We start from the raw sequence: 71,571 nt of genomic DNA on the forward strand, positions 1-71,571 counted from the left end.
TTTGAGTATGGATTATCATTTCAATGGAATCAAAAGAATCAAGGGCACCATATAAAGAAAAGTTTTGGGAGACAAGGCTCACCGGATATTCAAGAGGTTCTACGAAGAAGAAGGTGAATTTGAGATACTTACCCTAGCTAGTTGGTTCTCCCACTATTCATACTCGAGGACGAGCATTCGTTCAAGCATGGGGGGTGGCTGGGTAAGTATTCTATGCTATCAAAAGTTCTAAGGAGCAAAAAGAAAGAAAAAAAAAGAGAAAAATAGAAAAATGAAAAAAAGGAGAAAAGAAAAGAAAAATGAAAGAAAAAAAAGAGAAGAATAAAATGCTCCTTAGCTCTTTTTGGCTTCATTAATTTTCCAAGTTACTTTGAAGAATTATTCCATACTCAAATTTTCTAACCATGTGCAATCCGATAACGAGAACTTCATTTGTGTCTCGGGATCATCCATTTGCCACTTGCACATGTCCACCTATCTAAATGTGTGTGTTTCATCTTTCTCCCTCTCCAACATTATTTTCCAATGGTCTTTTTGACTAGTCTTAGTAAATCCAATAGATCTCTCTCTTAGTTTGACAATATTTCAGATATAATGTTTTGCTAGGATTGTTTTTACCTACCAAGCTCCACATAAGCCTTCCAATTTATATATGAGTAGAATAGGTTGAAGACAATCTAATGTAGGCTTGAGCGACTTGATGAGATGAGTATTTCCATGATCTTTTGCAAGAGAACCTCACTTATGTTTGATATGCATTCTTTTGAAAACTCTTCACGATGAAACAAGGTAAAGGTTTGAAGTTCGCTTAAGTTTGAGAGCGTTGCATTTATTTATTATTGTGGCTTGTTCTTTAATTGCTAGTCTATCTTCCATAATGAAAAAGTAGCCGGTCACAACATGAACTTAAATGCTAAATACTTGAGAGAGCAATATGTCTTGTTATGTATGACTAAGTGCAGAGAGGATATTGAGGGGCAACGCTGATTTCTTTATAAGCAAAGCTCCTAGACTTACTCAAGGATGAGCAAGGTTTAAGCATGGGGGGAATGTTGGCGCTCCCTAAGTACCCACTTTATCCCTTGTTTATCCTTGATAATGGCATGAATTTAATATCAAAATCACTAACCGTCCTAACCCCGGCCTAATTATTGGTCATTTTCACACTTGCACATATATTTTGGAGGAACTTCGTTTTTGCAGGTTTTTGGCCTATTTTGAAGCATGAAATGACGAGACACATGATCGAGCGCTAACACAAAGAAAGACGAAGGCCAAAGCCCATGTTGATTCGAAGCCCATTCATGCACATCCATCCTCCAAGAGAGCCCAAAGGACCAAGCCCACGAAGATGAGATCAAGATACTTCGGGATTAAGCAAAGCAAATGAAGATTTAAGGAAGGATTCCCTATCCTATTCTTTCCTCGAAGATATCTCCAAAATAACAACGTCAAAAGGGGTGCAATCGTGAAGGACATAAACTCTAGAAGATGCGAGGAGTTTGCACGCAAAAAATGAGACCGAGGCGAGCCCGAAAGGGGGTAGGCCGGCCGGCCTAGGCCCATGGGGCCGGCCGGCCTAGCCCGTTTCTGAGGCGGTTCAGCCTCCCCTTCGATCGGTGGCTTCCTCGGCTTATAAATAGCTCGCACCTTATTCAACTCGGAGCATCCATCCACCCAGAACTCGACGAAAACCTAGGGCCAAGACCGGTGGGAGACGACGGCCGCCGCAAGTCTTCGAAGTTGTCTAGGAGATGGCTTAGGCTGACCCTAGCCGCCGTGGCCTCCCTGTGTGGTTGTGCCATGGCGGAGTTCATGAGCTAGTTGGATTCATCGATGGTGTGCACATGGCGGTGATGATCCAAACGAATCTATTATGTGAGTAATGATAATCATGTCTTCCGAATCTATTAGCGATCATGTTCTCTCTTTCGATTTCGTTCTTCTCTTTGGGTTTGATTCATCTTAGATCTATTATCGAGATAGATTGCTTAGCATGATCTTGTAGTCATGGTGGCTAGAGGTTCATGGCGGAACTACCAAAGGGGGTTCGACTTGCTTCAGGGTACTTTTGTCGAAAGGGGTGGCATCGTGACAGGGCGTTGCCACTAAGTAGGTGGAGTATCGAGGGATCGGATTGGAGATTTTGGGTTTAAAGATGCTTTTGATTGAGATGCATGATTTATTCGCTCGTTAGCTTGAACTACAACTAGATGACGATAGGCCTAGTCATATCTTTGGTTTTGCTATGATTAAGCCTATGTTCATGGATGAGATCAACCTTTACATATCACTCATATCTATTAAAGGTTTACCCTTTATATGCAATCAATGCTTCATGTTAGGATAGATCCATTAGATTAGATGGAAAACCTTATGTAGTTCTTTGTCGATCCACGGATTAATAAACCTTGGGGGAATACTCTAAGGGAAAAGCTACACGAACCGTGCGCTTGCGGTATACAAATCGGGGCGCTAAGGAGCGTCAACAGTATGTCATCCACATACAAGCAAAAAATCACTCCTTCAGCCCCACATAGCGATAGTACACACATTTGTCAGCTTTGTTCACAACAAAGCCAGCAGACATCAAAGTTTTGTCGAACTTTTCATGCCACAGCTTAAGCGCTTGCTTGAGACCATATAAAGATTTCAACAATTTACAAATTATTCCTTCTTGACCCTTTGATACAAACCCATCTGGCTGATCCATATAGATCTCCTCTTCTAACTCTCTATTGAGGAAAGCTGTCTTAATGTCCATCTGATGAACGAGAAGACCATAAGAGACTGCCAGGGAAAGTAACACTCGAATTGTGGTTAATCGTGCAACTGGTGAAAAAGTGTCAAAGAAATCTTCTCCTTCTTTTTGGGTATAACCCTTGGCCACAAGCCTGGACATGTACTTTTCAATAGTACCATCTGGCCTAAGCTTTTTCTTGAACACCCACTTGCATCCAACAGGTTTACATCCATAAGGATGTCCAACGACCTCCCAGGTTCCATTAGACATAATAGAATCCATCTCACTCCTCACTGCTTCCTTCCAATAGTCAGCATCAGGAGATGAATATGTGTGGCAGAACCTCCCAAATTAATCCGGCTCAAGTGCGCTAACCATCACCCTAAAGGTAATGCCGGCTATCACGCACTTCAAACGGAGTAATCCGGAGTGCTGTCGGGTAAAATCCCGAAGAATCCAGTTATGTTGTAATCGAAACCCAAAGCTTACCTGCAACTCACACGAAGGCGAGTCCAGAGAGTACAACATTTCATAAATATATTACATTACAGAGTATTAACTTAAATATTACAAACGAAGTTCGAAAACTTAGAAAGGTACTTGAACGTCAACTTTAAAGTAGTTCAGAGTTCAACTGCAGTGGAAATAAAGCGAGTTCTAAACGACGATACAAGATGTCATGATGAAGCCCGTACATGACATCACTCGGCATTATCGTCATTGGGCGGAGTCGGATCCCACTCCACCGACCAACCAGGAGGTAAAGTACACGGCCAAGTCAAGCTAGCTATCTGATCTTCAAACGTATCACTTGAAAACAAAGTTGAGCCACAAGCAAGGCTCAATATACTAATACTCAGTAAGGCTTACCCGATTATGGGTATACTTAGCCCACTACCTAGACATGCAAGGCTTTTGGCTGGAGGGGTTTGTTTCGCCGAAAAGCAACTAAGAGTAAATCCTTAATTTCCAATTTTAGCTTCAAAATTCTAGTTCAATTGACCATTCTAAGTGAAAATCTATCCAATAGCATACATGGTGGAAAATAATTATTTTTCATCATTCAACCATATTCATCATCCTCATTGTTCCACTTCTTACTCTATGTGGCAAAAGGGTTAAGCAGTCCCAATATCCGTGAGAGGCGGACGATTCGAATCGAATTTGTTAACCTTGCAAGGCAGACCTAAACACACGTCACGTGGTTACTCCCAGAGTCACACGTGCAACATTTCCCCTTTCTTTCCGGATTGTGGATCAGGGTCACCGTCCTCGATTACAGAGTACGACGACTCTGCACCCGCATGTGCGCGCATGAGAAACGACGTTCAAAGAAGGTGAAAGTAAAGTCCACTTGCCGGGCCAATCAGGTACTTATACTTACCGATTACCATATTTCTCGGCATGTGGTTAGTAGGTTCAAACGCTTAACCGCCACTACCACACACTGCGGCCTTATCAAATTTCACTAAACAAACGGGGCATCACAAGTACCACAGCCCCGCCCGTAGACCTTATAGTTGCAGCATGTAGTAAACATCCAACTCCTATAATTCTCGCGAGTGACAGGAAATCACTCGACTTCTACCGTACCATTAGCATAGCCAACTAGCGACCTACACATACTAGTGTTCAAGCATAGGTACCTAGGATCATGCAACTAAGGTTCCAATCAACCCCTGTAAACTTAAATGCACAAGTCAATAGGAATAACAATAAGTTGCATAGATTTAAAATAGACGGGACATGCTCCGGGGCTTGCCTTCCTGAGCGGAGCTAGCCTTGGGCTCTTCTGAACTTTGGTTCAGGTCTTCAGCAATTTCAATTAGATTAACTTGAGCTTCACGCTGCTCACTCTCGGACTCCGGTGCCAGCTCGTACGTACCGTCGACGAGAATAGTCAAATCTATATGAAATGCACATGCATGAGTTGTGCTGATGGTAACAAACTTAATTTAATTCACTATAGAGTTGTAAAATATTTCCTTTACATCTCCTTGGGCAATCATTTATAGAGTATTATCTAGATTAACTATTTCTCATTAAGTAAGTGAGGGTTTTGCCTTTTCGTAAAAGCTATTTTTCAATAGCAAACATGGATTATTCATAACTGCTGTTAAATATAGTTTCTGGTGCTGAGATTTTTATACATAGTAATATGCTTAGACACAAACCTACTGTCAAAATTTCAGACATTTTCGTCAAGTATATTAATTACCAAAACTAGCATAATTTGCTACTACAAGAAACAAAAATAAATTGTACAGGTCAAACCATGCAAGTAATGGTAATGAAACTAAAAATGAGTGTTGAGGATATGATGATGAACCTACTGTAAAAATTTCAGATTTAACTAAGCATTACACAAGGCATGAAAAATAGTACAAAATATAGCTGCATGGATCAAAACTAAATTCCATAGACTGTTATACCAAGATTCAGAGCCTCAAAATTTACAGGAGTGGTTCCCAACATAATTAAAGACTGTAGTAAAAATATTAGATTATTCCAGGCACAGAAACTATTTTTCATGATTTAGTACATTCCTTCCTACCATAAATTATTTGGACCAGTTTGACTTAACTAAAAAATTTCCAAACATTTTATGAAGAATACATATATCGAAATAGAGCAACTATAAAAGTTTTAGCTCATGAATCATAACACAACAACTTGGATAAATAAAACTATTTAACCTAGGCATAAATCAAGATCTATTAAAATCTATAACTAGATTTCTCCTATGGTCATGGAATTTTTACACAGAGCCATACTATTTGGTAATACAACACTGTCCAAAAATCAGAACCAGAACATGCGTATAACTTGAAATACAATAAAAGCTACCTATTCATTGTATTTTAAATGAAACAAAAACTAGTGAGCAAATGAAAAGTGCATGTAACAAAAGTTGTATATCTAGTCACAAGGAACTCAGATCAATTGAGGTTACAGTTTTCTGATTTTTCTATAAATTTATATCGATTTTACAAGTTTGCTGTTTTTTAAAACAAAAGAAAAAGAAAACGAAATCTTGCATCTAGGTCCCTGGAATGATTTGGGGGCTTGCAAATATACCCCTGGCCGGAGCCAGGAACAGAGGAGGCGGCGGCGGTTTGTTTCATGGCGAGGGAGCTCGCCGGCGGTGGGGGATAGGTGGGGGAAAGGCAAGAGGGAGGCGAGCTCTACCCCTGGGCGGCAGGGTCGGCGGCTGGTGGCGGACGGCGGCGGCGCCGCTCTGGCTGTCCGGGACGGAGGCGAGCGGGTCTGGGAGCTTCACTACGGCGAGGTGAATCTTGCTACGGGGTCCATTTGGGGCGAGGAAGGGCGGAGGAGGGGGCTCCGCGTGGAGCTTGAGGCGGCGGCACTAATGGCGGCAACGGTGGTCGCGGCGGCGTTCCAGGATGCAGGGAGGGGAGTGGGGGCTTGGATTGGGGCGGAATGGAGAGGGGAGGAGCGGGAACGCGGGGTGGCAAAGTAAACGGGGAGGAGAGGGCAGAGGGGAGCTACATGGCGACCTGCTTGGGGGTGGCCATGGCGGACTACGGCGAGCTCTGGCGCGCGCGCAGGGGTTCTGGGCCCTTTAAAATGAGCCAAGTGAGGAGAGGGAGGAGGGGTTGGGGTGTCGGTGGCACGCGGCATTGAAGGCCGGCCGTGGGTAGCGGCTCGGGCATGTGTGTGGCCGGGCTCGTTTGTCACTATGGCGGCGTCGCGGCGCGCCATCGAAGCCGAGCAGGGGCGCAGCGTGGAGGAGACGTGTTGCAGCGGCGATGGGACGGGGCAAAGGTCAACCGGGCGTGCAAGAGAGGCTCATGGCCGGCAGTGGCCACAGCGACGGCACAGTGAGCGGCGGCAGTCCTAGCATCGCTAGCGCTGCTGCTCTGCTCTGTCGTGCAGAACAGAGAAGGGAGAAAGAGGAGGAAGAAAGAGAGAAAAGAGAGGTCAACGTGTTTGACTCGTGATTTTCTCAAAATTTTCCATGGAAACTCGAAAAAGTTTGAACACAAAAGTTGTTCAAAATTCAAAATCCTACAACTTTCCTTTCAGGCCAAAATTCATTTGAGCAATGATTTGAAAGTTATTTTAAATTTTCAAAAATTATGATTCAAATTATTTGTCATTTCATGTGGAGTCATTATTATTTTGATCATGATGTCAACTAGACTTTTGTATACCCTGTTAATAGGGTTGTGTAGATGCATTTTAGTAGCCAAAATTGAGTTTTTTATGAAAAGTTACAAAGTCACACTATACTTGCACACATACACATGTACCCATACATTTGTAGACATACAAGAAATGCATTATTTCCTCTTGATGATTTTGCACGATGACATGGTTAATGACCCTTCTAATTATTTTTAAACACCTGAGGTGTTACAATATGCCTCTTCAATGGTTTTGGGTGTATTATCCATGAGGTATACAATGAAATCATCACCAAAAGACTTTACAGTCATTTGTCTCTTGCTCTTTCTCGGAGCATCATTGTTATCCTCCTCAGGATTTTCCACAAGTGTAGGTTCATTTTGTTCTATTGGCTCAGCAGAGCTATCATCCTCGATGAACTCTTGCCTAGATGAACTTATTCCATTTCACATGGGAAAAATGTTTTCAAAAAATGTGGCATCTCTGGACTCCATTATAGTACCAACATGCATGTCAGGTACTCCAAATTTCACTGTTAAAAATCTATACCCAATGCTGTGAATAGCATAACCTAGAAAGATATAACCACAGTTTTAGGTCCAAGCTTACGTTTCTTGGTTATTGGCACACTCATTTTTGCCAAACAACCCCATGTACGTAAGTATGAAAGTGTTGGCCTTTTCTTCTCCCATTCCTCGAATGGTGTTATCTCTTTATTCTTTATAGGAACACGGTTTAGGACATGACATGCAGTCAATATAGCCTCACCCCACCATTCCATGGAAAGTCCTGTTGTATCTAACATGGCGTTAACCAAGTGTGTTATAGTGCGGTTCTTTCTTTCGGCAACCCCATTTGACTGAGGTGAATAGGGAGGCGTCCTCTCATGAATAATATCATGTTCCTCGCAGAACAATGTGAATAAATTTGAGAAGTACTCGCCACCACGATCTGACCTAACTCTTTTGATCTTTCTCTCAAGTTGGTTTTCTACTTCAGCTTTATAGATTTTAAAGTAGTGTAAAGCTTCATCTTTTGACTTCAACAAATAGATGTAACAAAATCTAGTACTGTCATCAATCAAAGTCATGAAATATCTTTTACCACCTTTTGTCAACACTCCATTCATTTCGCATAAATCGGAATGAATTAATTCTAAGGATGCCAAGCTCCTCGCCTTCGCGGCCTTATGAGGCTTGCGAGTTTGTTTTGATTCAACACATACATGGCACTTAGAATTTTTGACAAAAGTAAACTTTAAAATTAAACTCAAATTAGCTAAGCGCATCATACAACCAAAATTAACGTGACAAAGCCTCGAATGCCAAACATTTGTTTCATCAATGTTAATAATATTGTATGCAACTTTATTACAAACATCTGACAAAGAAAGACGGAAGAAGCCTCCGCTTTCATAACCTTTTCCAACAAAAATACCAAACTTAGACAAGATACATTTATTGGACTCAAAGACTAATTTAAAACCATCTCTACATAATAGAGAGCCGCTGACTAGATTCTTCTTGATGGTGGAGACATGCTGCACGTTCTTCAGCTACACGGTCTTCTCCGAAGTAAACTTCTGATTTACCGTACCAACACCAAGAACACGCGCATGCGATCCGTTCCCCATCAGCAAGGAGGAAGTCTCGCAGTCCTGGTAAGAAGAAAACAAAGAAGCATCAGCACAAACATGAATATTAGCACCAGTGTCAACCCACCACTCGGGTGAACAAAAAACTGAAAGAACTGTAGGTAATAAATTACTGTACCCCGATGTTCCTCCAGGCTCGCTAATGACCATGTTGACGGAGTCGTTGCCTTTGCGGTTCGGACACTTTGCAGCAAAGTGTTTCGTACTAGCACACACATAGCAAGCTCCCTTCTTCTTCTTCTTCTTGAAGGTGGTTGTCTGCTTAGTCTTTGGTTGGCTCTGCACTGGCTTTTTTTGTTCTTGTGGGAGTTGTTCTTCTGAACAAGATTGGCGCTAGAAGCACCAACAACTCATTTCCCACGTATGTCCTTTGCTCTTGCATTCTCCTCAATATCAAGAGTCCCAATGAGTCCATCTATGGTGAACTCCTATCTCTTGTGTTTTAGAGAAGTAGCAAAGTCCCTTCAAGAAGGTGGCAGCTTAGAGATAATACATCCGGCCACAAACTTATCGAGTAACACACATGGGGACTCTTTGCCATAATTTTTTAGATCTTTTGCCAGAGTATGTATTTCATGAGCCTGTTCCACGACAGAACGGTCTTCGACCATCCTAGTCAAGGAACTGCTCCATCGCATACAACTCACTGCCGGCATCAGACACTCCATATTGAGCCTCAAGAGCATCCCACAATTCTTTGCCAGTTGGCAGTAGAACATAAGAGTCCACCAGGTTTTCAGCGAGAACACTAATGACGCAGCCTCGAAAGAGGGTATCAGCCTCATCGAACACACTCCCTTCCTCTGGAGTGAACTGTTCAGGCTTACCCTCTTTTACATGCATCACTCTCAGCACTGTCAACCATAGTATAAGCCGCTCTTGCCAACATTTGTAATTTGAACCATCAAAAGGTGGTGGTTTGATTGTTGCAGCAAAGCTACATACCGAAAACCTATTAACAAGATTAGGTTTTTGAATTGTTAGACAATTAGTCAATTTTTGGTATATTTTAATTCCAAATATTACTAACAATTTCATGGCATAAAAGAGTGATAATGTGTGAATAAAATATGTGCTTGTGTTCATGTTATTCTCACTAATAAGCATGAACAAAATGTTAAACCATAACAGGTTTAGAGTGTACCCCAAGGCGGGACCAGTGCCGGAGGCACCGGTTGCGCCGTTACCAGCTGGAATAGACATTCTATTCGACTGGCCTTGTCTGATGTAGCCGAACAACATCGATGCAGGAAGAGATTCGCAGTGCAGTCCCGCAAATGGTCGCCGGGAAGTAGACGAAGTAGTCGTTCACGCCGGGATGTAGACGAAGTAGTCATTCACACTGGGATGTAGACGAAGTAGTCATTCAGGGAGCGAGCAGTTGCATCAAGACACTCCCCAAAAACCTGATTGCCTGCGCCCCGTGCAGGACCTTCAGCGAGCAGAGGTTCCGGAGGCCTGCTCTCGCTAGAGCTGTGTGCGCAACGCTAGCGATGGGAATGGCTGAAAGCAGCAGAGGGAGAATGGGAGAGGTCACCTAAGTAGGAGTACCTGAAGCAAGAGTGCTGTAGTGTGAGGATGAGTGGAGGAGGGCCTGGTTTATATAGGCGTGGAGGTGCCTCAGATTCAACGAACCTGGACGCTGTAAATGGCTTTGATGAGCGGCAATTACTGGTGAATGAATCACAACCATCAGTTACTAGTAACGGTAAGGACCATGATTCTCCAGTCATCACTGTCAATGTTTATTGTCTGTTTTAATGCTCTCAACAGCAAAACGTTCTCTCATCTCAGCACATCGCGTCGCATCGCACCGCACCGCACCGCACCTGCACGTTACATCACGTCCGGCTGTGCCACGACCTCGACCCGGCCCGGCGAGGCGAGCGAGCGCGCGCGCGTGTGGTTCACCAACCTCCTCTTACCGGCTTCACAAGTGGTGTACACGAGGTCCACCCTTTAAGTCGGTTGAGATCCTCCTCAAATCCCAGTACGGAATTAAATAATTGATTCCCTAGCATTTAATAGTGGGCTTTAAATTATTTTATTGTATTGATTAGAATAAATAGGCCAAGCCCATAATTCCAACAGTTTCTATGACCAAAATCCCAACCGTAAACCCTAAACCACGGACCCTAAAACCCTAAACTAAGTGGAATTATACTATTTGTCTGTGATGGAAAATTGGATCTCGAATTTCGAAATGTTGTTTCTATGATGAGCTCATCCTATACCTGAATGGTTAAATTTTGTTGCAAATAACTAAAAATCCAATTTTCTATGCTCGAAAACATTTCACTCGGACCCCGCGCGTCATAGAATCATTTGTGGTGCATCATAGAATCCGAACTTTCAATCTGATCGACTCATAAAAATCACGTTATCATAAAGGTCACAGAGAGTAGTGATACATATCATAGAATGCATCAATACAGATCAGAGCATAGAGGATGTCTTTGAAATCACGATAACTTTCTGGGGATATAATTGGTACATAGAAATCACAGTAGCATGTCGTAGAATTTGAACATATTTTGAATATAAGTTGGAATCATGGTATTTTTCATGATATTTTCACTGGGCTCACAATGCAACATCGGCATCAATCATAGAGCTCATACAACATAATTTTAAATTCATTGGTGGCGTCGTAGAATGCAATGGTGACAATCATAGAAGGCAGTAGTGATAAAAATCACAGAAAAGTATCTATGATAAACCAGCATGTATATATGATCGATGCAAGTAACATGCCAATAATTGATTAATACCAGTACATCCAAACTATCTCGCCATAGAAATATGTATTTATCAAATATGTATTTTTCATGCACCTTCGAGGATCACTTAAATCGAGATGCATGTTTTTGGTAATAAAAACTACAATTTCTATGCATCAAAATTAAAACTTAAAATTCTATGCCCCTCGGTCCTTTGAACCACAAGAAAATGTATGATATTTGTGAGACTAGCAGCAAAAAGATAGTATCTATGATCAGACACTAGTATGTATATTACTGAAAGCATGGGCACATAGTCAACTAGTAGTATCTATGCACAAATGCAATATATATATGATTCTAAAAAATAGGCCAAAGTGATGGTGTTTCTATAGCAACAAATTCTATACATGAACACAGAAAAAAAATTCTACACTCTCCAGTTGGTTTCTATAAATGCAATAGAAATTAATCCATGCGAGCGTTAGTTGCCGAGGTAGATGAGGCTCTGGTCCACTAACCAAGAGTCATAGAATCCAGTCATAGAAAACCACCAACGCAATCACAAAAAGTGTTTATAAGCTGTTTTCTTTTATCCCTAAATTTTGAATTTTCAATAACTAGCTACTTGAGAAGCATTAAAAAAGGGCAAAAAAACATGCAGGTTCAATTCATAGGAAGTGCGCCACCACCGCGGCTGTGTGCTAGCGCTGCACCGCCGCCCAGATCCGGGCTCGTGGCCGGCGCGTCCGGCCGGCGATGCCGGCGGCCGCCACCTGGCACAGCTCCCCGCCGTTGAAGTCGCCACTGCCGCCAACAACACTGCTTGTCACTGCGCCGCTGTCATCCGGTCGGAGGCGGAGTCAGCGTCGTCGGCAAAGCGCAGCAGGAGGCGGCTGCCATCGGGCGAGGAGCGGAACAGCCCACGGCGCACGTGCTCGGCGGTGCGCACCTCGGTGAGGATGAGACGGCCACCGAGAAACTCCGTCCGCAGCGTCGTGCCACACGCCGCACGCAAACGCGATGGCCATCCCTCCGCCGACGACCACAACCGGATTGCGAGCGCGCGCTCCGCGACACGGCGGGCGAACGTCGCGAGGTCGTCGCGGGACCCCGCGCCCAGCGAGTCCAAGAGCTCCGGCGGTGCTGCCTGCTCGCCATCGACAGACTTCGGCGCGCCGCGCCGCCGCCTGTCGAGGCGGCAGTCCCTGCCCCGAACCGGCCTCGAGGCACCAGAGCACGCGTCGCCGCCCAGATCTGGGCTGGCTGGCCCTCCGCGGCCGCGGGATCCGACGGATCCTGAGCCGCCGGGAGCCGCCGGGGAGGCTGCCAGGGAGGCCCCTAGCGTGCCGCCTCAGCCGGGTCAGCCACGGGCGGCCCTCCCGCGGGCACCTCGTGCCGCACATCCTTGCTCGCACTATGTGGGAAGGAGAGGAAGAAAGGGAGGGGGCTGGCGCACTGCTGCAGGAGCAGCCGCGGCGAGAGTTGCGCGCCACTGCTCTACTCCACGCTGCGTGCGCCGCCACCTCCTTGCCCCGCGCGCGGCTGCCCTGGTCACCGGCCACTTAGCGTAGGCTGCGCTGCCGCCGCTCCCTGCATGGCCGCGGCACCGCCAGCTCCCTCCACTATGCCGCCGGCGTGGATCCGGAGCCTGACGGCGCGCCGCCGGCGTGGGTCCAACGCGAGCCGCCGTCCTGCACTCGGCCACCGCAGGATCTGAGGGCCACGCTCCTGGACCGCATGCCGCGGGGAGGGTGGGGTGGTGGGGGTGGGGGCGGCCGGAGCAAGATGTGTGGGGGGGAGAGAGAAATAGGGATTAGGGTTTTGGTGGGTTGTATAGTCCAGGCTGGCTCGTGGGAGCTGGTCCGGTGCAATCAGATGGCACCAGGTTGGGTGGGCTGGCTGGGGCTCCCTGGGAGCCCTAGGCTCCCAATAGTGTGTGTGTGTTCAGGCTTCCGGATCGAAGAGCTCAAAACATTAACGAGGCTCAAAGAAAAAGATGGAGGGGCGTACCAACAATTACCTCGCTGCACCCGGATGGGAAACCTAAGTCTCCCAAGGGGGTTAAGACGACTGTGGTCAATCAGTGCGGATGTTATGTCAGGGACAACATCCCCATTACCTTCAGACTATGGAAGAAAACCAAAAGCACTGATAATGATGCTGAGATCATCACTGACACAGAGAAGGAAATACTATGGGCAGATGTCAAACGACACTTCAGTTTCCTAGACGACAAAGAAGAAATCTTAAGGATTGTGTCATGAAGAAGATGGCTATTTCTTTCTAGAAGTTCAAAAAGAACATGAACAAAGAATTCATAAAGAAGGGCCTCGTGCCAGACTTTGAGAAAAACTTCAAGAAGCAACGTCCTTATTGGGATGCATTCGTGTAGTACAAATTGTCCAAGGAAAACGAGAAAAGGACAGCACAAGCCAACGAGACCGCGAGCAAAAAATAGCACTTTCATCATCTTGGGCAAGGAGGTTATTTGTTGGCAATTTCAAAATGGCAGAAAATATAAGACGACCTCATTGCAAGGGGAATCGTACCGGCGACTTTCAACTGGCCGCAGCAAGCAAAGTATTTCTTCTACGCTCATGGAGGCTCGCTAAACCCGGAAGATGGCTCATTTGTCACCAGCGAAGCCATAAGAGAAGGGCCAACAGGCTGAATGAGGCACTAAAGGCCGTGTCCGAAGGCAGTTTCAAGACGGACAGAGAGAAAGATGAGCTGACGTACACTCTCGGGACACCGGAACAAACAGGACTTGTGCGAAGTATGGGCGTAGTTCCATGGAAACATGGCTTCAATGCTGATATTGAGACCTGTCGAAGCCGATCCAGAAAGAAGGCTGAACAGGAAGACAAGATGCGTGCCCTGGAACAAAAGATAGCTTCAATTGAAGGTGCAATGGCAGCTAGCCAGCCCCAACAACAAGAAGCCAGATCAACTACCAATTTGGAGAGCAGCCCCGGCTCCCAACGCCGTAGCAGCGTTGCTTCCACGGAGCACCCAGCCAGAGGCCAACGCGCAGTGGTTGCGGACAAGCTAGAACATTACCCAGTGGATGACATCATCATGAGGACCCCCTGCGAGCTTCTATATCAACAGAGGAAAAAATCAAATTGGTCGCGCACGATATTGCTAAAGTACCTGTCCAAGGTGGGACAATTCATGGCATGATGATTCCGAAAGGATATGCTAGGGTCATGGTTGATCGGGTCGAGCCAGGATGGGAAGACCTCGACCTCGAGATCCCTAGAGGTGATGGAGAAGAGGAACTAGGACATGCCATTCACACATGGATCTATTGGAACAAGCGCTACATATGATTTGCGCAATCGGACAGGCCCGCAAAACATTTCGTTGATGCATCGACTCCCAGCTACGAGCCGCAATTTCACAGGCAGAACAAAGAGGTCCCAGCCTGTCTTCGAGATCATCACCAACACCAGAAAGGAGTCCCACTCCGGCTCCGAGATCACCCCCGGCAGCAGAAAGTAGTCCCAGTCTGGCTCCAAGATCAGCACCGTAACCCGATGATGCAAGGGGCTCAAGTCCCAGTTCAGTGCCTTGGGTCCCACCGTCACTGCCTTCGGAAGACGAAGAAGCAGAGCACAAAGGCTTGGGTCCTGCCGGCGCCACCACCTAGGAAGAGGAACCCACCTAAGAAGAAAGAAAAGCCTCCAGCACCGAAGTTAGCATACCATATGACTCAGGAGGAATTGGACAAAAGTGTGCGCAAGCAAGTCAGAGGTCATTTCGCGCCCAAAAAGCCTCCACCTAAGCAAACATTTTCAGCGGACGAAATGAAATACTTCAAATTTTTAGTCCAACCAAAGTACGACGAACCCCTATCGGACTATGACCGCCAAATCACAAAGTAATATGGGAAAAAAAGTAACCATCGGTACAACCAAGTTCCCCAGCTCGGACAACAATCCAAGCAAACAATACTCCCTCTGAAAGTGCTTTCCGAAAAGGATGAAGCTACTGCTCAATTTGTGCTGGAAAGCGGCGTCACAAAAGCTCAGCTCCAAGGGGGAAAAGCGAGGTTCACCCAGGGTCAAGGAGAAAACCATTCAAGTTGGGAGAACCTCTTATGTGGGAAGAGTTGATTCCGCGGCTACCAACTAGGATGTGTGAGTTGCATCCATGGTACATGAGATCAACTGCAGAGGGGAATATAATGTTCAGTGCTCGAGTTAAAGATAGGCATTTCTGTGAGGGGATTGATGACGTATGGATTGAATTTGAAAATCTTTATGATCTATACCATCAAGATGTCTTAGACAAGTCTCTCCTCAGTGTATTTTCTATGTAAGTGTTTCCAATCATTTCTATAGTACTCTAGTTCTACTAATTATGTCTTTTCTCATCCTCTCCCTTCATTTTTAATCGCGTAAGGTGATGGTGCAAGAACGCTAGAAAAAAGGGATCTACCACGTCGGCTTCATAGACCCATCAAATATACATGAGGAGAGTATCAGAAAATGGCCTAATCGGACCGAGAACAGCATATTCATGGCCTTGGATAGGCAAAACACTTGTCAATACATTCTGTTCCCGTACAACTTCGAGTGAGTTCTTTACCTTTTTTCATTATTTTCCTATATATGTGTATATATAATCAACATTTCTCCTACATATATGTGTATGAAACAGTTTCCACGGGATCCTTCTTATTATCGAGATCGATAAATGCCGAGTTCGGGTGTACGACTCTTTGAGGAAGCCAAAAGAACATTATCAAGACATCATAAACATCATGCAAAAGGCATGGGCTCGCTTCCTCAAAAAAACATATAGGAATCACGTCAACACCACGTGATCTTGAATTCAACACTAACTTTCCGGTATGAATACATACAGCACATCTACTTTCTTCTTTAAACAACATGAATATTTCATAACCCTTCTATGTATATATATAGTGTTTGAGATAGCAGCAAGGAAACAACCGATGTGGCTACTATGTATGTGAGCACATACAAGGTTTTTGCACCCGCAACTCGATGACACAACATGGATTCAATGTACATAGAACAACATTACTAACAATTACTTGCATTTAATTTCACCTAGGTATTAATTGAAAATATTGGTGTTTGCACTTGACAGATTACTACTATGGCAGAGGCCCTCATCGAACCGGAAAGAATCAAAGCAATTCAAGAATCAATCTATGGATTCCTGCTAGATGAGGTCATAAATCCAAATGGAGAATTTCATGCGGATCCAAGGATAAGTGTGGGTCGACTGGATCCGAACAAAAACATTAGCGATGAAGAGGCGGAGACTTAGTATCTTGTACAAATTTGTCGAACAAAACTTATGTGTATGATAACTTGTAAATAGTTTATGAATCCCGAGGGCACTATATCATATATTAGAAGTAAATATAATATTTCAAGTGTATATAAATATAATAAATGTAGCCTTTTGTATGCTGGATATGAATAAAAATACACTAACGTACACGAATACGAATACGCAGATGTACACGAATATGAATACGCAAACATCCATGAATACAAATTAGTTGAAACCTAAAAAAGGAAAAATCAGAAAAGAAATAAAAAACATTCAGTACTGATCGGTATCACCAACCGGTACTAAATGGCTGCTTCAGGCGCCCCTGCGTGGTAGTAAAGGGTGGCCTAAAGTGGCTCTTTAGTACCGGGCGGCCTGACCGGTACTAACTGACGGTGCACTTAGTACCGGCCAGATGGTACTGGGTGGGGAACCGGTATTAACCGGGGGTTTCTGCCCGTACTAATGAGGGTTTTTCTAGTAGTGGGCATTGGTAAGATCAGTAAGATGGGATCTGAGTCATTCCTAATTTCTTTATGCATTCCGATCCAATCCATTGAGATCTTTTGACAGAAATCATCATGTGTAGGAGGCCTCACTACTACAGAAAAGGTTTCTAGAGGTGGGTAAAACCGTAGTTTTTAGGGGTGTGGTACCCATCCTAGTTTTCGCAGATAAAAAAGCTATTTTTAGAGGCCGGTAACTCACGGGTCACCCCAGGAACTGCACTACAAATCTATATCTAGAAAATAAACAAATTCAAAAGAAATAAAAACAGAAAAAGAAAAAAGAAAAAATATTCCAGCCAACTAGCCTTGTAGTGTCGAGCACTAACTTTTTTGACAAATTATGCACACTTGCATCACCATTGATTCAAATCACCTACCTCAAGCCTTGCGGGTATCATTGTTACCACACTACTACAAGAAATATTTTCTGAGATGGTCAAAAACCATTTACCGAAGTGGGCACCCCCAACAGCCCCAAAGAAAAGGTCACGGTAAATGACCTATTTTTAGAGGCGATTGTGTTACCCATCTTGGTTAATAAAATTAAAAATTTAAAAAGGGGAAAAGCTAGGCGCAGTATCCCGCCGCGTCCACAATCGAGCCCGCTGCCGTTAGACCAATGGGCGGCGACCAACGGCCGGATCTTTCCACTCGTACTGCCACCGCCACCGGATTCGTGGGCATCGGCCACACCCGCACCACAACTGAGGCCATTGCCGCTGGATCCGCCGACCTCACCACGACGTCGGTGTCGATGTGGAGGTCGTCGGCCTTGCCTCGCCCCCGCCGGATCTGGGGAGGCCGCCGCCAACTGCTCGGAGCAGGGGTGCACCAAGGGAGGGGACGCGCTGCCGACCGCTTGGATCCACACCGCCGCAGCGCCGAGCCGCCGAACCCGCGCCGCCGCCCTACTGCGGCCGCGAATGGAGGGGAGGGAGGGGAGGGAGCCGTTCCGCCGCCGGATCCAGCCCCACGCAGGAGGGAAGGGAGGGAGGGAGGGAGGGAGGGAGGGGGGAGAGAGAGAGAGTTTGAAAGCGGCAGGCGGGCCAAGCATGAATTTATAGCGTCTCAGTCAAAAGATATATGGCGGACAGTCCGCTCTTAGGGGGCGAACCGTTCGTGAGATTGGACGTCCTAACCTTTGTAGTGTAAGTTCGGACGTCCGATCTCGTGGACGGTCTGCACCCTAAGGGCAGACAGTCCGCCACAGGGGCTCGTATGGACTTCTATTGGGCTCAGCTTTTAACTGAGGCAGTTGTTTATAAGGAGTCCGCCTCTGAAAATTGGGGTATTAATTAAGGTGATTATTTTTACGGTGACCGCCTCAGTTAATGGATTTTGAGAGGCGAATTTTCTAACCGCCTCAGTTAGTAAAAATAACCGCTAGGCGGTTAGATTTCCTGCCCATCTCGGATGGGTTTTCAAAAGGCCTCGGGTAAAACTTTTTTGTAGTAGTGCCACAACACTACGCAGTCACTTGTGACTCTATGAGATATGCTATTATTTTATAGTAACTCTGAAATTCATTTGTAGGGAAAGGTGATGCCATCACCCGCCTATACAAATACGTTTCCAGGAGCGCGTGACACCATCACCTGCTCCTAAAAATATATTATTATATTTTATCCAAAAATTCATTTAAATCTTTACATATAGCAAAACAAATAAATAAAAGTGAAACTTCTACACTGTGGTTATTGTGAACTAAAGAATCAAAAAAATATGGCAGCTATACTTCAGTATCTATAAAGGTTAAGATTGTCGAAACATCAAATTATGATTTGTGTTATATGAGATACCATATAGTTATACCTATTAAAGAACTTATAATAATTTTTTGGACTTTTAAATAACCTTAAATGGAAAAGTCATCAACTACAAAAAGTTTTAGATCCCGTTAGTCTCTATAATTTTGATATAAAGTTTGATTTCGTCAAAGATTATATGAAAAGTTATCAAATTTTTTTTGCATGGTACCATTTGTAGGAGTGGATCATGCGATCATCCACTCCCTAAAAATGAATTTTTATGGACAGCACCCGCTCCTAGAAGCAACTATTTTTACATCACCCGTCTCGAGAATGCTCGTTTTAGAGGTGGGTGATGGCGTCATCCATCCCTAAAAATACATTTTTAGGGACGGGTCAAAGCTACAGACCGACAATGATCCTATTCTATTTGTAGGAACGGGTGCCGGGCTCGTGTGGGTCATGATCTCACCATAGAGGTTGGGAACAACTCATTTTCCTGCGGACCTCACGTGTCATGGCCCACGACAACCAGAATCTTGAGCGTTTAGGATAAGGTTTAAAAAAATTTGCCTGCGCCGGCTTCTTCATCTTCAGAGTGTGGTTTTTCCGTATGTGCCGGCTCGAGCAGGCAAGTTATCCACCATTGATGTAGGGTCCGATTGGTTACCTGCATGCGGAGCAACCAGGCTCGCTGGATGCAGGAGGAACCACTTTGGTTGCCTGGTCCAGTCTGCGAGCCAGGCTCCACTATACCACAACCCAATATTAGCGTCAGACATCCAACGCTATAAATAGCAAATCACCATTGAACAGTTGGTCGGTATAGCCTTTCAACAAACCATCAGTCGGTACTTTAAGCTGACCCGAGCGAGCATTGGTCGGTATATAAATTTCAGTTTACCAATCAACTATCAGTCGGTATTTCCTTTCTTCCCCATCGGACTGTCGATCAGTAAAAACATGTCGGTCGGTATATATTTATACCAATCCCACTATTACCGTCAAATAGTTAGGGTCGGCATAACTATATGCCGATAGATGGTTGGTCGCTATAACGATTTATAGCGACCACAATGCAGTCGCTATCGTTGGGTTGTGGTATAGTGCTCCAGGCGTGCAAATCACTCCCCGCGGCCAGGCTCTGCAGAGATGTGGGAATCAGCCGTTTCTGGCGGGCCTGGCTTGCGAGGTGCAAGTTGAGCACACATGTAGTAGAAAAATAGCTAGAGCAGATCCCCATCCTGCCAACCAATCAACTGCCCACCAAAACCATGCTGCATAGATGCGTGCAACCAATCAAAGGAGGTTGTATGCTCACAGCCTGGCCCAGGGCAGCCTGACTCACTAGGGCCATGCAGGCTCAGACCATCTGGTTAACCAATCACAATCAGCCCCGTTGCTCCTGCCCCCAGATCGCTGCTGGGAAGATGGTCCCAGAAGTACCATGCGGGTCCCACATGATGCCTGCCAAGTACTGCCTCACCACTATCGCCAGGCATGTTTTGCAAAGGTTGCAAAGGCTACAGGCACCCATCCAGGCAACTTGATACTGGAAACCACTTCACCTTTGGATTCTCTTGCTCACTACCTCCGGCCATGTCTCTTCTCCCATGCCTCATTCCTCTTCAACAGAGCTCGACAATGAAGTCTTCCTCTTACATCTAGATCTGGATTTGCTAGAAGTTGGTACAACACCACAATAGAGAAGCGAGGATCCGAGCAATATGGAAGATGACGATCAACGCATTTCAGTGTGGCATGTCGATGGCATTGGTACTTTTTTGGATCGGATTTCATTTCCCTTTCTTTTTCTGTGTTGGTTTATACTGATCTTTGAATTCGTTGTTGTAGATTCAAAACTAGCAAGGCAGTTTGTTTCAATGGAGGAAGCGTCCGCTCCCAGATGCTACCCATTCATGGTGATTCATACTTCAACTACCAGATGGGAACCAAATCCGTTAGTGATTTGCAGAGTATTTGTATTACTTTTTTGAAATCTCGGAATCCCAGCATCCCACCTCCACCCGCGCGCTCTGAAAAAGTGATTTACCCTTGGTTCTTTGTCTGAAAGTGTGGTTTGTTCAAGTGCCAAACAGGTTCATCGGCAATAACATTCCCAGATATTGTAATGAGAGCAAGCAAATGGTGTGCTTAACTATGGCGCTGTGGACAAGGTGCGTGGTAACATGAATCCAATTTTAGTGAATGGCCGTATAGAAGAAGCAGAGTCCTCCAATGGATATTCTGGAGCTCTAATAAAAGATTTTGGTGTAGAAATTACCTGGCTGAGCAGAATAGTTCAAGCGATAAATGTTTGACCAACACACACCTATTTTGTTTGGTTAACCTGCGATAATGTATCCTCTGCTGGCAAGTCCTAAACATGGTGGCAATATCTCCACCAGAGGTTTCGTCGGCGAAGGGATTGACAACCAGGATCAATCAGGGCATCATGTTACAGAAACTGTAGTAGGATAACATAACAATTGTACTTTTTGGCCAATGTTTTATTGTCAAAAAAACCTGGAATTCGTATCAACATTTGTTACCAACTAGGATAACATAACAATTTTGATTGTGATAGGCTGTAAAGGTGCAACAAAACACATTTATCTTGTATGCTGTTGTAAGCTACTTAGTGCCAATCATGCTGCCTTCTGAAGAATGCTTCGAATGGCATTTGTTGAATTGAACATTACTTTGTACTTGTGCAGTGAAGTGATAACATTATGAGTGTTAGCGCCAGTCAATTGTAACCATTTCACCAATATGGTGTTAGCACCAGTCAGTTGTAACCATTTCACTGTGACAATGATCTTGGTATCAAAAGACTAACCAGTACTACAATGCTAACAAGTACTCGGATCCATTCATTACATTCTGACCAGGACTGTTCTAACAAAAGCAAGAACATAAATTGTCTTAACCTGATTAGTCCAAACATAGTCGACACAAATTGTGGCTATTCAATAATATCAGATGTCTGGCAACATATATAACCAAAATAAAAAGATACTACAACTGTGCAGTACCAACAGCAGATGACACAAGCCGTTTTGCGGCAACAAACTACTGGTCGGCCAACCAGGCTTCAAAAGTTGAGCAACAGCCTTTGACCTCGGAACCCAGTGGATCAAATCTCCAAGAGGTCAATCAGCAAAGACAGGATGTGGACGAAACTCCTATCCATGGAGGGAAAATCGAACAATAATTCTGCATGATGCAAACCATGACCGGCGTACAAAAATAAAAGGATAGAATCAATCTGCCAGGTTGCATTCAGCTTGGATATAATACTTACATGCATGAGGAACACATCTATTTTGTGTTTTATTTTGAATAATGACCATCTCCAGATCCCAAAGAAGACGAATACCATCAAATGCACGAGCATAGTGAGTGGCAAATAAACCCGGGTTGTTCCTGAACCACTTACTTGAAACATTAAAATGCAAGCCCACAACGAACAGACCTGTGGCAGCTCACACCAAGATCAACGGTGAAGCATCTATAGTCCATCCATTCATGTTTACTACCCAACCTTGAAATAAAAGTATCATTGCAAACTTCATCATTTTGGATCTAGCACGTTTATTTTTCTAGACTAAAAGTCCAACAAGTAGCAGCTGCATCTTCCATGGGACTATGATCTATCACAACATGGGTTATCACTACTAGAAAAATAGAGCTCTTAGTACTGGTTGAAAACGGACTTCAGTCCCGGTTCTCCAACTGGTGCTAGCAAAGTGAGACCAATAGAGTCTGTCTTTGGCACCGAGTAAATCACCGGGTTCACCCGGTGCCTATGACCTCCTTTAGTACCGGTTGGAATACCAACCGGTACCAAGGGCCGCTACGCCGTTCGCTTGCATCCTCCCTCCCCCCACCCACCCTGTTCCTCGCATCCTCTCTCCGTTCCCCTGGCATGCTCCACTAGTGGAGCTAGCGATTCAATTGAAAGAATCAAACACAGAATATTTAATCGACCAACACACAATACACATAGATCCCACAAATTATTCAAAAAATTATTCACAAGATAGATACAATCCATACAATCCCACGTGCATCTCTATTTCATAAAAGTAAGAAAAAAAAGAAAAAATCACCCACAGCGGCAGCGGCGGCGGCCAGCTGCCCGTGCGCTACACCCCAAGGCCGGCTCCTGCGGCGGCGGCCCTCACGCCGCACCTCACGGCCGGCTCCCGGCCAGCGGCCCTCACACTGTACCCCATGGCCGGCTCCTAGCCAGCTCCCACAGATCCGCAGCGGTGGCGGCCCTCGCGCCCGGCGGCGGCGGCGGCGGCGGCCGGCTCCCGGCCATCTCCCGAAGATCCGCAGTGGTGATGGCCCTTGCGCCTCCTAGCGGCGGCGGCGGTCGGCTCCCGGCCAGCTCCCGCAGATACGCAGCGGTGGCGGACATCGTGCCCCATGGCGGCGGTGGCGGCCAGCTCCTACAGCAGTGCAGCCCTCGCGCCCCACCACGGCGGCGGCGGCGGCCGGCCTCCCCCTACAGTGGCAGTGGCGGCCAGTTCCTGCAGCGACGGCGGCCCGCGCGCCCCACAGCGACGGCGGCGGCTCGCGTGGCCCGCGGCGGCGGCGGCGAGGCTGCGCCCTGCTCCGCGAGCATGCCATGCTCCCGCCCCGTGCCTGCGAGGCCGGCGCCGTTGTGCAGCACCTCTGTGCCGCCCGTGAGGCTGTGCCACGCCGCCGCGGAGAGAAGGGAGAATGAGAGGGTAAGAGAGGTAAGAGAGATGAGCTGATGGCCAGGAACTTAAAATATCGAGGAGGGAGAGAGGCCGGCCATTTTTTTTGTGCCGGTTGCTTGTTTCAACCGGTGCCAATGCTCAATTTTTGGTCTCGGTGCATGCTGTCACACGAAACTATCTTCATTGGTTCCAGGTAGTGGTATTGACCGGTGCTGACTCTTAATCATTGGTACCAGATTATGCTACAACCCGGTACTAAAAGTTTTCTTTAGGCACCACGAGCTATTGGTCAGTACCGGCTGCTATGGCAGCTGGTACTTTTAACCTGGACCGAAGGCCCGTTTTCTAGTAGTGTATGAAAAGAGAGATCAGACGAGGATGGTGATAGAAAGGTATTGTCCCATAAATTTCTGAAAATTTTACCTTGCAACAATTGTAAGCGATGTGGTTGCGAATGAAAGCAGAGCTATGGGTATCTCCTATATGATTTCCACCATGTTGTAAGTTTGCACTGCCAATTTTAAGCTCTGTTGGGATTTTATGAACATAATGGTCCCAGCCATTTATTTTATGAGATTACTTGCAGTTTGATGTCAGTCCCGTCATGGAGAAAGTAAAATCCTCCTAATCTAAAGCTTGCAGCCCTAAAAAAACAAAATAAAATTGGGAAAAAAAAGAAACGTAAGATTCTAAGACTATTTAAGAGAAGTCAAAGATCGGAAACAACCATAAGGGTGGGGGGATCGACAGAAACAAACAAAGACCTAATACCCAGCTGATATTAGTCTCATGGCACATGTAGAATTTCCGGCTGGAATTCAACTTCATTCCTGAAGTTAAACTGCAGGCCGGTTCACCACAATAACAATGAAAAAACGGCTCTACTAACTTTTGCCCACAACCAGGAGCAGCGCAAACAGAAAGCCACTGGTTTTAACCTTGAAAAACTCCCAGGAACCGCTGCCTGTTGGATTGATCTCCTTCCTAATAGGCCCAGGCCCTTAATCCGCGCCCTGATCGGGTGCGCCCAACCCTTAATGGTTGGCGGGCCCCCGCTGTACAGCGCCAAAATAAAAGGGGTGAGGGGCCGGGGCACTAGGCACGAGGTTTACCGCGCCGCCAGTACCCTCACCCACATTTTCGAAACCCTAGCCAATCTAGAGGGGGCGCTGGAGCAGCGGGAAGACTCACCGCCACCGCCATCGACACTGATCCATCGGCGTCGCTGCCACCGTCCTCAACTCCGCCGCTACGCCCACGACGCCTCTGCACCACTCGTCGCCGCCCTTGAGCGGATCTCCATCAACGAACCAGAGATGGCCGCTTCAAGCTCCGCCGGTGGTAATGGTCTCTATCTCTCTCTCTGTGTGTACTCCATGTTCTAGATCTAGGATCCCTTTGTACTCATGAAAAGGAAAGAGAAAGGAAACACCCGCTCGATTTGTGCACTAGTCGATCCTAGAAATTTAACAATGGTATCAATCGCCTTGCTAGTGCATAGATCCCGTAGGGGAAAAGACGGATTCGAACTAGAATCGAAAGACTCAGAGAAAGGAAAAGCAAATTGATCTCGAATTGAAAAGATTTTCAAACCCTAACCCTAACCCTAGAGATGAAAGGGCACGGGACCTACCTAGTCCGCGCGCGCTTGCGCCGCCGCTCGCCGGACTTCACGGCACAGAGGAGCCGCCGGCTCGCCGCTCCGGGACGCCGGGGTCGCGCGTGCGGGGCTCGAAAGCATGGCTCCGTCCACGGCCGGCTCGACGGCGGCGCGCTCACCCTCCGGCGAGCGCGCGCCAGCGAGCAAGCCACGGTGGCGCCGCCCCGCATGCTCCGCCCGGCCACCATGGCGCTCGGGCCGCCGCTGCGTCGCGTGGAGAGAGAAGGGGGAGGGAGAAATGCCGCTAGGGTTTCGGGGAAGAGCCGGCGTCGCCGGTTTTGATCCCGCGAGGGTCACGGCCGGCCGGCGGATCAGATCCTGATCCGCCGGCCGAGAGAGCTCCGCGGCGTCCCGGGCCGAATGAGGCCCAGGTGGGCGAGCGCGTTGGGCCGGATTGGTGGCCCGCCCGTTGGCTGTCGGGCCAAAGGCCTGGCGCGGTGCGCCGCGGAGCGAATTCGTGCTTGGGCCACTTGAACAGTAAAAGATTTAATCGTTTTTTTAGAAGCATTTTCAATAGTATTTTTTGAATGAATTTGTTTATAGTTTGATCTCTATTCAATTTTACACCAACGTGTACATTGTTTAGAGATAAAAGTCCATAGTATTGCTTCTGAAAATATAATTTTTTACTTGTTTCCGCTGCAAAGTTTATATTGTTGCTCTCTAATTTAATTCGAACCAACTAGACAATTAAATTTTAGAGCATGTTTAAAGTATTTTTGAGGATTATGGTATTGTTAATTTTCTGACCAACGTTGTTAATTACAATACTGTAATTTCATAGTTCTTGTGCATTTATTTCTATTTCTGCCCAACGGTGATATATATTTAATTGCATAAACAGTTGTATGTTCTATTTTTGACCAACGTTGGAATTATTACATGCAATTGTTGTTATTATGTTCTCACTATTTTTTGAAATTTTCAGTGGGGATGAACTTGATGGGATTCATCAATCACATCCCAACTCTAAAAGGAGACAACTATGGCGAATGGATCAAGAAGGTTGATCTTGCTTTCGTCTGTGGAGAGGTGGATGAGATGATCACCACTCCAAAGCCCACTGAGCCACCGGCTCCAGTGAGAGGGGAATCTGACACTGATGTTGAGTGGCAGGAAAAGGAAAGGGACTATGCTCCTTTAAAGATGGCTTATGATCTCCAAAAGATAAAGTGGAATAATGCCAACAAGAAATGTGTGGCAGTGATAAAGAACACAATTGATCCTAATATTTTGGGTTCAATTGGAGAGTGTGATTCAGCTGCAGAGTACCTTGAAAAAATAAAGAACCAGTTTACTGGTTCTTCAAAGACTTATGCCACACAGATCATAGAGCAGTTGGTCACAAAGAGGTACTATGGCAATGCCGGTACTATAAGAGATCATATCATGGGGATGTGCGTCTTGAACTCCAAGCTCAAACCAATGAACTTGGATCTCAAGGAAGAGTTTATGGTGCACCTGGTGTTTGCCTCTCTGCCAAAAGAGTTTGCAACATTCATTGTAAACTATAACTCACAGCCAGAGAAGTGGAATATGGAAAAGGCAATTGGCAGGTGTGCGCAAGAGGAAGATAGACTCAAGAAACAGAATGGTGGGTCTATCAATTTTGTGCATAATAACAAGAAAAGGCCTTTCCATGCTGCTTCTTCCTCTAAAGCCAAAGACAAAGCCCCTATGCCACAGAAGTATCAGCAACAGCGCCCTCCAGCTCAAGATGTGTGCTTCCACTGCCATGACAAGGGGCATCGTAAAGCAGATTGTCCTGGCTACTTAAAGATGATAATGGCAAAGAATGGTGAGAATGTACTTTTATTTGTTAATGAATCCCTGTATATACAGTTTTCTAAATCTACTTGGTGGATTGATTCTGGTGCAACTGTGCATGTTGCAAATTCTTTACAGGGATTCCATTCGACAAGGACTACGCAAAAAAGCGAAATACACATGAAAGTCGCGAACGGAGTACAAGCAGATGTGGAAGCTGTTGGCGATGTCTCCCTCGAGCTAGTTAATGGTTTCATGCTTGTATTAAAAGATGTTTTATTTGTCCCTTCGCTTCAAAGAAACTTGATCAGTGTATCACGCTTAGACACAGATGGTTTTGGTTGTCATTTTGCGAATGGCAAATGTGAACTATGGTTTGATAATAATTGTATTGGTGATGCTTTCCTTTACAATGATCTTTATTTACTATCTATGCGTGATAAAGTGCATTATGTATGTGATGTGAATGTGAATGAATCCTTGTCAGCGAAAGAAACAAAGAAAAGAAAGAGAACTCAAGATACTTCATCGAAATTATGGCACTGTCGTTTAGGCCATATTTCGAGGGGGAGAATTGAAAGATTAGTGAAGAGTGAAATTCTTCCTCAGCTAGAGTTTTCTGATCTTGTACAATGCGTTGAATGCATTAAAGGAAAATTTGTAAAGCAAATTAAAAAGGGTGCCAAACGAAGTGCAGGAACATTAGAAATAATCTACACTGATATATGTGGCCCATTTCCTGTAAAAAGTGTTGATGGTTATGATTCGTTCATAACATTCACAGACGATTACTCCCGCTATGGTTACATTTATCCAATTAAAGAAAGATCTGAGGCATTGGATAAATTTAAAATATTCAAAGCTGAGGTTGAAAATCAGCTTGACAAGAGAATTAAAATAGTAAGGTCAGACCGTGGAGGGGAGTACTACGGTCGACATACCCCTTATGGACAAGTTCTTGGACCTTTTGCGAGATTTTTACAGGAAAATGGTATAGTTGCCCAATATTCCACACCGGGCGAGCCTCAGCAAAATGGAGTAGCTGAAAGGCGCAACCGTACACTGATGGATATGGTGCGCAATATGATGAGTTATTCCACACTGCCATTGAGTCTGTGGATGGAGGCGTTAAAAACCGCCATCTATATTCTCAACAGAGTGCCAAGCAAATCGGTGCCCAAAACACCGTATGAGCTATGGATAGGAAGAGAACCCTCACTGACTCACCTTCGGGTCTGGGGGGGCCCAGCTGAGGCTAAATTGTTTAATCCAAGTATTGGAAAATTGGATCCCAAAACTGTAAGCTGCCATTTTATCGGTTATCCTGAAAAGTCGAAAGGTTTTCGTTTCTACTGTCCAGACAGACATACAAAGTTCGTAGAAACAAGACATGCTGTTTTTCTACAAAATGAAATGATCAGGGGGAGCATGGTACCTAGAGAAATTAACCATGAGGAGAAGCGGGTGTATGTGCCTACTCCTATGATTCAAGAGCCATTTTTCTCACTACCTGTTGATGCTGCACCAAAAGTTCTTGAAATAGTAACGCCAGTACCTTCTTCGGTTGTTGTTGCGCCAACTATTCCAGATATTACGGTGACAACACCTGTCGCAACTCCACCCATACCAACAGTGAGCGAAGGATTGGAACCTGTCATCCAGGAACCGCCTGAACCCGCGGTTGGACATGAGGAGGAGAAGCTACAGCCCCCTATGGAAAATGTGCCAGAAGTTGAGGCACAAAATGTGCCACAAGCAGTGGCCCTTAGAAGGTCACAAAGAGAAAGAAGGTCGGCTATTTCTAGCGACTATGAAGTTTATAATACAGAAGAAGTCTATATGGAGGGTGATCCCACTTCATATGAAGAAGCCATGAGAAGTGTTCACTCATCTAAATGGCTGGAATCTATGAAGGATGAGATGAAATCAATGAGTTCCAATGGTGTTTGGGACTTAGAGGAAATTCCTAAAGGAGCCAAAACAGTAGGCTGTAAATGGGTTTACAAGATAAAACATGACTCCAAAGGGAATGTAGAAAGGTTCAAAGCACGACTCGTGGTAAAAGGCTTTACGCAAAGAGAAGGGATAGACTATAACGAAACCATTTCTCCGGTTTTGTGTAAAGATTCCTTCAGGATTATAATGGCATTGGTGGCACATTATGACTTAGAGTTACATCAGATGGATGTAAAGACGGCATTCCTTAACGGGGATTTGTATGAAAATGTTTACATGGCACAACCGAAAGGTTTTGTCGTGAAAGGAAAAGAACATATGGGGTGTCGCTTAAAGAAATCCATTTATGGATTAAAGCAAGCCTCTAGGCAGTGGTATTTAAAGTTTGATGAAACCATAAGGAAATTTGGGTTTAAAGAAAATGAGGAGGACAATTTCATTTATGCAAAGTTCAGAAGTGGAAAATTTATTTTCCTAATCCTGTATGTGGATGACATTCTACTTGCTAGTAGCGATGTTGGTCTGTTATTGGAGACAAAGAAATTCTTGTCCTCAAACTTTGATATGAAAGATCTCGATGAAGCTTCATTTGTTTTGGGAATTGAAATTCACCGAGATAGAACAAATGGGGTATTAGGACTATCACAAAAGGCATACTTAGAAAAGGTTCTAAAGAAGTACAGTATGCATATGTGCAAGCCTTCACCTGCTCCAATAGTCAAGGGCGATAGATTTGGGAAATTTCAATGTCCCAGGAACCAGTATGAGATCGATCAAATGAAAGCGGTTTCATATGCTTCAGCTGTCGGAAGCCTACAGTATGCTCAAGTTTGTACACGCCCTGACTTAGCATTTGTTACCGAGATACTTGGCAGATATCAAAGTAATCTAGGACAGGCACACTGGATCATGGTAAAGAAAGGTTTACATTATGTGCAAGGCACAAAAGGCCTCATGCTAACATATAGAAAATCCGATTCCCTAGAGATAGAAGGGTACTCAGATGCGGATTTTGCGGGGGACATCGATGACCGAAAGTCCACATCCGGTTATGTGTTCACACTCGCAAGGGGAGCTATATCGTGGAAAAGCTCCAAACAAAGCGTCACTGCATCATCGACGATGTACGCTGAATTTGTGGCATGTTATGAGGCCTCGGGACAGGTTGAATGGTTAAAGAAATTTATGCCCGGTTTAAGAGTGGTAGACAGCATTCAAAGACCACTCAGAATGTACTGCGACAATGAACCAACAGTGTTTTATGCTCACAACAATAAGTCAAGTGGTGCTGCCAAACACATTGACATAAAGTTTTATGTTGTGAAGGAGAAAATCCAAAATCACTCTATTACACTCGAGCATATAAGTACAAAGAAAATGATTGCGGATCCGCTCACTAAAGGCTTACCACCCAATGTGTTCATGGAACACATAGCCGGCATGGGTTTAAGGGAAAGCCTGTGATTTCTGGAGAATAAAAGGACCCAAAAGATAAAGAATTTGTTTCAAAACAGTGATATGTATGGTAGCTGTTGAGTCTATCGGTCTTGAACCGTGACGATAAAACATGCTCTATTCATTAATCTGTGATGGAACAACTAAAGGAAAAAATTTCAAGTTAAAGTATAAAGTTAAAGTAAAAAGTGATATCAAAGGGGAGAATGTTGGATTGATCGGCCTATTAGGCCCTTAATCCGCGCCCTGATCGGGGGCACCCAACCCTTAATGGTTGGTGGGCCCCCGCTGTACAGCGCCAAAATAAAAGGGGTGAGGGGCCGGGGCACTAGGCACGAGGTTCACCGCGCCGCCAGTACCCTCACTCACATTTCTGAAACCCTAGCCGATCTAGAGGGGGCGCTGGAGCAGCGGGAAGACTCACCGCCACCGCCATCGACGCTGATCCATCGGCATCGCTGCCACCGCCCTCGACTCCGCCGCTATGCCCACGATGCCTCTGCACCACTCGTCGCCGCCCTTGAGCGGATCTCCATCAACGAACCAGAGATGGCCGCTTCAAGCTCCGCCGGTGGTGATGGTCTCTATCTCTCTCTCTCTGTACTCCATGTTTTAGATCCAGGATCCCTTTGTACTCATGAAAAGGAAAGAGAAAGGAAACACCCGCTCGATTTGTGCACTAGTCGATCCTAGAAATTTAACACTGCCAACTGTGACCCTTCGTGTGGGATCTGAAGAGGGTGATTTTGGAGGCCGGGGATCCATGGTTGGAGAGAGGGAAAAATGGGTAGAACGGTTAGATCAAGAGATGGAGAGAATCAGAAAGAAGGGTGGAAAAGGAAGGGAAAGATCAAAGATGCGGCTGGTAAAAGGGGAATGCATCTGGTAAAAGGGATGGTATTGGTACTGGTAAGTGGGTCTGGATGTGGGACCAGAGGGGGAATCTGCCTAGAATATACAACTCCAGACGAACGAGGCACAAACTTGAGGCACAGCGGTCAGCAAACTTCACTGCCCCGGCCGGTACCGTCGGAAAACATTCATCCGCTTCTTCATGCTCCAGCAGCACTGGTTCAGGCTTGTTTGCTTTGACTTTAATTTGGAGAAAGAAAAGCAAGCAAGCAAGGGCACAATAGACCTTTTGCATAGGCATTAGTTGAAAGTGGCATGGTAGGGATGCAAAAGGAATCTAATATTTTCAGTGGTACACGGAATTCTCTCCCTATAAATTCTATCGATTGAGGAGCTGCCGTGAACACCAGAGAGTGGCCACCTTGGACAAAAGCGTAGAGGTCCAACAAGGCCTTCTGCCTAGACGGACGTGCCTCCATGACGACGCTGCTCTCACGCTCGCCGTTTGCCACTACCTTCCGTTGCTCAGCTTCAGCACCGCCGCCACCCGGTCGATCCCGCCGTGCGCGCCTCCTGCCTCCACGCGCGCGCTCCGACTTGGCTGACGGCCGAGGACGGCCACATGGCCATGTTCCGCAACCTGGAGCCGATCGTGGGACTCTCCCGCGCCTGGGGCATCAGCGTGCTCACCGCCTACCTCTTCTCCTTGGAGAACTTGCATCGTCCCAACTCCCAAGGCACGGCCGCGCCAACTGAACTGATCTCATAGCCAACGATTCTTCTTGCTTTAATTTCTTGGATGGACTATTTCCAGGCCCAGGTCGAAAACTTGATGTGGTGTTGCGAGCGTTTCATCGGCGACAACATCGACAACTTTTCAAGGTGCAATGACTTATAAAGATGAGTTTCCACGGCAGATCGAAACCACGGCGCTCTAATCTTACGCACCAGTAAACAACTTATCACATGGCTTTTATTCGTGCTGTACAGGCAGGGTATCCGGCTGCAGGTCGTCGGCGACACCTCAAGGATGTCGGGTTCTCTGCGGCGCGCCGCCGCGGAAGCCGACGAGGCCACGAGGCACAATTCGCAGCTGCACGTGATGCTAGGGTTTTGCTACAGCGGGAAGTGGGACATAGCCCAGGCGTGCCAAGAGCTCGCCCGGGCGGCGCGGGCGAACGAGCTCAGCCCGGACGACATCGACGAGTCGCTCCTCGCCAGCAGGCTCGCGACCAGCGTCGCTGGCGAGTTCTCCGCCGACGCCGACCTAGTCATCAGGACCGGCGGCGAGCTTCGACTGAGCAACTTCCCGCTGTGGCAGGTGGCGTACGCGGAGTTTTTCTTCACCGACAAGGCGTGGCCCGACTTCGGGGAGGCTGACTACCTTGAAGTCTTGCGCTCCTTTCAGAGCAGAGATCGGCGGTTCGGTCTCTAGCCAGCTAGTCCAAGATGCAAACAAGAATATCGCATGGGCATGTTCAATATGAACACACCTTAAGAACCGTCCAATTTATCATCGGTTTAAACCAGTGTTTTTAAGTCGTCCACAAGTAATCATGACTAGTCGTGATTATAATTGTTGTGCTTATCAGTCTACAGATCATGTCTTCCCCTTAAAAACAGGTAACCAAATTGAATCCACTAAAATTTCTACACTAATCAGCACTTAAAAACAATGTCAGTACACTGACCGGTCAGACCGAGCGGTCAGACCGGTCTAAGACTTAGACGCTGAAGGAAAACAGGTAACCGGTCAGACCGGTTGAAGTGACCGGTCATACCGGTCCTATGCAGAACCTGCCCAATATCAAAGTTTCTCTCCTCTTTTGACTCTAGCACAAATGCAACCTGGTTTAGTGCCTCTGAAGGTGATATCAAGTATATTTAAAGTCCCTACACACACAGAAACAACACAACCAAATATATCAAAGCGGAAGCATAAAGTAATAGCTAGAGAAATGAATAGTGAGGCAAACCACAAAGGAGACACAATGATTTGTTTCCCAAAGTTCAGATTCACCAAAGTGAATCCTACATCTCCATTGAGGAACTCGTTGGGCTTGAGTCTCTTGCAACTCGATCCCTTGAATTGGGTCTTTTTCAACCACTCCTCCTTTCCACTATCTTGATCCTTTCCACCAAGGGGGCAAGATCACGCCCTCACAGACTTGTCACTACTCACCACACCGTCGGGAGCTAATCGGCGACGCCTAGCCGTCTAGAAGGCTCACCTACAAGAGTAACAAATACAAATTGAATATTTGACGAAACCAAGAGTGCTCAAGCTATGGTTGCTCTAGTTGCTCGAAATGCAGCTCTCACAATAATCACTTTGCTCACATACACTCAATCTTTCAACCCAATCGAATGATATGCAATCTATATAGCACAACTCACAAATAGTGTTGGGGAGAGCTAGCTGGTCAAGAAATTGCCTCAAGAAGCTCAGGAATAACCAAGGAACCAACATCCCCCGCAAGAGAGGGCCAAGGGGTATAAATACCCACCACTCAAAAACTAGCCGTTGAGATTGTCAGACTAGACCGGTCAGACCAGTCTGGCTAAAACTAACCGTTACTTCCCAGACCAGTCAGGGCCAGAGAACCCCAAACCACTGTTAAAAGACTTCTCTTGGTCCATCAAGTCAAGACTTGATCATCCAAGAATTTCTAAGTTAGTTCTCAGAGGTTTTCTCTCAGGATCCTCACTTGGGTGATCTATGAGCACTTTTGACCAAGTCAGATAATCAATGTTGCATTTCTCTTGATAGTACGTCATATATATACTCAAGATTAAATATAAAACACAATTCAATTACTTGAGCCCTGAATTACTTCAGTCGTGTCATACTTTGACTTTGTCAATCTTTGGGATTTCAACATTGCATTCTCTTTTCTTGAGCAAATCCATACTTGACCTAGCGACTTAAGAATTCCATCTCTTAGGAAAATATGTCCTTGAATCAAAGTCACTCCATTATAAATTTGATGCATTGCATTGCTTCACCCTACAAGGCTTAGATATGATACTTCTAAAACCCAACGGATACTAGCAACTTCACCCTAGCAATTCGCACATGGTAAGCCGTCGTTTCACCAAAACTTACTTAGTCCCTCGCACAAGTCATCTCGGTTGGTTTCTTCATCACTTACCCTTGCCTCATTGAGTTAAGCTTTGCACATCAACAATGAATTCCATTCGAACTTTCTCTTTGATTGCTTGAGCTTGATCTCATAAGTAATATCTCATATCTCAATCTTCCACCAAGCATCAATGACTTAAATAAGAAATAAGCTCATAAACATGTCTTGCTTTGCAAACATTCTTTCGATCATACACTTTTCAATCTATGCCAAGCCAAATATAGAAACTGCTTGTTGTCATTACATGAACACTTGTTTCTTGTTTCTCTTCACAACATGCTTGTCTTTCAACAATATTTTCCTTCACAACATGCTTGTCTTTCAATAATTGATTTGCAAATAAATCCCTACTCATGACAACTTCAATAAAATCGTTAGTCCTTTAATCATGTTGTCAATCAACTCACCAAAATCCATTAGGGCCTAGATGCACTTACACCAGTCCAACCCACCCGCGCCTCTTTTTCTTTTTCTTTCCCCTCTCCCTAACAGGCGGGGCCCGCCCGTCATCCCCTTCCTCCCTCTCTACCGCCCGAGCCGAGCTCGAGGCAGACTCTGCCGCGCGCCGCGTCCTAGGCCCGCAGGCACGGACGCCCGGGGCCTTTTCTTTTTCTTTTTCAGTTTTCCTACCGAACCTGGGCCGCCGGCCTCCTTTTTTGTTCTTCCCCACCGGCCCAATCCTTCCCCCTTCCTTTCTTCTTTCGGCCCAGTCCAGCCCACCCGCGCCTCTTTTTCTTTTTCTTTCCCCCGCCCCACCCGTCATTCCCTTCCTCCCTCTCTACCGCCCAAGCCGAGCTCGAGGCGGACTCTGCCGCGCGCCACGTCCTGGACCCGCAAGCATGGACGCCTAGGTCCGACCCGGGTTACGCCCGCCTCCCCTTTTCCTTCGCGCGACCAGGTCCCTCAAGCCAACTTTTCTTCTTGCCCTAGACCTGAGCACGCTCGTGCACCGCCGCTGACTTTTGCTCGCCTTTGTCACTCGCCCCACATGCCCTATTCTCGCGCGGCACGCCGTCGCCAAGACCTGGCGCAAGGAAGCAGCACTGCTGCTGGAGCCGAGCGCCGAGTCTCGTGCCCCTTGCTGCTCTTGCTTTCCCTGCCTCCACGCAGCCCTACGCAGCACCGCCATCTTAGCGTGCCCTTTTGTAGCGTCGAGGCCGAGGGCCCACAGCAAACTTGTCTAGGGCAGATGTCCTCGGGCCCACGCCCTGCCCTGCTTCCCATCTACCGCACGCGTGCTCCCCTCGCTTGCACTAGGCACCGCTGCCGGAAGGGCTCGACGGGAGGATGTCGGAGCCGGCTGTCAACCGGTGCTCGTCGTGAATTCACCGCGTCCGTGGGGCCACTGGACCCAGCACCACCATGACGACCCCTTGTCGAGCCGAACCCGTTTTGCCGGTCTTTGTCGCCCCTTCATGGCCGGACGTCGCCGCCCACGATGCTGCCACCGCTAATCTGCTCCAACTTGTGCTTTTCTCGGTAGTATCTCGGTGAGAATCCCAACAAACCTTGTCTAGTTTTGTTTCAGATCCGTTCTTATTCTGTTAGCTTTGTTTTAGCGTGAGCTATAGTTTAGTAGTGTTGTTTTACCATAGTTTGGGTTTTATAATTAAATTTAAAATTAATTTGATTAATATCTATTTCAACTAGCTTTTCTAATTAAAAGCTAATTAGAGCTCTACACTGGTTTTTATAATCATTGTTAAATTGATTAATATCAATATAAATGTGTCTTTTAAATAATTTGTTTAGTTCAAACCACGAATTATAAAGTTGTACGCTAGTTGCTCTCACAGTTTTATTTTACTTGCTAGTTAAATATAGTTAACATGTTTAATTTATATTGACACTTGATAATATAACTTGACTAAGTTTATCACATTTTTACAAATATAAATTAAATTGAGCTAATTAGATATATCCCTTTTCATGTGTTTTCTTAAGTAAAATAAATCTAGCTTATAGTTTTTTTTATATAACATAAATCTTTTGATAGTTGTATCTCTTTAACCATAGCTTTGTTTTTAGTGTTTCTTGTATTCTCGCGATCGTAGCTTCGAGCCTTGTCCTTCTTTGTGCTTTTCTTTTGTTTGATGCTCTGTTCTTAGTTGTGTTTGTTTTGCTTGTTTCTTGTATGCGTGCCCGATACTTGTTGCAAGTAGAAGGAACGCAATTCTAGAGCTGTGAAGATAAAGATAGGGATGCAAGAACAATATTTGAAGACTCTGAGCAGTTATTATCTGGATTTAAGACAAGTATATTCCTTGATCATGTTTCTGTTCTAATAACTTTATTATTCGCTTGCATGCATTAAATTGATGGGTACTTATTATCCTTATTGATTATCCATGTCCTTGAATTGCCGGGTTACTTTTATAAAATCTTTTGGGTAGATTGCTTAGTTGCTGAACAATGGTTATGGGTGGTTTACAAGAATGAACTTGAGACATGAGATTTTAATGCAATACTCTTTTGGAACAATATGATGAATTGGTGAACTTAATTAAAATCAACCATGGAGAACCACCCGGGAAACAACGCAACCACAAGGACTATATGACTCTGATCTTGGCTGATTAATTAGATTTCTCTAACTTGTTAGTAGCTTAGCGAAAGGTGCAAGGGGTGCCTGGATTCAAGAGTGCACTACAACAAATATGACCTTTTGTGACGAATATCTTGTGACATCGAGGCTATTCGTCGTTACGGCAGTTTGTTTTGTGACGTTTTCTATTGGGCAGTATAATTTAGTGACAAAAATGAGTTGTCCGTCACTAATATAAACTTGAAATCGTCACAAATATTTGCTATTCTACATTACGACAAATTTTATGTCGTCACAAATGCTAATCGATAGACGTCACAAATTTATGACAAACTGACAATATTGATTCGACATAAAATTTGTTTTCTATGAATTGAGAAGTGGGTGCACAAGTCAAAAGCAGACCAAAGGAGCGCATGCATCTTACCACTGCGCTGCAGTCATGTGTGTGACTATTGCTTACATTTCATTTATTATACTAATAATTCTTGCGTTTTTATTTTTTTAAAAAAGTAAAGCCTTAGCTAGGGCAGCTCTAGTTTAGTAGTCGAACCATGTCAGACACAAAAGTCGAACACTAGCAGCGTTCAATTCCTCTAGTGTGGACATCGCTGCTAGGACCCACGTATAGAGCTTCGTGCCTCCGTTTCTCTCTCGCATGTATGGACGGGTGTACAGAGCAAACAGTCATATGCCGGCGATAGTATTATTTAATTCGTTTTGGCTCGACACTTCCTCAAAATGTGCTCTCTCTTCTGACAACCATAGTTCGATGTCTCTAGTGTTTATGGTGTAGTTCACACTCCCACGATTTGCTTTTCCGGCAACACAGGAGGTGCTCTAAGGAGCTCGAACTGTGGTCTACGGGACCATAGACGCGTACCTAACTATTGCACCAATGCTGGAACTAATAGGTGACGCAATTTCTTAACCAACGTCACTTTTTTATTTTTTTGAGAAAAACCAACGTCACTAGTTAGCTATCTCCAACTATTAATTATAACACAAAAAGACCGGGCCGCTCCGGCCTTCACTTGGCCCAAAACTACCGCACTGCCCCGCCCTTGCATCCCCTCCCCTTAGCGCCGCCAGCTCGCTCCGCACCACCATCTCCTCCCCGACACCCGGGGCTAGGGTTTCGCTCCCACACTCATGGCCGCCGCCACCTCGCGGATCGACCTCTCCGGCGATCCTTCTCCTCCCCGCTCGCCCTCCTCTTCGCTCGCCGCAGCCTCGCCGGCGCCGCAGGTACTAATCCCCCTCCGCCCGCTCCCAGAACCTCCCTGCTCACCCTCCTCGTCGCTCGCCGCGGCCTTGCCAACGCCGCAGGTACGAATCCACCTTCGCCCGCTTCCAGGATCTCCCCGCTCGCCCTCTTCGTCGCTCGCCGCGGCCTCGTCGGCGCCACAGGTACGAATCCCCCTTCACCCGCTCCCAGCTCCGCGAGTCCCGCTGGCGTGGCCTCGGCCATGCTCACGCTCGAGCTCGCACCGGGGTGATGCCAGGGTCTCGGCTGGCTGCCTTGCTCCGGCGGCTGTGCCACGCCCTGCCGTGGCTGGCAGCTTGACCGACCCTACGACGGCCGCACTGGGCAGGATGGCAAGAGCCGGGCACCTGGCTCAGCTTCAGGCCTGCAAATTCGTGCCCGGCTTCTCCATCACATGTACTGCTATTTTTGCAGAAAAGTTTGGAAGAGCTGGTATTCAAGCAGTACTGCATATGAAGCAGCTTCAGGCGAACTCCGTTAGACCTGGGTTTGGATCGACAAGCAGAAGCAGCACGCGCTGGATGTGGTTCACTTGAGGTAAGTTTCGCACCCCCTTTGTTTTTTATTGCACTGCTTTTGGTGGAATCCGTTGCTTGCTCAGTATATCCATCAAGCGCACAAAGCGGAGGACATGCATGCTTTTGTTGATTATTAATCTATCTGTTGTCTGGATTAGGACATCCATCATTATGGTTTAGGTGGGAGAATTAGTTGCCTTACACAGTGTGCATATCAAACGGCTGAAGTGTGCTCATATGCTTTTGTTAACACTTAGCACCCCATCCTTTCCTGTGCTGGATTGTTGTCAATTTCTCCATATGTTCATTGATTGTGATGCATTTCTATGGATTTAGGTCTCCTGCTTGTTTTCCATTCCTGCTAACGTCCTTATCCCTTGCACCCCAAATGTTCTATGAAATGTGCAAACCCTCTGCTAGTACTGCAAGCATACTTGATGTGACTAATATGCTATAATGTGACTAGTTAATTTTCTGCACTACACCACTGCTTCTATAATTAGTTTCAATAATATATTGTTTCCTTCCTGATAAACTGTAAAACAGCGATTTGTCTTGCCATTTATACCATGCTGATACAATGGTTCAAGATGTTCCTTTTTTGCTAACCACATGCCTACTTGATTCTCTGAATGTGCCAAAGCATCTGTACTTATAAATTTCCTTGAAAATGTGTACTTATTTGCAGTGGTTGTTCAGTTCCATATCGAAGCTTTGAAGAAACAGCGCGAGCTCCGCGGCGTCCAGGTGAGCGCGATGGGATCTCTCTTCCATTTTCGTTCCAACGCTCCCTCTCTCAAATCCAGCGGGGCCAGGACGGTGGGAGCGTGCTGTCAGGTCTCTCCCTCTCGCCCCTCACCTCGACTGGATGAACCTGAAGATGCTTCTATTACTATTGACTTATCATGAGCCCATTGCTATTCTGAGCATATGTCGATTTGCCTATGATTTTGTCATGCCATTCTGAGCATGTCCTTTTGCCTATGATTTTGTCATTACTATGATAAGCATATGGCATCTGCCAGTGAGTTCTATCATGTAAAGTTGATATCATATCCATTGGATTTACAATTCTTTTTATTGCAAATATTGCCGATTGAAAGTATTTGACATTTTGGTAATGTGCTCTTTTCAGGCTGAGGATCATATGCAAGGAACAAAGATGATCTTTTATTATTGTAGGATTTTGTGCTAGATTAAAACTTAAGTTAGACTATCATTTCACGCCGAGTTTTACTTGTGCTATTGTATGTATATGCTGAGATGGATCAAAACTTATTTCTTATAATGAAAATTTGGGGTGAAAATTTGGGCCAAAAAGTGGCCCACTTCTAAATTGGCCCAATTAATAAATGTGCCCTGAATTAAAAGTCAACGTCTATGTTAGCAGACACGTCATCATGAGCGCTGTCATTATCCATGTCAACTGGCTTCAATTAATGTTGAATTTTATGATGTTTATTTTCGTCACAAACACAGGGCTTGGGTTGGGCTGCACGGGCTCAATGCCAATTCGTGACGTTTTTCAGACTCGGTAATGATGAAAAGCAAATGTCACAAATCAGTGACATCATAATGATGGTCACAAAATTTGTGACAAAAAAAAACATGTTTTCCTCACAGTATACCTTTTATGACTCACATTAGTCGACGAACCTATTTTCGTCAACCGAATGTCACAAAATACAAAACATAACGAAAATAACCATTTCTGCGACATAAATAAAACATCACCTAAAATCAAATCTCTTGTAGTGGTGGTACATTTGTTTGGTTTTTGTCACGCCTTGGGGGAGATACAGTCGCCCAGCTGCTGAAACCTCAGCGGGCTACTACTAGTTAGAGAGTATTTGTAAAGCCCTTTGTAGCGTCCTATGCAATCACACCTCGGAAGTGTGGTATTGTGCCTGATCAGCACATGCGTGGTTGGTTACAAAGTTCTTTTGAACTTTTACGCGACTTGTGGTGAAAGTGTGCAACCTCTGTAGAGTGAAAATTGGTATATCAATCGTGCTCACGGTCAAGATCGGCTCGGACCCTCACATGTCTACTTAATTGAAATCATTGTTTAATTCAGATGCTTAATTGTTCCAAAGCTTATTTATTTCAGTTATCAATTTTTTTTCATAAATGTGGAATGGTTACATACATACTACTAAATAGGTTGTTAATGCTTAACTGTTAATTAAAATTCTTATCTCTTATTTAGCCAGACTTTATTCTTGATTTAACCTTGTATGTCATCTATTTCTTAATATACTTGTTGAGTACGACATGTGCTCACCCTTACTATAACCACACTGCTCAGTGAAGAGAAAGTTGCTTGAAGTCTATTGAAGACGTTAGTTCTAGGCGCATGCAACCCCCGGTCGATTGCTTGTGAAGTGTGGAACCATCATTTTCAGTTGTAGCTGCGTATCTCTATAGACATTTTAATCATTGTAAGTCTCTTTTAACGGGCCAGCGGCACAGGTTCGGTAGGAAAACTGAAAAAGAAAAAAAAAAGTAAAAGAAAAAGGAAAAAGGATTTTTTATGCCCAGAAATCAAAATAAATTCATAGAAAATAGATAAAAAGCTTAGAAAATTTTGGAAATTTTTTTGAAATATTCAAAAGATGGATAATTATATTTGAAAATATATTCACATTCCAAAATTGAAATTTTAGGGTGTGACACTTGTCCTGTTTCAAAGGATCAGATCTTTTTTTTCTCCTTTGTTGATTCGGCTTGACTCGGCTGAATTAATATTTTGGGATTTTGCAACTCAATAGCATGTACTGGCAAGAGATTCTGATCAATTTACATCTGTGGAACAACCAATCGACCTTCATTAATGGCCGATTGAATTTGTCTCCGAAATACATTGCAATCATTAGTTGTATGAGAGAATGAAATATGCCATTTGCAGTAAGCATGCTACTTCAACTCATCAAGTGGCGGGATACCATGGGACAATTTAATGTGTCCTAAGCTCAATAATTCATCAGATATACGATCACATTTGGACACATCAAAAGTAAATTTCACGTTATCTTGCTGTTTTTTATGAATCGGCTTGAGAGAACCATAAGTGCAAGGTTTATCACAGGAGGGCCGTACAAACTCAGCATCGCAAACATCTTTATCCTCATCGTCCGAACCATTTGAATTGCAACCAAGTGCATAAACAAGATGATTAGACTTTTCATTGGACTTTTTGTGAATTTCTAGCTTCTTTAACTCAGCTTTCATTAGCCAGAGCCTTTTCCAAAACTTGACTAACATCTAGAAATTCTTTTCCATCTAGCTTTTCTTTATGAAAATTAAGTAAACTAGAAAAAGTTAGATCAGATAAATCTCTATCAGAAAATATCAAACTATAGCATCGATTTCTAGTATCTCAAAACCGTCTAATATATTCAGAAGCACTTTCATGCACTTTCTGTTTAACCGATGTAAGATGTGAAAATTTCAATTCAGGTTCACAAGTAAAAAAATAATCATGAAATTTCTGCTTTAAGTTAGCCCAAGTGTAAACTGAATTAGATGACAATGAAATAAAAGAGGGTTCTTTTATGGGCATGCAATTAGCTTTATTCAAAATTTGAACTAAATTTTGAAAAATTAGTATAAAATTTTGAACTAAAGAGGGTTGGAGGTGCACCTAACAACCACTAATTGACGCTCCTAGTCTAGTACCCTTTTTGAATCATATAACCGTTGGACTACGAATGAAGATCTGGTCCTGTCTTTTTGTTTCTTCTCATCTTCTTTATTCTTCGTGTTCCTTCATCCTACAGCAGCCATAGCGGGGCCTCATCATGCCTCTCCTTCTCGCACTAGCCATTGCCTGGTATTCCGGCCACTTAAGGTCTCTCCCGCCAGATGGCCTCCATCACCAACCCGGCAATGCCATAGCAGCGTCGTGGCCTCGCAGTATACAACCTACAGCCACCACTAGGGGCCAGGCTAACTGACGCAAACACACAAACAACCTCAGCGATGGCTCTGCTCGTCTCTGTCCTCTGCTCGGCGATTCTGCATGATGGTCGTCTCGTCTGATCCTCTTCTTCCTCATGGATTCTTCTATTCTCAATTTCTCTCCGGGAATTGCTTTCTCCAATAAGATACGATCACTTCTTGGTTCCCCAGTGATCTCGCCTTTCCCTGATGATGATCATAGTTTCTGGCTTACTGCCTCCGTTGCTCGCTCAAAGTTGAAAATTGATGAGAAAAATGTTGGCCTTATTCTTCAATCCATATTGGGTGGAGTAGCATCTGAATTTGCGGTCGTAGAAATTCAAGATTGGATGTTCAAATTTACAGTGTTTTCTCGTGATGTTGGTCTTCTTGTATACAAGCTGGGTATTGTCTCCAATCCCGTTTTTAAGTTGGCTTTCAATCTTTGGAACGAACGTGGTATGCATCTTGCAAATTCTTTCATCGCAGATGCTACTAGCACTCAGCATCCACGGGTTCATGTACTCTCTAAGAAGGACAAACGCTCCTATGCTGAGATTGCAAGATCTCCCTCGCCTTTATCTGGTTCAAAAGCAATTCCACTTGGTCGTCCACAAAATCAGAAACGTTCATCAGTTTTTGGACGCCTCAATTCTGGAAATTCATATATTGCATCCACAACACAACTGCACAAGCGCAATGTCCATACATCCGGAAACAAGTGCAATGTCCATACATCCGGAAGCAAGTGCAAGCGTCCATGACACATCAAAAAAGTCCAGCATAGTCCAGTAGTCCAGCATAAACACCGCAAGCAAGCAACAAGTGGAACGTAGCTGTGACACGGAACTCTAGACTTCAGTTGCATGGAGGAGATAGTCTCTGCACTGGATTTATTTACCTGGAGAGCGGCCCATAGCCAGTTAACTCTCGCCTCATGCGTGGGGCCGAGTTTAACTACTTTTGTTGGCCTTGTCAGGCTCATCTTCGTCCTTCAAATCATCCTGGCTGAAGTCATCTTGGCCTTCCGCTTTCATGTCCTCAGCCTCGACCTCTCCCTCAGCCTCGCCAGCACCGTCAACTTTGAGATCACTTAACAAGTCATCCAGTTTGCCAACAGCCGCATTGTTGGAGGCGTTGTCTGCAAAGGTGTCACTGCTTTGCCCATAGTTCCCACCTTCATATGCACTAGTTGTGCCACCCCCTTGATTGAAGCTATCGCCACTGTAATTGCTAGGAGTAGCATTATATCCACCAGTGCCACCAGTGTAACCAGCATCAACACCATAACCACCTTGCCCACCTTGAGAAACACCATAGCTTCCACCAGTGTTGTACCCTGAGCCAGCCGTACCATCGTTGTTATATCCGCCACCACCGTAGCCTCCACTACCACCATATGAACCTCCACCATACCCACCACCACCTCTTCCATATCCACCACCACTGTATCCTCCACCGCCGCCATAGCCGCCTCCACCATATCCACCACCGCCACCTCCACCAAGACGGCTACCACGGTCATGAGCATAAGTCACCTTCACTATCCGACCCTGCAAATCCTGATGCAGCAAAACAATTAAACAAATCAGATGAAGCTTACATGATGACAAATTAACCTCATAAAATATTAGGAAAAATGATATCCTGTGCAATTTCATCACATGAAAATTAAGTGAATTAAAGAACACACAGAACAGCAGTTAGTCAATTGCATAATATACTACCAAAAAATTAAGGCACTTCACAGCTACCATGCCAATGATGATGTCTGCTCCTTACCCTCAATTACCAGGTCTCTCCTCCAGCTTTCACTACTCCCAGAAAGCATATGTATATCTCAGATGAACAAGGTGCTATGGTTTTGACGTTCATTACACAGATATATTCTACACTCAAATTTCCAGCTACTTTACAAAGGAGGCGGATCGAGCGCCTGCTTGACGAAGACGGCGGCGAGTGGCGCCACAGCCTAAAAAGGCGACGACACCGGTAGGGTGGCTTGATCACGAACGTCGTCGCTGCAGCCTGGAAGGGCACAGCAACACCTTCGTCCTTCGGGGGTGTCGACGATGAAGCGGCGACGAACGGCAGGGCGACACAAACCCGATAACGAATCGGGAAAACCTAAAAAATCACACAGCAGCAGCAAGGAGACCTCCGGGTACAATCTCGGGTGCACGTAGCGAATTCCTCTCTCCTCCTTATCGCTTCCCTACGTGGTCAACACGGGACAGAGAAAACAGAGGAGATCGGAAACCGAGCGGCTCTCCTCCGTTCAACAGCAGCACAGCAGGCCAAAATCCGCCCCCGCAGTCGCGTCTTCTAGAGAAGGAGAGGCGGCGCTGGGGAAGGAAGGGCGGCAGCGGCCGATGGCACAGAGGAGGCAGCCGGCGAGGGAAGGGCGGTGGGGCGGAGCCCACGACGCGGCGGACCAACAGCGACGTCGACCGGCGAGGCTGCGGCCCGTCCGCGCGACGGCGCGGTCTTGGCTCCTCCCCTCGCGCACGCGTGTGGTGCGCAGTCCGTGCGGCGGCGGCGCTGGGAGGAGGGGCTGGCCTGAGGCGCGGAAGGGGCGGGGAAGCTCTGAGCGGGGCCAGGGACGACGACGCAGAGGTGTCGGCGGCCCAAGGCGGGGCCATGGCGATGCCGACGAGCGACGCGGCCATGGCGATGGTAGAGGTCAGCCCTCCTGCTGCTTGTTGACAATTACGGCGACACAGATCAGAGGGATCCGCGGCGCATCCTAGGAGGGCGCTGCCCCCGGCGGAGATCAATCTCGATCTCCCCGGGGGCACGCGGGTGCAGCGGAAGCGGCGGTGTGGCTAGGGTTAGGATCTCGTAACCTAGGCGTCTGATGCCATGTAGTAAAGGTAGGATGCGTATAATGTGGTCGATGTATTGCATTGAGCCCCTTATGCGTATATATAGAGTACATGGCTTGGAGGGTAAGTAACCTCTCCTAGAGATAAGGAAGGTTATCCAGGGATTACAATCAATCCTAAACTAACCATATCCGGAGTTGCCTAATATACTCTAACACAATGACCTCACTATTTCCAAGCTCTGTTTTCTGATCTTCACAAGTATTCTGACTTCCTTTCAGAAAAAAAAACAAATATTGGGAGTTGGCATAATGTGCTTCTTAGGAATTTCACTGGAGTTTTTGCAATAACAAAAAACTCAAATCTTCCAAACTTCCTGCTAAAACCTTCAAAAATATTGTAGCTACAGTGCAGAGGATGAACAGACAGCATAACTTGAAAGGAACTAGGGTATTTGAAAGGGAAAAAAGACTATAGACATGTATATGAAATAAATTCAGATGCTTTTTGCATAGAACAACAAATAATCATCGTAGCTTTTAGAAATGAACTATTTTCCTTGCTGCTTAATTGATTGATAATGAGCATGCATTGTTCTCAAGGCGGTAAGGCGGACGCCTAGCAAGGTGGGGAGGCTGGACGCCTAGGCGAGCAAGGCGGGCGCCTAGGCGAGCAAGGAGCAAATCGGTGGACGGCGCATGGACGCCTAGGCGACGCCTTGAGAACAGGGTGAGCATGAGACAACTTGTTCCCTAAAGAATATTTTTCTAAACTTGGAAATTATCTTCTAACACATGGGATATATTTAGACCTTGCACCACCATCACATGAATGATCCTGCGTATGAACTATGAAAAGCTGCACGCCTCGGCATTCCAACACGGTGTAACGTGGATTGAGAAAATTAACAAGGCTCATTGAATAGCTCGAGGCTCGAACTCTACTCACCGGGGCTCATGACTCAAGATGGCAATGGGTACAATATATCCACGTACCCACGGATACCTGACCCGGTGGGCATGGATACGGGTCTAAGTTAGTGCCCGCAGGCACGGGCGCGGGTACAACTCTAAACCCAATGGATATCTTGTTGGCCCCGTCAGTGCCGCACACCGACCTGCACCCGCGTTGGCCGCCTCTCCCCCTCCTCGCCGGCCACGCCCTTGCCAGCCACGCCCAGGCATCCTAGCCAGCAGCACCCGCTCCGGCCGTGCCGCGGCCCCCGTGCCGGCGAGCGCCCATGTCGTCCACGCCGGCCACGCCCTGGCCCCCACGCCGGCGGGCGCTTGAAGGCTACGCCCAGGCCCCGTGCAAGCCACGCCCGACACTCGTGATGAGGCCACGTGCCGGCGGCACTCATGCCCAGTGCCAGTTCTCTTCATCCTGCTCCTGCATGCGGGTATGCAGGTATCCACGGGCATGCGGGTATCCGCGGGTAGAGGGTATGGGCGTCGTTTCCTACCCGTTACGGGTTGCGGGCGCGGGCACGGATTTTAGCATGCGGGTACAGGTTTGTGAAGTTGGTACCCGTGTGGATTTTACCCATTGCCATCTTTACTCATGACTCATCAGCTTGATGGCAGGCTCTAGCTTGGCTCATTTTTCAGTCAAACCAAGCTTGAATCGAGCTATTAACAAGTTGAGTTCAAGTACCTCGCAAGGCTCGATCTTTCTTAATAACCCTACTATTAACGCACTGTATTTAAGAAACAAGTTGGCCCACAAGTTAAAGGCACCTATGACAACTGTCAGGCTGATGCAGGGTTATTCACCTAATGCAATAGTGCTAGTTTATTGATTGTGATTATATGCTTCTAGTTTAAACATAGGTACAATAATGCTAAATGTTTCTATACTTTCCTTTGATTGCTTAGTGGCATGCCTAAAAACAGTTTTTTTTTTCATCTTGATGATGCGTGCCCAGAGGCAATACAGCCTCCCAATTCAGTTAATATACCACTAAATAACTGAATTCACTACTAGTTATGCCAGGCCCAGACAGGGATACATAGAAGATAACTTCTTATTTCCTATTTGTAGTGCCGTAGCTATCCTAGATCCTCAGCTGTTACAAATTCTCCTGTTGCCATATGTAAGCATTTCCAATAGAACAAATTGACAGATTTAGCTTATTTTCATGTTCACTAACCACAATACACCATTGTCATATCTTACGTATAAAACCTTAAATGCACCATAAATCCCTAAACTTGCATGACGATCTCACTTCGACCCATGAACATTAGGCTCAAATATGTTGCAAATCCGATTCTTTCACTGGTATACTGTGTCAAAGCAGGGACGATTCCAGCTTAAGTCACAGGTTTTGATGACATGGCACATTCACTTTTCTTAAGTTGTATTTGAGAAAATAATTGATCAGAAAATCAGAAATATTAGACGAGAGATGATAGAACTTATAAGAAGGGACTGAATATTTATCTTAAAATTACAAACATCAACTTTTCATCAGTTCGATTGATGATGGTGTGTTAAAACAATAATTTGGAATAAGCCAAGATTTTTTCTCCTATTTCATTTAAAATTAACAGAGATTTGGAAATCTGCTGGCCCACTTTATACAAGTTTAACGGCATAGATGGTTATTTCTCAAGTTCAGAGACCTAGATGAGACGCTTGTCCAAGTTTAAGGACCTACCATGGAATTTACTATATATAACAAACCAGAAGAGCAATATTAAGTCACCAACCAATCATAAAAGTAAGGTTGATTATATGAAATTATTCTATATTTCTTGATCTCATGCAAGTTAAAAACTATAATATCAACTAATAGTTCTAAGATGAAATCAGAAAACCAAATGCACCACACATAGCATTGGTGTCTACGAAATCAAATGGAACTTCAAGATCACAAGTACATATGTGACCCAGCAGCACCAATGCAAACCCGTATGTTCCATTTGGCATTGAGGTACTCCATAATATATTGGAAGAGCTGCTTTTAGAAATATAAGTGTTTGGCTGAACACTATATTATTAAGTTTGCAAATGAAGATCCTAAGACATTTAAAATAAGAGACAGGTGCAGGAGAATCAAAAGTTGCATAACATCATCACAGCAACCACAAACTGGCCCTGAAACATGGAATAAACCAACAACGCAATTTGGCTGAGTAATCGGTTAGCTTATTCTGAACCACATGATATTTTAATACTGCATAGTGGGGTATAAACCAGATTTCAGCTCATCGTTGCAGATATAGGTTAACTATGGGATCTATATAAAATTAAGGAGATCAACAATTCATCGATTTGGACCTATATTCTCCATCTTTACGCATCCCAAACTATCAATTTGTTATAACATTTTCTGATTCAGAAAAAAAAACTGCATTGTTACATTTATAGAGACAAACCATCCCAAGCAAATACACCTTATACGGTGCACACATTTCTACGCACAGTCTGATCACTATGATACTTAACCATTAATCACAAATTAAAAGCAAAGCAAACCAACACATATGACCAACAAGGTTTATGGTCACTTGATATGTTAAATCCAGTCAGATTGACAAACTAAGGGCAACACACCTTCCCATCCATGCCAGTAATGGCAGCAGCTGCCTCCTCCGTAGATGTGTATGTCACAAAACCAAACCCCCTCGATCTTCCGGTTTCCCGGTCCATTATTATCCTAGCTGAAGAGTAATGTCGCATTATTTTCACACAACATGAGCAAATCTTTGTATAAGTCTGAAAGAGAACAAATGTAAAAAAGAAAGACGTGTGCCTTCAATGACTTGGCCATAGCTTGCAAAAGCATCCCTGAGGCTGTGCTCATCTGTGCCATACGAGATTCCTGCAAGGATGGCAAATCAGTAAGAAAAACACAGCAGAACAATGGTTTTGTACAATTATCTGAACCATTCTGTGGCAATAAAATCAAATCTAAAATCATCCAACCATTCAGGAAAACTAACAAAGAGAAATGGGTTAGCAGTGTGGAGTGGAGAACACGGGACCTCCTATGAAGAGCTTGGAGGAGGACATGCATCGAACCGCCTGGTAGAGCGACGAGCTGGCACCCGTGGACCGCTTGACAAGATTGCCAACCTTCTGCAGGAACGCCATGTCCAAAATTACCCTGCAAATCACACAAATTGGGAGCCGGTAAGAGCATATATCACTGGAACCTAGTGAGAGAGGGGCGGACTCAGTGTAGAACATTGGTGTACAATACATGCATGCATATGCTTATAACTGGGTCAGATCCGAATACAAATAGCTTCGGGTTTAGGGTTCTTCGTTTCAGGTTTCACACACCAGGAAGAGACGGGAGGGGTCGACGTACCTGGTGGGTGCTCTGCTCGTCAACGGCGAAGGGCCCAGCGAAGACGGGCGTAGCGCGCTGCTGCTCGCCCAGTCGTCGCCGCCAGGAAAAGGAAGGCCACGAAAGGTGGAGAGGGCTAAACAGGTGAACGGGAAAAAGCTTCATCGCCGGTGGTGGAGGCGCATTGAGAAGAAGACCCGCAGAATATGGGCCGACAAGTCATGTAAGAAATCGGCCCATGAGGGCATTAAACAAAACAGGAGAATAATAAAATAGACAAATATTAAAGCAAATCTAGGCCATAGGATTTTTACTTAAAACAATGAAAACCGGTGGAGCTGTTTCAAATTATAAGACTAAAAAACATCATGTTCAAACAAGAGTTGAAATTTAATTATAATTGTACCATTATATCTTTTAAAATAAAATATTTAAACAAACCAAACTTGAGTCGTTCAAATATCAAAACCCACAATGAGCCTGATGCACTCTCAGCAGGCCCTCGCAGTTGTGCTGCCGGTACTCATTCAACCCTGTTTAGCCATGGTCTCTCTCTCTCCCCATGTGTGTTCTCTTGTAGCCATACTCAGTATGACAATGTATGAGCTCTCACGTGGATGCTTGATTTTGACGGTCATTACATTTGGCATTACTTTTTATGCGCCTTGTGTTTCTCATGAATCATTTCATCTAGCATTTTTACAGTGAAAATTTTAAATTTTGGAAATAAATAGACAGAAAACTTTGCTTATAAACCCCTCGATTATCCTTGGGAAAGTCAATATGTAAAGCTTGTGCCACTTCGTATGCATGTCACATCAAAGCTCATTTACAAAAAAAAAAATCCTATACTAGAAATGGCATCATGTTATAGCTTGAAAACAAATGTTTTAGGAAAAAAATCTATATAACCCCCCCACGTATCATTGATGGATCACACCACCCACTCAACTATAAAACCGGGTTTCCAACCCCCTCACCTTTGCAAAACCAGACATTTAACCCCCTATGGTGCTTTTTTGCAGCCCGATTTAGTAGCGCAAGTTTACCTTTATCTTTTTATTTATTTTCTCTTAATATTTAAAAAATCATAGTAAATCAAAGAAAAATCATAAATAGAAAATCCAATTTTTTGGATTCCACATGAGTAGATCTACACAGTTAATATATATCATATAGTATACTTTAGTACAATTTTTTTGTTGTAGCTTTATAGCTATGCTTTTCTGTAAGTAATTTGAATAATTCATAGATGCAACTTCTATGGTCCAATTGTGGTGAAATTTATGGTGGAATAATTATAGTATGCTTGAACTATAGTAAAATTTCATGCTCATTAGATCATGTATAAGTTAGATATAGATCAAGCAAAGATTTAACAAGCAAAATCCAAAATAAATGTATAACTAAGTTATACATGATTCAATGAGTATGAATTTTTTACTACATTTCAAAAATACAATAATTTATGCATCATAAAAATTTCACCCCAATTGGAACACAGAAACTGCATCTATGAATTATTCTGATTAATTGAAGAAAATCATAGATCTAAAGCTACAACAAAAACTTTGTGCTAAATCATACCATATATGTTCAATGTGTAGATCTACTCATGTGGAGTCCAACCAAAATTGGATTTTCTACTTTATGATTTTTCTATAATTTACTATAATTTTCAAAGATTCATAAAAATAAATAAAAAAATAAAAATAAAAAATCACCCCACCGTAGCAAAACCGGGATACAAAACCACCTTGGGGTAAATGTCTAGTTTTCCAAAGGTGAGGGGGGTTAGAAATCTGGTTTAATAGTTCAGGGGGTTAGAAATCTGATTAATAGTTCATGGGGTGATTTGATCCACCATTGATATGTTAGGGGGTTATATAGACATTTTCTAGTTTTTATGGCCCTCAGAGGAAATTTATTGATGGTTTTCAACAAGCAGAAATGAAACCAAAAAATTACAAAATATGCGGCAAAATATATTTCAAACTTGTGGGTGTGAGATTTTTACAAAATAAATAGTTTCCTTATCCTATTCCTTAGACCACAAAAAAATTATAACCCTAATATAAAATCTCTGACCCTCTCTATCTCTTATAACCCTAAAATTATCCACTTCCCTCTCTACCCCTATCACGTCCCTCTTGTCCACACCGAGACCCCACCGACTGCGCCCCTCTAGACTATTGTTGATGATAGTTCCCCATCCTTAGGCCATCGCCAGACCCTCATGCCCATCCTTAGTGGCCTCCACGCTGTCACCCGAAGCTTGTGGAGCTTGATCCAAGTTAGAGAACCACCTCACAACCCATATCTGGTAGAGGTAATTGCATGTAGCCAATCGTCAGAGCCTTTAGCCTAGACATCAAAGTTAGTTATATCTAGCAGAACTTGTCACATCCAATGCTATCAAACATCATCATGATCATGATCATCATTTTCAAAATCATGTAAAGTTTTCCATAGTCCAATGTCCAAACTTTTAGCGACTATGAAATGCTATGATTTGAAACAATAGTCTTAAATACTTAATTAAACTAATCTTTTGAAATTACTTTGAAACTCAATAGCACAAATTATTATTCTATAGTGTAAATACAAAAAATATTTGTATTTCTAATTGTTGAGATAGTAAGTTAATATTTTAAATTTTAATAAGAAGCTAAATCATATAAATATCAATTGAATTTGTGTCATTAGTTGTAAACAATAGTCTGAAAAGGATCGGGTGCTCTAGCCTAAGAGGGGGAGGGGGTGAATTAGGCTCTAATAAAAACTTAGACCTATGGCTCCAACTAGTTTGCACAAAACTTAAACTAAAACATGCTATCTAGATGTGCAACTAGGTTGTTCTAGTGTGAAACCCCTATCCCAAAAGAGTTTAGCAACCTGTAGCCTTTCCTATCAAGAAACTATTCTATGAAAGTAAAGGCACACAAATTGCTAGTATGAAATGCGGAAGCTTAACGAGTGGAATAGGAGATAGCAAACTCTTGACGCGAATGTTTATCCCGTGGTTCGGTTAGCCACAAAGGCACACCTACATCCACGTTGTTGTAGCACTCACTAAGAGTATTGCTACTCGGCCACCAAGTCTCTTCCGTGAACACAATCACGGTCACCTTGGCCCCGGGTTCCACTAAGGAGCTTCTCCACAAAGGATGGGGGTCTCCACGTCCCCCGCATAAAGTGTCGTCGCCGCTCCACACCAAGTCGGAGGGTCGATGACGTTGCCGGCGAGCTTCAAAGCTCCAAGGTGCCGGCGCACTAAGCTCTTATTTTGGTTCACTAGAGAACCACAGCACAAAGGCTCAAGGCCTTGCAATCACACTCACTAAGAGCTAATCTAGCACTCACACTTTACAAATCTAGTGCTAAAAGCTAAGGATATGATCAATGAGCTCTTGTATGGCTTGGAGGTGTTCTTGGATGTGTATGAGGTGTCTTGGGACTCCAGCAAGCTTCAAATGGCCGGGGTGAGGCGTATATATAGGCCACCAAATCTTGTAGCCGTTGCTCCAACGGTCAGCAGAAAATCTACATATCATCGGATGAACCGATGCCTCTGGCGGGGTAGCGTCGGTTCATCCTGTCACTCATAACCCGAAGTAGCCGTTGAACTCCTGACAGCTGACGTCATTACACCGATGGTATGCACCGATGCTTCACCGGTTCAACCGGTGCTGAAGACTTGGCTCTTGCGCGACTTGCATCGTCTTTGGAACACAGTACGTCCAATGCATCGATGCCTCTCTTGACACCATCGGTTTATCCGGTGCTTCACTTGATGTCCAGAGGTGCACAGACTTGTGCCACTCAATAGGGCGTCAGATCTTCCGACAACCATCGGATGCACCGATGCCTATAGCATCGGTTCTTCCGGTGCTACTGATTTCAGTAGAACTCGTCCAAATCAGCGTTTTTTTGACTTGGTTTTCTTCACGGTAGGGGCGGCCCTTCGGGCCTAGCTACGCCTATCTTCTCTTTGTCATCACTTGAACCTAAAAGCCTGAGAATGATCATCTTAACAATCATATTAGTCCAAGTGTTGTGTTGTCTATATCAATCACCAAAACATTATATTGAAATATGGCATGAGAGGCCATTTTCGCTACATAGTCCTAAAGTGTAGACACTTAAAATGAGAGAACAATTGGACACATTTTGCATAACAACCTATAAAAATCTCTTAGGCATCTTGTAAATGGAGATATTGTCTATGGCTGACCCAATCGCACCTACTTCAAGTCGACCCATGCTTAAATGTATGGCCAATTGTGACCTGAATGAAGAACATATACTACAAGTCTACAACACTGTTCATCGTCAGTTTGGTTTTGTCCATCTCAATCTCTATTCTCCAACTCGCTAGTGTAGTGCATAGTCTGCCCCTAATAAACCTAAACTTGTAGTGGGATATGGGACATGACATGATAAGGGGAGTGTTGGCCTGAGATGATTGACATGGATAAAAGGAGTACAATTCAGATAACCATGCATGTCTCTAATTTCATTTGCTATGTGGTGGAAGAATACCTTCTGTTTAGGTTTGGTACAACTCGAGAAAAATATGAAGATTGAAAAGGCTGGAAAACAAGGCTGCTACACTACAGGGCAAGATTGTCCATTTTGACCTCCATGGTTATTTTGTAAGTAGCTCACCTCTCCCTATAAGATTTACAATCAAATTTTGGATAATTGGGAAAAGAATGAATCGTTAAGGAACCAGCCATTTGAAGTGGGAATTTATCAAATTTCCTAGAATATTTTTATGCAATTTCATGCTAACTTTCTTTAGCTTCTTTCCTTTTAGGCCCTGTTTAGAATGGAGGATTTTCAAAGAATTTTCAAAGGAATGTTGATCCTTTTTTTTGCGAATGTCACTATGCATTTGGAATGGAGGAATCAGCTGTAAACATTCCATAGAAATAGGGAACAAGCATGCACTTTTAGAGGGGGGGGGAGGGGGATGAGCTTAGAGCCATGGGAATCTTTCCTATGGCCGCTCTCTTGATTGTTCATTGTCCAAAACATGCTTACCTTAGTCTTATCAACTAGCATCGTCAAGCTTTATAGTTGCAGCTTACCTTCATGGCCGCATGAAATCTATTATCCTCTCACCTAGCCCTTAAGGCTCTTGCCTGCAAAGTTTTGCTTGCTCCATTTGCCACTATCAAGGCATGTTTTACCCTAAATTAGATATTAATGAGCTAATCTAAGATTAAGGAGAAGAGAAGGGGACTCCATGATGAAGCACCTGAACTTTTGGAAAGATTCTCTCCATTGAAACTTGAAACAATGAGGGGAAAGTTCCTAGGAAATGCAAAGAATGATGAAGGAGGACGAAGGTGGAAAAGAATATTCCAAGCATATTCATTCCTGTAGAGAACCCAACAGTTCTATAGGTCTACATAGTTATGGATTAGAAAAAATTATCTCTACACTACAACAAAAATAGAGTATATTCTCAATCAGTTCATTTCTTCCAGGAGGACTCAATTAGTCTAACAAAGATGATATTATAATATAAGTCTTTGTTTCCTATGCTCTTTCTGAAAGGATCTTAATCACACGATGTCATAGCCTAGAGAGGGGTGAATAGGCTTTCTTCAATTTTAACCACTTAACCCTACTGCACCATTCTGGACCGGTCAGGCTAGTCCACTAAACCGGTCTATGCATTGGCAGACTGCAGCAGGGAAAACTCCCCTTCTCCAGCTCGAACCTATACAATACTTGGTGTATGGCTTCTGTAGAGTCTTTCTAGCAATATAATAGGGTCCCTGCATACAAGTAGATCGAGCGGAAATATAAAAAAACTCAGACTCTATGCAAATAAAGGTGAGGCAAACCGAAACAAAGATGATGCAAAGGAGACATAGCGATTTATTTCACTGAAGTTCGGATTCACCCTGTGCACCCTACTCTCCATTGAGGAAGCTTATGGCGACCACAACATCAAGCTATCTCCTCCTTCCACTATATGACCATGCGTCCTCGTGGCACAAGATCGCTGCTGCAACAAACTTGCCGCTGCTCATCACAATCTTGGGAGCTAGCCAGCGACACCAAACCGTTTAGGAGGCTTCACCTCCAAGAGTAACAAATGGTTCAACAAGTTGGCCGACGCAACCGCAAGTGCTCAAAGTTAGGGATGATGCTCTCTTGGTCAAATGCTCTCAAAGAGTGGTTCCACTCAACCCAACTCAAAGATTCAACAAGAATCAAGCAACTCTCAAAAAGAGATGTTGGGGAGGACTTCACTAGTGGTCACAAGGCTCTCAAAGTTTTCTGGAATGGAATGGCATCGGCACTCCCGCAAGGGTGAAGTCATGGGGTACAAATACCCCTCTATCAAAAACTAGTCGTTGCCTCTATCAGCATCAGACCGGTCAAACCGGTCGGACTTGAAAAACTAGCCATTAGGGCTTGACCCACTCAGACGAGTCCCTTGGACTGGTCACACCGGTCCCTCACTGAAAAAGTCAAAGGATCAGATCTCTAGGGCTAAACTCTACAAGGACTACTATGAGCACTTTGGTTTTGTCTAAACCCACTGATGTTGCATCCCCCTTGGTAGTACGACAAATCTATATATACTCAAGTGCACAAATGAAATATATAAACACCACTTGAGCCTTTCAACGTGATCATGCCAACCTTTCTTCGATCAATACCGTGAGGGCATTAACGTCTTCAATTCATTGAGCAAACCCACTTTGACCTATTGACTTTGAATCTTCCATTGCATAAGAATGAAATCCATCTTTGATTCACAAGTCACTTCCTTTATTCAAGTAATGACGCTCTTCAACATAGAGATCTCCCTGACTCTAAGATCTCTGGTGTTTGACCCATATCGATTTCCTTGCTCCCCTCCAAGCCGTCGCTTGTGTTGCCTCTTGAAACACGCCTCTCGGTTTTCTACCTTCATCCTAGCCGTCCATTTGGAACTCACATTGATTTATGTCATGCATGAAATCTTCTCTTTCAATTTGAATCCACAATTCAATTTCATGTGCAAGCTTTCCAATTTTAAGGATATATGTATATTGCATAAACTCGTGTCTCATTCACATTTTCCTTGCTTGCTTCCTTTGATAACAATATTCATCACATATGACAAGTTCTTCCAAATTTGAGACTATGCATAAGCATATCATGTCTCATTCACAAAACCTTTGCTTGTCACAATGAATCTCATCACAAGTCAAACAAGCCTCAATAAATATTAGAGTCTTCATATCAACCATGAATATCTTGCTCTAAGTTTTCCTTTCTCAATTTGCTTGTCATGTCTAGATATCGTCACTGGGATAAACACACTTGCTTGCAATACATAAGTCATCTCATTTAATATCAATTCCTAAAGTGAATTCCTTCTCATAAACTCATGTAAACAAGTTAGACCTTTAATAGTGTTGTCATTCAATATACCAAAACCCACTAGGGGCCTAGATGCTCTCATTTTCTTTTCCTACGTTCAAAACACCCATCATGAAAAATTCCTCTATTTTGCAACTATGTTCCTTTCCCATTCTTCTGTTTCCTTATGTTCCTGTGTTTTCTATTCCTTTATTCCAAATGGATCCTTAAGTGTAGATGAAGATAACTGTTAGGGTCATTCACATATGATGGGTTTCTGAAGATATAATATTAAATTATCAACTTCTAGGCTCTGCATTCAGTACAATACATAATTAACAATTAATTATTATCTTTTTCAAACATATAAGTAACACTTAATTATTATATGTTTTGATGATATATGCATATTACATGGATCCTATTGAACTTCATTGTTGCATAAGTTTTTTATATGTAATTTTACAGCTGATTCCATGAGACCCTTTTTTACACTAATGGAAAAGAATGAAAGTGGTGCTTATTAAAAAGAACGGACTACATAAGTTATATGTTAGCAAAAGAATGTAAGGTCTATGTTTGCAACAGTCAATTTCCTATTATTTCTATTTGTTTTGTGTTGCAATATCAAGGAAGAGTGATGCTTACTATGTGAAATGTGAAAATACATTCGCTCCTTAAAGATTGTGGACCCTCATATTATCCTAGAATTTTTTTTCTTATATACACAATTATTGTTGATGACATATATATACTGGGTTTTCATCAAGATGATTTAGAATTTATGGTGTAAGTGAATCACTTAATTTATTGCATTTTAGATATTCTTAAATTATGTGATGTATTTATATTTTAGCCATGCAAAAAATAAAATGGAACAAGATATTTTGCAAAGCATATTGGAGATAGTTACACCAAAAAATAAAATAAATTAAGTAAGCTCAGTAGATTCATCCCGAGATTTACAACTCATCCGTGCAAAAAGTTTTATAAATAGATTTTATTAATACTCTATGCATGTGTCCAAATATTCGATGTGATGTTTTTTGGTATACAATTTTTTGATCTAACACAACCTCATGTAACTAATTCGAATTAGCCGTGTAATGAGTTAGATGGATGAATCCAAATGAGGTTTACATAAGTAATTGTGTAGCGCATAAGCTTGCACAGCCGTGTGGCGTTTTGCGGCTCTAGTTTGTGTCGAGATGCTCAGTGCGTAACATCTTTTCTGAATAATAAAGAGCTCTCTTCTCTAAAAAAGAGGTTTACATAAGGACTGAGTTCTAGCAAAAAGTATGAAAAAAGTATGAGTCGGGAGCGTATTCGAGTCGGGACAAGGGACAAACACAGGTCATTTACATTATCTTGGACAAAAAAGAGGGGAAAAAAACAAGGGAAAACTCACTCTGCTAGAGATTTGTACATTCACACCTGGGAATACCAAGAACCAAAACACATATATACTGCAGCCGAATACGAACAATTTCCCAACCTGCGCTACGTTCGTACATGCTCATGCATATCGCTTTCAATCTATCCAGGGGAAAGGAAAGGGAATCAAACCAAACCAGAGGAAAGCGGTGGTAGAGATGAACTCGCGTGCGCCCATGGCAGATGGCACATCATGAAGAAGCTACCACTGCAGCGGATCAGCCGGCGAGGACGACGGGGGCGGCGGCGGCACGGCCGCCGGCGGGGCCGCGAAGGGGAGGCTGTGGAGGACCAGGAACCGGACCCGGCGCGGCAGGATTCGCCGCGGCGCCGCGGCCGACAGCAGGCGCTCCACGGCGCGCGCCACCGCCGCCGTGTACTCCTCCAGCAGCGCCGCCACGATCGCCACCAGGATCATCTCCTGATGAGTGATGAGCGGTGGTGCACGGCCAGGGGTATCGTCGCGATGCTGGTGGGCTCCGTTTCTCCTCCTCTCGCCTCAGCTTCTTGTTCCTCTCCTGATCTGTCTCTGCTGGCCGGGTAGTGCTGATCGTCTCTCGAAAGGGCAAGCTGATGATGGGAGAGTCTCTCAAGCTGGATGCGTTGATGCCGGGCGCCTTCTAGTACTTTACAAATACTCCGGTAGTGACTAGTCCAGTAGTGTATAGGAGTGAACGGCGATCTTATCCGGTTTCGTGACGTGTGACGGGTCCCGAGCTGCTCCGGAACAAATCTGTGTCCGTCCGGTGCTGCTAGTGTGTGCTACACACACCCATTCAAAGTACTCCGTGAGTTCCAGATATTTTACCAATGGTTATGGGCTTATGGCACGGTTGAGTACTGGAGCTAGAACGTATTATTATATATGGTTATGCTACAATTCGTTTTTAAAACTTTGATTATCATGTGGACAGTTAGGAGCCATAATGAAATATTTAATTCAGGTGTAGTGGTTAATCTAAAATTTAAGTAAATAAGTCAATTTAATCTGATAAAATATTGTTTTCTTACTTTTACATTCTTAATTCAATTAGCAATTGCTATATAAAAAATAATTAATAGTTATTTTTCTAGTAGCAATAAATAAGATCAAATATGAAAAATGAAGAAGTGAAGCTTTCTGTATCAAATCTCAAATGAGTCGGGCCCGACCCACCCGCCCATGTTCAGGTGGGGATGCTCTCCTAGAGCAGCCTGGAGCAGTGGAGCCTCGTGCACCCGCTCTGCAAACTCATACACACGCATTGTTATTGTTGGCATTGATGATGAGAATACAAAATATCAAACTTGATTTGATCCTTAATTAGCCGGCGGGGTACTACGTACCACTTCCGGCAACGATATTTAAATTTAAAGCAAATGCTTGGAAGCGACCCCAGTGAGAGTTGGACAGTGTGGTAGGAGGCTGCATCGGTCAATCTGTCGGCTCTATTCGGCACTTCAGCTGCCTATGGCGGGTGGTTGTTGCTAATTTGTTGTAAAACAAAAGTATTAATGGTTGGCTGGTGGCTAGTGCTGATTTAGTGTGAGAGAAAAATATTACTGTCTAATTAAGGTATTCAAAAATAACACCACGAGGAACAGGGAGGACGGCTCGTTGTTGGGGGCACTAGAGGAGAAGCTGATGGTGAGGGGGCAGGATGTCATCCGGTGCTCAAGGCCCTGTAGGAGAGAATATTGGAATTGATCGAGACGATATACAAGAAGGTAGGCTTAAAGGGATGAGAATCCTACTAATGGTTGCTGGATGGACAGCCCTAAAAAATCTGTGTACACAAAAACGAGCCTCCATTTTATACAAAATATATAGTCTAACTGAGCATAGCGTGTGCACTTACACACATGGTCTTCCCAAAAGAAAAAAAGTGCTAGATTCCTGGGCCAGCCAGTCGACAATGAGCACGCTACCAACTTGCTCCACAAGATTCTGGAGGATATTTAGGAGGAATGGACACATGATGTGCATTGCTCGTCGTTTACCAAGATGATAAAAACGGAGTGACATGGAAGCGAAAGCAACGGTGCCGGACTGCAAAATATCTTGAGCAGCCATGAGCTATCAGCGAGCCATCACGTCCTTCTTGCTCTCTGTACTTACCGAATTAATAAGCTAGACCGACCCGTAAATATAAAGCTGCTGCTCCATCTGTTACAAAAGAAGCCCGAGATGATATATGCGCGCGAGATCCAAGACGCACGACATTTGTTGACGAGGTTCAGCCAAAACTTGTATCGCTAGGACATGGCTATGGATAAGGATGGATTCGGATGTTTATTCGAATGTTAGATTTTTAGTTATTTTTCTTCGATTATGGACAAATAAGATATAGAATTTACTATGTAAATTCATAGCCTTGTATTTAACATTAATCTTGTAAAGATTCATAAAAACTAAACCTCAAATTTATCATATATATTCTCAAATAATAAATATAAAAATTCGAATACGGATCGGATACGGATTCGAATCTTTTTTTCACCTTTTTAATTGTAGAGAGCAAATAATACATAAAAAAATCTATACAAAATTTTATTCTTATGTGTAATAATATGCTTGATAATATAAAAAAAGATTAGCATAAAATTTTAAGCATATCTATTTTAAAATATTAAATTTGTTCTAAGAATTCGGATGTCTAGATCCATCCTTAGCTATGGACGCTCCTCCCTAATATTTATTACAACACCGGTCACTCCGGGGTCCCGACTATGCGCCACCTCCACTACGGACCTGACTCTATGTCGTCATGGTTACCACAGGGTTCTCCTAATACAACTCCAAGTCCAAACTGCAACCAACTAGTACATAATATTCGACACAATTCCAACACCATCAGTTATCAGAGCTGTGAAAGAAACAGAGACAGAAAGCGAAAGGGGCAGACAGGATGGTTCATATAGTGGAATAAGAAAACAAAATAGAGGAGGATGGGATCATGTAATATCAGTTCCTAAATTTATTCATGATTCGCATACATATATTTTCTTTTAAAGAACAGACTCATTTGAATTTCCAAGCACTTATACTTCACATTTTGGATATAACAGGGTTTAATTTCACTACAGAACAACCATAGAAATAATAGTGTAACTTTTCTGATAGCACCAAGGAACAGAGGTCTCATTATTGGTTTGTGATCTTATTCCCAATGGAATGATTTATTACCATCTCCATGTTAAATGATTAAGATTGCTATCATGGCGCACTAGAGTGGGGATTGCGAGTTTTCAACCAAAACTTCTAGTGCACTTGAATATCTCACCTGCCATTAGCAATCTCAATAATGTATAGGGACATCATGTTTGAGGTCTTCCAGTATACTTCTTGATGATCCCAAAGATTTCATACTCTGAAACTTCAAAGTATATTTTGATTGAAAAAATTAAATTAACAATGAGAGTTGTAGGAACTATGATATATTAGACTAAAGTACTTTTACTATTTTACTGAAAGATATCTAGGTCCCTTAGTGAGTTTTGGTGTTTGGGTGATAAAACACATGTACGTTTAATCTCGTTATCTAACATGTGTGCAGGTACTAAAGTTGAACAAGCGAAACATATGTTGAAGCACGTCCCCTAAATAGGAAATGAAAAACGGTGGTTGAAATTTACTCGAAGAATAGATTTTTATTTTATATTTGAGTATATAAACCCCGTACTATCAAGAGGGACTTTGATCTGCAGGTTTTGACATGGATCTAGTGCTCAAGAAAATCTATACAAACCTAGTGTGAGCCATAAACGTCATTCAAAAGCATCATCTAGCTCGTTTTGAGTGAGATTCTGCTGTACCCGGAGACTATGGGTTACAGGAATATCGGGGCCTCAAGGTCCGGAGTATCCGGACATATACCCGGAGACTCCGGGTACCCTTTGGCCAATGTTGATGATCCTTAAGTCCTAAAGTTAACTGTCAACTCGTGCAGTTTTCCATGATATTCCAATCACCAAACTTAGTTATAGACCTTATAGCTAATCAATTCCACGAGTTTTGGTGAATTGTGATCTGCAGGCACCCATAGCTGCATTTCAGAAGAAACACAAGTGAACACACGAAAAAATTAATGCACAAAAGATCGCAATCCAGGTGTGTCACATATAAGAAGGGCCCACAAATCAAAGGAAATGGGCGTGCCAAGGCAAATAGACCCTGTAGATAAGATCAGGGCCACAGGTCAGCATCCCAAAAGAAGATAAGGATGAGGGGCTGACGTGTGGGGCCGGCCGACCCCTAGGGTTGGCTGAACCTGGACGGCCTCCCATTCAGGTGCACTTCGATGTGGCGTGCCCCCTACCCTACCTGATTGCCTTCCTTATGTGCATTTGGCGGGAACCGACGTTGAACAGTATAAAAGGGGCCTCTCACTCTCCCTCCAATCCATTCATAATTCTTCCATTTCTCATGTGAGGGAGAAGAGTAGAGAGGCTCACCATTTGTATCCTTAGCCCAGGGAGTGTGTGTGGAAAGAGTGCGGAGAAGAACCGGACTTGTCGGCATCTATTCGGCTTTGTACCTCGACGGATACGGTAGGCTTGGAGTATATATCCGGGTTCTTCTATTCAGTGATTTTAAGTTAAGTTATCATTTTGTTTTCATTCGTTTGCGGATTCATCGTCCATTCTAGTAGCGGATACTCTAGAGGAGGGCCCTTGATAAAGACGGGATAACCCTACGCAATTCTAGAGTAGTAATCGAAGGCATAGGCGTGGTGTCTGGGCCTTAGATTATCTTTGTTTGCTCTGAGCTCCATGGTGTTAATAGAGTAGACGACAGGTGGTGACAGTCATGTCCGTCCGCTACGTAGACAGTCTGCGTGGTTAGTGCACTCCCCGACGTTCGGGCTCGGTTGTAGAGCTAGTAGCCGGAGGTCCTTGGCAGACCAAGGTCAGACCGATGCCTGAATTAAACGAGTGAAAGCACAAGTTTATCTTCACTTGAACCCATCCTTAGACCAGAATCACACTGTCCTAAGGTCTCTCTATCTCTTATAGGGTAACCTAGTTGGAAGACAGTTACACACCCGTTCCTCGTGGAAAATAATATACCATGAATACTCCTAGGTGAAGTGCTACAACGGTATTCCGTGCAATTGCGGACTTCTTTGTGAGAGTTAAGAAATACCAACAGCCAACGGCTAGTTTTCTGCTAGGGGGGTATAAATACCGCCCATACCCCTTCCAGCTGAACTCTCTTGCCCAGTTTCGAACTAAACAACCAAATAAGCCTTGAAAGGGCTCTCTAACTCCCGCCCCTCCATTCTTGAGTGATTTTCTTGAGGATTCAAATGAGAGTGTTGCAGGAGAGAAGATTCGTGCTAGTGAGCTGTCATTCCTACTCTTGAGCACTAAGTCTTTGTCAAGCCGGTGGATTCAAGTTTGTTACTCTTGGAGCTTTGAGCTCCTAGACGGCTAGGCATTCTCGTGAGTGCTCAGCTGTTATGTGAGATCCACGGGAAGTTTGTACTCGTCATTCCTCTCGGAGGAACCGATAGTAAGTGACTTTGGGCTTGAGCGCTGGTCTTGCCCTTTGGGAGGAACATAGGGGTTCTTGAGCACCGTCTCTTGAACTCTTCCTCAACAAAGACGTAGCTCCATTGGGAGTAAACTTTTGGAAACAAATCGTTGTCTCTTTATTTCTCCTTTATTTGAGCTTTTGGTTATTTGCTTGTGAGCATGCCCTTTTAGGGTTTGAGGTCGATATACGCTTATATAAGTTTCTAGCATGAACTAACCAGTTGGAAACATCCTCAAGGATCCCCTGGTACCTGTAAATTTACTAGATCTAAATTTTCTGTTTGGTCCCTAGTAGTTTTCCTTTAGAGCATTCATACACGGACTCTCTGGAGCATATATCCGGAAACTCCGAACCCAAAATCTAGAGCGCCAGCTGTCGGTGTTTACCGCCAAGCCTGCTCAGGGATACCCTTAGCAGTAAGGTTTGTAGGTAGGGATCGACTGCTCTGGAACTCGATGGTGCAAGGAACACAAAGATTTAGACATATTCGGGCTGCGAGTTGCGTAATACCCTACGTCCTGTGTGGTTATTTGTATTGCCTTAGGTCTTGATGTCATGAGGGGGTCCCTGCCCGCCCTTATATATCCGGGGGGATAGGGTTACATGGAAAGTCCGAGCCGAGTTCAATTGGAGTCCTACTACAACACAATCGGGTAGTTCCCTTTATACTGCAGCTAGTTCTACGCCTATTCGGGTAGTTACAAGAGAGGTAAGGTATATCCATGAGCTATCCCTTACTATAGACCATTCTATGCCTATAAGCAGTCCCGCTGTCCCGGGTCTGATAGTATCCGGACATATACCCGGAGAATCCAGGCTCCTCTATTTTTGACTATTTTAAAAGTAATTTTAAGTTGCAGATTAGCCTATTCACCCCCCCCCCAACACAAGCACACCCTCTAGGCATGTTGAGGTCCTCTCATTTACACATGCCTCCTAGATAACAAAAGCAATGTCCACATTCTGTCATTCTTTCAAAGTTGCTCACCCAGAGGATTTCATATATATCCTTACAAGGCAAAGACCTTGTAACACATTTTGTTAACCTTCTTCAATAGGAAACTTTTCGGTGATATTAGACCCACAAGTTTTAATTTAGAGGAGGTAGGTAAAGAAATACAATAAGTCCCCATACTTGCAACAAAATATGCAAACTTAAAAGGTGAGGAAAGACAAGTGGAGCATACACTTGAAGTGTTTTGGGTATTTAAGAAGTACTAGTTAAATGCTCGTTCGTTGTTACGAGTAAAAAAAAATTCTCTCAAAGAACCAAACATTGTATCGCTAATACATAGTGTATGTTCATAGGCATATGCCAAATACCTTGAACTAAGCTTCAATTTTTTTGGTGTCGCCAAAATAATAGAGGCCGGCCCATAAATTGTTTCGAAGGCGTCATCAGCAAGATAGGCAGGAATTGGACAAGTTTTTTTTATGGATTTAGACTTTTATATCAAAATGTGGACAACTAATTAGAATGGAACTCATACATTTCTATGCGCTCCATTACACTCATGCAATTGAAATCAGATTGCAACAAATATATTCGCATTCACATCAAGAATAGTACAGTCCTTCAGTTACACAGATCAACTATTACAATTCCAAAAATTGTTAGATGGATACAAATAAACCAATGACTTTGTAACAGGAGTCAATATAACAAGTATCAGAACATAACTAGAGGAACAATTCATGCTTGCTTAATTACTCAAGTAACCAAAAATTCCACACGTCCTAACATGTCACTATAAATTCACCACATATCTGAATATATGATTTTACAATCTTTCCATTCTGATTTTACCATCATTAGAGGTCGAGCTATATTTTACGTCCCTTCTCTATCTCTTAAGGGTAACTTACACAAACACCTATTTTTCATGTTTTATATGTATTATTATCTCTTGACCTTATTATCCTTCTGAAAGTTCTTTATTTTGTAGCGGTTTTTCTCTTTTATCCCCTTTATTCCAAATTAAAGATCACTTTACTTTATTCAAAGTTAAAATGCTCTGTTTTCATTTTTACTAAAAGCATGTCAACATCTATATTACCAAATAAACACACTATTGAAACATATTTCATGAACGATTTAATGAACCCATTAAGTGTTGGTGCTTTTTTCCACAAATTCGATCAAAGTTAGAAAATTTAACTTATACTCTCTTCATCCCAAATTATTAGTCATTTTGACTTTTCTAGATGCATAAATTTTGCTATGCATCATATATCTAAATGCATAGCAAAATTTATGCATCTAGAAAAGTCAAAATGACTAATAATTTGGAACGGTGTGAGTTGTAAAACCAAAGTGAACTATAATTTAAATGGGATGGAATATACGATCATACTCGTGTGTTGCTCTGAGTTTCATATATAATCACTTCTTTACATTCTCGGTTGAAGCGACCAGTGATAGTGACACACAATGTACATGTACCTTCATTTGCATGTCGTTTTCGCACAAGAGAAGATTTACACGTATGATATGTTACTAATTAAAGAGTGTACTGCTGGTTTGCTAAAAAAAAAGAGTATACTGCTGGTACACGTAATAGAAAACGAAAAAAAAACAAGTTTGACTCGATCATAAGTTGACTAAAATGGAAGAAGGAAAAAGGATGTATATACATCATGTCACATCAGTGGTGTCACATCAGTGGGTAGGACGGGCGGATGGCGATGCCGCAGAGCCCCTCCGGCTTGCCGGCGACGTCCTTCCTCATCCTGATGTACCCGCCGTCGCCCCAGCCCTCCCCCCACGAGTTCTTGACGATCCAGTACCTGTCCCCGCCGCCGGGCTCCTGGCCGTACCCGACGACGGTGACGCCGTGGTTGAGCCTGGTCCCGCACGGCCCGTTGTAGACGCCCTTCCTGTAGTGCTGGAAGTTGGCCCCGCCGGCCTCGATGGACACGGCCACCGGCTGCGCCGCCACTGCGTTCACCAGCGACGCCTCGCTGCGGGTGGCGACGCGGCGGAGCCCCGCGATGCTCACCGCGTTGTGCGAGAGCTTGGCCCTGTCGCAGGCCCCCGTGGCCGCCGTGTACGGGTAGTCGGCCTCGGTGGTGATGCCACCGTTGTCGGCGATCCACCGTAGCGCGCGGTAGCTGATGCCGCCGTCGCAGCCGGCGTCCAGCGTGTCGCAGTCCACTAGCTCCTGCTCCGACAGCGACACCAGCTCCCCCGTCCGGATCTGATAGATACTCTCGACCACCGCCACCGTCGAGAAGGCCCAGCACGACCCTGCAGGATCCGATGACCCAGCAACCAATTCAGAACAAGATGCATGGCTGCCAGTGACCAATCCATGGGATCATGGGGAGCACATGCAAGCATGAGGATAGCGGAGGGGCAAGCATGTGTTAGCTTAAGCCTTCCGACAGCTGATGAAGCACTAATTGGAGAGCAAATTAAATGATGCCAGGTTGGAAGGAATGGTGATTGGTAGTACCGCATCGGCCCTGGTTTTTCACCGGCGTGACGGCGCCGCTGGCGCGCCAGTCCACGCTCGCCGGCGCGCCGTCGGACAGGTTCGCGTACGGCGGCAGCAGCTGGCGGCCCGCGTCGACCAGCCCCGCGCGCGTTGTGATCACCGCCGGCGCGTCCTCGTCGTCGCCGTCCGCATGCAGCGGCGCCGGCGCCGTGTACATGGCCGCGAACTCCTGGTTGGTGAGGTCTGTGAAGGCCGTCTCGCCGAGCTCGTACGTGAGCCCCGCCGCCGCGGCCTCGGCGTTGGTGGCCTCGATGTAGGCCACGTTGCGCGCGTACACCCGGAACCGTCGCCGCTCCTCGGCGGCCGTGGCGTAGGACCGGTTGTACTCCACCTTCCACCGCCGGAACCGCTCCTCCATGGCGGGGCTGCGGCCGCCGGCGCGCCCACCGTGGGCCGCCGCTGCCGCCGCCGAGCAGGGGCAGCCGTGGAGGAGGACGGCGAGCAGGAGGAGCAGCGCGCGTTTGGTGGTGGAGGACGCCATGGGTGACATGGGATAGCCGGCCGGCCTAGTTGAGCCCGGCCCGGTGGTTTACGCTTGTACTCCGTAGTAGAGTTATAGTGGCAGGATGATCTGAGACAAATGATTGGGATGGGGGAGATATTCATGAATTTGTGGTGCTGAGATGGATATGCGTGTAGGATTGTGAGTGGAGAGGGGACGGACAAGTCAAGCCATGGTGCAGGCTGCAGCTGCAAAAGGGATTCCTCCAAATGGTTTTTTACTTGACGAAGAGTAACCAAAGCTCTTCTAGTCTAGTTGGTTAGAGCAGCTGAGGTATGGTCGTCCTCATGAGGTCGCGAGTTCGAATCCCAGTTGGGACGAATTTCCGCCCGTGGGCAAAAAAATCCCCTTGCTGTGCTCGCCGTAAGGCTTTACCCTCACAGGCAAGGGCCAGGGTCCCTCACGGGCATGGGCCAGGGTTCGGGGATTTTTCCGCAGCCAGGAGAAGCCGTGTTGCTTCCTCTTAATGAAAAACGGTGGGTCCGTTCACCCTCCGGCCGCGTTTTTTTTTACTTGATGAAGTGAAGAGATAGCCTCTAACATTTTTCGATGCACTTCTCCCGAGGCAATGTTTGGTTTGGATGTAAAAAAATTTAGGGAAATTTTTCACAGTTTTTACCACTAATTAGAGGTATTAAATAAAATCTAATTACAAAACCATCTCCGTAACCATGGTACTGTAGCATAGCAGTTACGGTATCTAATGGGGCATTTGACCGTACAATTAGAGAATGATTAGAGGATAGTTATTATAGCATCACTGTATCTAATCATGGTTAAATTAGCCTCATTAGATTCGATTCTTAAATTTACATCTATTTGTGAAAAAATTTTGCACACAGATTTCGTTTAATACATCATGCATATAAGATTCCTCTGTCTAACAGTCAAACACTTCGGTTCAGTCATGTCAGATCCAAAATGGCTAAGGCCCTGTTTGGTTTGCCCTAGCACAAGTAGCACAAAAACTTTGACCAATAATTAGGGGTACTAAATAAAGTTAATTTACAAAACTAACTCCACAGCGCTGTACTACTTCGCGAGACGAACCTAATGAGGTCTTTGACCGCACGATTAGAGGATAGTTACTGTAGCATCACTGTAGCCAATCATCGATTAATTACTATCATTAGATTCATCGTAAAAAGTTACACTCATCCGTGGAAAGGTTTTGCAAATAAACTTATTTTAGTACTCCATGCATTAAAGATTCTTTTCTCGGAAAATGTGTGGTATGCTATGATATTGAAAAACAAACACGGCCTAAATCCAACGCAGCTATTCCTTGTCCCACGGGTCTGCAGTGCAGCGGCTAATAAATGGTGATATCCAACACTGCTATTCCTTGTCCCTGGGGTCTGCAGTGCAGCGGCTAAGGCTTTCCGCACTGGGACACTGGATCCCGTCCTCCAGTACTGCTTAGCGGAAAAATTGCCTGCAGCGGGCTCCTCTACAGCTCCCGCTATCTTTGCGGAGGTCGTCTGGTCCTTCAAATGTGGCAGGATGGCGTTCCTCCACCAAGCGTCTGTGTCAGCGTCACATCGCCTCCGCCAGCAACTGCCCGCGCGCGGAGGTCGTCCTCTGCCACCGGGCAGCATCCTCCTCCCCCACCGCCAGGAGCTATTTGCCGCCGCCAGATCTGGAGGCTAGGGCCTCCACCGCCCGTGCGGGCCTCCTCCGCCATGCCCCGCGCAGAGCCGGCATTTGCCGCGCGCCGCCGTGGCGGCCCGCCTCGCCGTGCAGGCCGGGCCGCCACCACCGCCCGCCGTGGCTGCCAGAGGAGGCTCGCCGCCGGCTTGGGGAGGTGGAGGCCGCTACCACCGCCTGCTGCAACCGGCGCAAGGAGCAGGACGCGGCCAGGTGCGGCGGCGGGGTCGACGAGGTCTGCCACGCTGGGCGTGGCTCCTCGGCCCGGCCGCCGCAGCTCTGGCGGAGGGTGGCGTCGCCGTCACCGCGAGGCCGCCCCGCGCCCGCACCATCTCGTCATCGCCGCGGTGGAGGAGCCGAGCCGAGCCGAGGCGGAGGACAGAGGGCGGGAGGAGGGAGAGAGGGCTTGAGGTCGCCGCATGGAATCTGCCGACGGGAGATGGCCGGAGCGCTCGAGCCTTCGCCGGAGAGGCAGAGGGCGGGTCCGGCTGCACAGGGCTCCGCCGGAGACGGGTCGCGCGGGAGAGGACTGCCGCCGTGCACGATTGGCTCCCGCGCGGGGGAGATTGCCATGCTGGGAGCTCACCGGCGCCGAATCCGGCCGCCGCCGCCGCTCCTTGAGCCGGACCCTCCCGCCGCCGCTGCTCTTTGCGCCAAATCCGGGCCGGGAGGGAGGAGCTCGCTGGCCGCGCGAGGGAGGACGGATCGGCCCCTCCGCCTCCACTCCTCGCGCCAAATCTGGGCTGGCCGGGAGGGAGAAGCTCGCTGGCCGCGCGAGGGAGGACGGCTCGGCCCCTCCGCCGCTGGCTCGGCCACCGGCGATGGGGATGGGATGGAGGGAGGAGGGGAGCCGGCGACGGAGAAAGCAGAGGATAAGACCGTCCACAGTGGGAAGAGGAAATGAAAGAACAAATACATTGTTTGACACTGTAGATGTATTGTTTGGCACTGTAGACAGAGAGGGCGTGGGAAACGAGGAGGGAACAAATTTGCTCTTGCTCCCTCCGCTGTGGTCAGCCTAACGGGAGAGAGAGGAGGGGGAGGGCATCGGTAAAATTAAAAAGGAGAGAGAAAAACTGACACAGGTCTCGCAATGAGTAGTTGGTATAGAGGAGATATTTAGATGATGAATTGATGTAGAGAAATATGGTATAGAAGAGAGAATCTCGATGACTAAATAAAAATATTTTTTTAGAAGATGGATATAGAAGAGAACGTGTGTGGACAGCCTAAGATCCTATTTGTTTCATGCCCCTGGGCCGGTGCATGAGCGAGAAGGGGAGGCCAACATACACATGACGGCCACGCTGACATGGCACGGTTAAACCATCATCCTGCAGTACCTAGGCCACCGGCTCAGCCTGTTGATGAGCTCAGAACGGCTTGGGTTGGTGGATCATGCCTGATCGGACCATGCCAAATCGTGCTGTGCCCAATCGGGCTCCGCCGTGCCACCATTTAGCCATCTATAACTCAAAATAACATACTATCAAGTTGTCATTTCTTCAAGTTTAATTCTTCTAGAGTAAAATCTGCTAACAGTCCTTAAACTTATCATGAGTTCTCGACCCGATCCTGACACTCTAAAAATATATATTATAGTTCTTAAACTCGTCCCACATTATCATCTCAGTCCTTAAACTTCCCTGAGTTCTCATACTTACTACTTATATTCTCGTTATGCACGTAACGGCTCTTAAACTTGTCCCACGCTCTTATCCCGGTCCTTAAACTTGTCCTACCCTCTCATCCAGGTCCAATGTTTCTAAAATACATTAGTTATTTAGAAAAAATCTTGCAAATTGTTTTAAATTTGTTTGGATTTCA

At 44.9% G+C, this 71,571-nt stretch overlaps 4 protein-coding genes and 1 long non-coding RNA gene across 6 annotated transcripts; 3 read left to right on the plus strand and 2 right to left on the minus strand.

Annotated features, from left to right (window-relative positions):
- Positions 1-20,360: 20,360 nt before the first annotated feature.
- LOC120659963 lies at positions 20,361-21,578 on the plus strand. Of its 2 annotated transcripts, XM_039938264.1 has the most exons (4): positions 20,361-20,615; positions 20,694-20,799; positions 20,939-21,016; positions 21,117-21,578. In XM_039938264.1, exons 1-4 carry the CDS (start codon positions 20,567-20,569, stop codon positions 21,196-21,198), a joined length of 315 nt encoding a protein of 104 aa, XP_039794198.1. In that variant the 5' UTR covers positions 20,361-20,566; the 3' UTR covers positions 21,199-21,578. The 2 variants fall into 2 exon arrangements, 1 of the variants encoding a protein (XP_039794198.1); XR_005669295.1 differs by having other exon boundaries at positions 20,694-20,761; positions 20,939-21,578.
- A 10,285-nt stretch (positions 21,579-31,863) lies between these two features.
- LOC120662477 (dehydrodolichyl diphosphate synthase CPT5, chloroplastic-like) lies at positions 31,864-32,730 on the plus strand. The gene is made up of 3 exons (XM_039941618.1): positions 31,864-31,983; positions 32,056-32,123; positions 32,232-32,730. The coding sequence occupies exons 1-3, from the start codon at positions 31,864-31,866 to the stop codon at positions 32,674-32,676; spliced, it is 633 nt and encodes a 210-aa protein (XP_039797552.1). The 3' UTR covers positions 32,677-32,730.
- A 5,226-nt stretch (positions 32,731-37,956) lies between these two features.
- On the plus strand, positions 37,957-40,067 carry LOC120659964. The gene is made up of 4 exons (XR_005669296.1): positions 37,957-38,339; positions 38,611-38,733; positions 39,403-39,461; positions 39,850-40,067. It is a non-coding gene; the product is annotated as an uncharacterized LOC120659964 (long non-coding RNA).
- A 3,238-nt stretch (positions 40,068-43,305) lies between these two features.
- Positions 43,306-49,975, minus strand: LOC120659965 (glycine-rich RNA-binding protein 2, mitochondrial-like). Its single transcript, XM_039938266.1, has 5 exons — positions 49,797-49,975; positions 49,468-49,589; positions 49,236-49,304; positions 49,037-49,143; positions 43,306-44,215 (listed from the first exon to the last, which is right to left on the minus strand). Exons 2-5 carry the CDS (start codon positions 49,574-49,576, stop codon positions 43,607-43,609), a joined length of 894 nt encoding a protein of 297 aa, XP_039794200.1. The 5' UTR covers positions 49,577-49,589; positions 49,797-49,975; the 3' UTR covers positions 43,306-43,606.
- A 16,466-nt stretch (positions 49,976-66,441) lies between these two features.
- On the minus strand, positions 66,442-68,235 carry LOC120659966 (ervatamin-B-like). Its single transcript, XM_039938267.1, has 2 exons — positions 67,554-68,235; positions 66,442-67,345 (listed from the first exon to the last, which is right to left on the minus strand). Exons 1-2 carry the CDS (start codon positions 68,083-68,085, stop codon positions 66,753-66,755), a joined length of 1,125 nt encoding a protein of 374 aa, XP_039794201.1. The 5' UTR covers positions 68,086-68,235; the 3' UTR covers positions 66,442-66,752.
- Between the last annotated feature and the right edge of the window lie 3,336 nt (positions 68,236-71,571).

The sequence above is a fragment of the Panicum virgatum genome, chromosome 2N, assembly GCF_016808335.1.
Source record: "Panicum virgatum strain AP13 chromosome 2N, P.virgatum_v5, whole genome shotgun sequence".
Classification (NCBI taxonomy): Eukaryota; Viridiplantae; Streptophyta; class Magnoliopsida; order Poales; family Poaceae; genus Panicum; species Panicum virgatum.

Coding starts and splice junctions, on each gene's coding strand:
- LOC120659963 (XM_039938264.1), top strand. CDS start 20,567: ATGGAAGATGACGATCAACGCATTTCAGTGTGGCATGTCGATGGCATT. Junction 20,616..20,693: donor GTGGCATGTCGATGGCATTG/GTACTTTTTTGG, acceptor TCGTTGTTGTAG/ATTCAAAACTAGCAAGGCAG. Junction 21,017..21,116: donor ACTATGGCGCTGTGGACAAG/GTGCGTGGTAAC, acceptor ATTTTGGTGTAG/AAATTACCTGGCTGAGCAGA.
- LOC120662477 (XM_039941618.1), top strand. CDS start 31,864: ATGGCCATGTTCCGCAACCTGGAGCCGATCGTGGGACTCTCCCGCGCC. Junction 31,984..32,055: donor GTCCCAACTCCCAAGGCACG/GCCGCGCCAACT, acceptor GACTATTTCCAG/GCCCAGGTCGAAAACTTGAT. Junction 32,124..32,231: donor AACATCGACAACTTTTCAAG/GTGCAATGACTT, acceptor CGTGCTGTACAG/GCAGGGTATCCGGCTGCAGG.
- LOC120659965 (XM_039938266.1), bottom strand. CDS start 49,576: ATGGCGTTCCTGCAGAAGGTTGGCAATCTTGTCAAGCGGTCCACGGGT. Junction 49,305..49,467: donor CTCCAAGCTCTTCATAGGAG/GTCCCGTGTTCT, acceptor CCATCCTTGCAG/GAATCTCGTATGGCACAGAT. Junction 44,216..49,036: donor TTACTGGCATGGATGGGAAG/GTGTGTTGCCCT, acceptor TTGCTGCATCAG/GATTTGCAGGGTCGGATAGT.
- LOC120659966 (XM_039938267.1), bottom strand. CDS start 68,085: ATGTCACCCATGGCGTCCTCCACCACCAAACGCGCGCTGCTCCTCCTG. Junction 67,346..67,553: donor GAAAAACCAGGGCCGATGCG/GTACTACCAATC, acceptor CGGATCCTGCAG/GGTCGTGCTGGGCCTTCTCG.